At 37.3% G+C, this 72,089-nt stretch overlaps 1 protein-coding gene across 6 annotated transcripts; it reads right to left on the bottom strand.

Annotated features, from left to right (window-relative positions):
• Positions 1-48,271: 48,271 nt before the first annotated feature.
• On the bottom strand, positions 48,272-70,607 carry VMA21 (vacuolar ATPase assembly factor VMA21). 6 transcript variants are annotated; one of them, XR_014019961.1, is made up of 5 exons: positions 70,052-70,446; positions 63,435-63,544; positions 62,532-62,719; positions 49,785-49,992; positions 48,272-49,037 (listed from the first exon to the last, which is right to left on the bottom strand). XR_014019961.1 is itself a non-coding variant. In XM_081276877.1 (5 exons), the coding sequence occupies exons 2-5, from the start codon at positions 70,159-70,161 to the stop codon at positions 62,577-62,579; spliced, it is 459 nt and encodes a 152-aa protein (XP_081133003.1). In that variant the 5' UTR covers positions 70,162-70,314; positions 70,453-70,607; the 3' UTR covers positions 62,459-62,576. The 6 variants fall into 6 exon arrangements, 5 of the variants coding, with proteins under 5 accessions (XP_081133002.1, XP_081133003.1, XP_081133005.1 ...); XM_081276877.1 differs by lacking the exons at positions 48,272-49,037; positions 49,785-49,992 and adding exons at positions 64,358-64,453; positions 70,453-70,607 and having other exon boundaries at positions 62,459-62,719; positions 70,052-70,314; XM_081276876.1 differs by lacking the exons at positions 48,272-49,037; positions 49,785-49,992 and adding an exon at positions 56,426-56,880.
• Between the last annotated feature and the right edge of the window lie 1,482 nt (positions 70,608-72,089).

Below are 72,089 nucleotides of genomic sequence, written 5' to 3'. Positions count from 1 at the left end.
GTAGAGCATATTTAGCATGTGTGAGGCCCTGAGTTCAATCCTTAGTACCACCTTAAGTAAAGGTTCTTTTTTTTTTTCATGTGGATGTCCAATTGATTAAGTGTCATTTGTTGAAAAGGCTGTACTTTTCGCATCAAATTGCCATTGAAATTTCATCAAAAATCAATTGGTCATAGTTGTGTATGTCTAATTGTACTTCTAGGTTCTTTATATCAGTGTCTTTTCCTTTACCAATATTACAGGTTTTTGTTTTTTGTTTTCTTGCTTTTTTCATACTAAATTTTACAAGCAGGAAGTGTCTGTCCTCTAATTTTGTTCTTATTTTCAAAAAAATTACCTACATCATATTTCAGATGCCTCTCCATATAAATTTTATAATCAATTTGTGAATATCTACAAAAAAACCTGCTGTGATTTTGATGGGACTACATCCATAGATCAAATTGTAGAGAATTTTTATCTCAATGATATTGAGGTTTCCAATTCATGGTCATAGTATGTATTTCCATGTATTTAGATCTTTTATTACTTTCACCATCATCACACAGAGCATTTTCATAGTTTGTTAGAGTTATTGCTAAGAACTCCATCTGTGGAAGCTAAGTAATGATACTGCTTTTTACATTTACTTAAGTGGAATTAACTAGTCACTGAATAAATATGTCATAATTTTAGTTACATGAGGTATCAGAAATAGTCAAACTCATAGAGGCAGAGAATAGAATGATGATTGCTAGGGCTGAGAGGAGTATCAAATGGGGCATTTCTGTTCAATGGGTATGAAGTTTCAATTTTGCAAGATGAGTTAGTTCTAGAGATCTAATGCACAACATAATCCCCATAGTTAACAATATGATATTGTGAGCTACAAAATTTTTGAAGACAGTAGATCTCATGTTAAGTGTTTTCACCTCAATAAGAGCAAGGTACTTGAGGAAACTTTTGGAGTTGATAGATGTATTTATTACCTTGACTGTGGTAATAGTTTCATGGGTGTATGCATATATCCAAAAAAAACAAATCATATACATTAAAAATGTGCAGTTTTATACATCAATTAAACCTCAAATAAAGCTGTTAAAATGTAAAATTACAAATATGAATTGATAGTATATAGAAAGATAATTAATTTGTCTGGTGTGGTTACCTATAATCCTAGTTACTTACATTGAGGCAGGAGTATCCCTAGTATGAGGCCAGCCTGAACAGCATAGCAAGACCCTGTCTCAAAAGAAATTAATTTCTAGCCGGGTACAATGGTGCACACCTGTAATCCCAGAAGCTAAGGAGGCTGAAGCAGGAGGAGTGTGAGTTCAAAGCCAACCTCAGCAACTAAATGAGGCCCTAAGGAACTCAGTGAGACCCTGTCTCTAAATAAAAATTATTAAAAAAGGGCTGGGGATGTGGCTCACTGGTTAAGGCCACTGAGTTCAATCCCCAGTGTCTAAAAATAGATTTCTGTATCTATTATTGATCTTTTACACTATGAGCTTGCAATAAGATTATTTTACTGAGTACATTTAAGAACAATTTTAGATTTTATTGGATTTTTTTTACTTAGAGATGCTGTATGCCAATAAAGATGGTTTTATTTCTTCCTTTCAAATGTGTATGCATTTTACTTATTTTCTCTTTCCTTACTGCACTTGCTGGGATTTCAAGTATAATGTTGAATAGGAATAGTGAAGGCAGACATTCTTGCCTTGTGCTCAACATATAAGGAAGGCATTAGTCTTTCACATTGAAGTATAGTGCTAGCTTTAGGGTTTTTATGGATATTCTATGTTAGGTTATGAGAGTTACCTTTTATTCCAGGTTTACAGAGTTTATATTTTTTAAATCACATACGGATATTGGGTTTTATCCACTAATTTTTCTGCATCCATTGATATGATTGCATGGTTTTCTTCTTTACTGTGTTATTTTCAGCAGTTTTTGAATATTGAGCCTACCATGCAGTTCCAGGATAAAGCCCACTTGGTCATGACACATTGTCCTTTTTAAACATTATTGGATTAATTTGCTAATATTTTCGTGAGAACTTTCACACTTATGTTCATAAGTAATACTGGTGTCTATCTTTATTGTCATGTCTCTGTCTAGTTTTGGTAATCAGGGTAATTATAACCTCATAAAATATTTGGAAATATTTCCACTTGTAATTTCTCAAGAGTTTGTAGCATGTAATGAATATATTTTTACCTTAAATGTTTGGGAAACTTCACCAATGAGACCACATGGACTTGAAGTTTCCTTTTATTGGGTATTTTAAGCTATGAATTCAATTTCCTTTGTAAGCTTATATGTTTCTGGGAATTTGTCCATTTTATCCAGGCTGTCATACTTATGACTGTAGAATTTTCCATGGTGTTCCTTAATTGCTCCTTTAGATTCTTTTTTTGAGGGGATGAGGTCTGGCTGAACTTTAACTTGCAATCCTCCTATCCGAGTCATCTAAGTAGCTGGTATATTGTTTCCTTAATGTCTGAAGTACCTATATTGATACCCTCCCTTTCATTCTGGATATTGGTAATCTGACATCTTTCTAATTAGCTTGGTTGATCTGGCTAGAGGTTTATCAATTGTATTGATTTTCATAAACAGCTTTGTGCTTGATTTTCTCTGATAATTTTGTTTTTGATTTCATTGATTTCTGCTATTATCTTTAGTATGTCCTTACTTTGGTATTCTGCTTGCTTTGGATTGACTTTTTTGTTTCTAGTTTCATATGGTATAAGTTTATATTATTGATCTGAGATTTATTTTTTCTAATGTGTTACATATTGAAACAAATCCCCCCAAATACCAGTGGCAAAATATTCTCACTGACCTGTCCCTAGTAGGGCAATTGTTTCATTTCAATTGTTTTTTAAACAAGGAAGTAGCCTAATCAATGTTGCTTTTGCAGCCTCCAAATGCCTTTATTACAGTCCTTGGTGACACTGTCATTGACATTAGGGTAAAATTTTTAGTCCTCTGAAAAGTGTTTACTTTCTTCTAGCATAGGATTGGGTGCAAAAAAAAAAAAAATCTTTAAATTGACCTAGAGGTAATAGACTTGTCTGCATTTCCAGTGGGGGTGGCCCTGTAATCCCACATACCTCACCTCAGCTAGGTCCTAGCAATCTGTACCCTGATGTTGCTAACCTACACCTGCAAAATAGTCCTCCTTCCTGGCAAACCCGTGTGGAGGAAATGAGTCTTCAGTGCTCAGCCAGCGCCCATCTGTCCTCATCCTCCACGTCTGGTTCTGTGGCTCTGTTGGAAGACCCTCAGCCCCAAAGGACCCACCTCCCTCTTCCCACACACCAGCCTCCCCTTGCTCCTCTGTCCCCCACCATCACAGGACACACACACACACACACACACACACACACACACGCCAGAGAGAGGCTGATTTTATTTTCACAATCTCCTTACTCTTGAAGCACACTCTCTTCTGCGCAGGGACCACCCCTCTGTAGCCAGACCTTGGAGCCTTCAGGGAAGGTTCCCAGGTCTCAGGCCTCGCTGGTGTTACAGGCCTCGCTCCTTTCCAGGCTCCGGCCGTCCCCCTCGCCGACGACCGTGCGCTTTCTTCCTCAGCGGCAGGCGGCGGCTGCCTCGGGTGGCTCCTCTCTGATTGCGATCGGCTGAGGTGGTCCAAGCTCTGGCAGCTTCTTTGTTCCTACAACGCCCTCGAAGGGGCTTTCTAGACTTTCTCGCCATCTTTCGGCCCTGGAAGGACAACCAGGAGATCACAGAGGGGCACTGGGTTGGGGCAGACGTGGAGGACGGGTGGCAACGGGAGCTTGTGCAGGGGGAGGCAGGGAGGGCCGTCCAGGGGCAGAAGGGCAGGACTTGGGTGGCTCAGCTCACCTTGCTTTTCTTGTACTTGGTCCGACGATGTTGTATGCGCGTCTTCTTTTGGCCCGCTTTGCTGCCAGAGTTGGAATTTGCACAGTGTGACATGGACGCCATGGGTCTCCTGCCCATGTTTCTGGACCAGCACCTCCAGGTAGTCTGCCCAGGCCACTGACCTCCCTCTATTTATGGTCCCCAGGACAACAGGGGGCCACACCCTTGGGCTTTGTTGGGTCAGCGAGTCACACCCCAGGCCACGCCCCTAAGCCTGCGAGGAGGGGGAAGGGCTGAGGCATCACACAGCATCCCCATCTGTCAGGTCCATAGGGAAGGGGCCTGTGACCTGGAGGCCAGGAGAGTCAGTCTGGTTGGAGAAAGGAAGGATATGCCCAGCCCCCTGGAGAGGTTTCCCAAAGGGATGCAGGATGCCTTCTCATGTCCCCACGCTCCATTGTAGTGCATCACAAGGCCCAGAGAGGGTGTTTCCTTCACACCTCCCCACAGACACCCCCTGCAATGGTCCAATCTCTGTTGTTGGCCACCAGCACCTAGTTCAGATTTATCGCACCTGAAGGCACTCTGTGTTTAAGACACACCTCGAAGTCTGGTTACTTCCCTTGGTTTCAGGATCTCACAGTCGACATTTTGCCCCTGAATGCAAGGGACGGGATGATAGAGTTTGCCACAGGCCACAGTGGCTATATGAGACCAGATAGGTTTCAGAGGAAGGAAAAGGATTAAAGATAAAGAAGTCATTTCATAATAAAACTATCAATTAAAAATAATAAAAATTCTTGATTTAATGTCACTAATCACAAAGCTTCAAAGGACGTGAAACAAAAAATGTTATAAAGACAAGGAGAAATATAACTACGAGTCCACACTCATAGAGATTTCAGTACCCTTCTCTCCATACATGGGAAACCAAGTAGACAGAAAATCAGCAAAGACACACAAAATTTAAACTACACCATCAATTAAATTGACATAATTGACATATGGCATAATCACAATGACATTAGAATTTACACTCCAATCAGATATTGGATATTTATCAAGATAGATAATATTCTGGATCATAAATCAACTTTCAATAATTTAGAAAGGTGTTAGTGATGCAGAGTTTGTTCTCTGATCACAATGGAACTAAATTTGAAGTAAATATGGGAAAGGTGTCTGAGAAATCCCCAAATATTTGAAAACTAAAAAATACACTCTAAGTAACTTATAGAACAAAGACTAAACTAAAAGAAAGCTAGAATATATTTTAAGCAGAATAAAAATAAAAAACAACAGGATTTATGTGAAACCACCAAATCAGTACTTATAGGGAAATTTGCATATGCCTATAATTGAAGAGAAAAACTTTAACAATCTTAACTTCTCCTTTAAGAACCTAGAAAAAGGGCTGGGGCTGTAGCTCAGTGGTAGAGCCCTTGCCTAGCCTATGTGAGGCACTGGGTTCAATTCTCAGCACCACATAAAAATAAGTAAAATAAAGGTCCATCAACAACTACAAAAAATAGTTTTACAAGAACCTAGAAAAATATGTGCTCACTAAATCCTAAGAAAATGGCTGGAGGTGGGGGCACACACTGGGAATGTAGCTCAGTTGGTAGAGTGCTTGCCTTGCATGCACAAGGCTCTGGGTTCAATCCCCAGCACCCGAAAGGAAGGAAGGAAGGAAGGAAATGGGGGGGGGGGTAAGTATTGAAAATACAAAAACAAAAGAGAAAAATACATTTAATCAAAGGGAATTCTATTGAAGTTGGTTCTTAAGCCTCCATGATGGAGAGTTGGACCTACTTTTTCTTCTAGTAGGCACAGGGTCTCTGGCCTAATGCCTAGGTCCTTGATCCACTTTGAGTTGAGTTTTGTGCAGGCTGAGAGAGAGGGATTCAATTTCACTCTGCTATATATGGATTTCCAGTTTTCCCAGAACCATTTGTTGAAGAGGCTATCTTTTCTCCAATGTATGTTTATGGTGCCTTTGACTAGTTGAAAACTATATTTTTGTGGGTTTGTCTCTGTGTCTTCTATTCTGTATCCTTGGTCCTTATGTCTGTTTTGGTGCCAACACCATACTGTTTTTTTGTTACAGTCTTGTAGTATAATTTAAGGTCTGATATTGTGATGCCTCCTGCATTACTTTTCTTGCTAAGGATTTTTTAGCAATTATGGGCCTCTTATTTTTTCAAATGAATTTCATGACTGCTTTTTTTTTATTTCTATGAAGGACATCATTGGAATTTGATAGCAATTGCATTTAATCTGTATAGTGCTTTTGGTGGTATGGCCATTTTGATAATATTAATTCTATTCATTCAAGAACATGGGTAATCTTTCCATCTTCTAAGGTCTTCTTCAATTTCTTTCTTTAGTGTTGTATAGCTCTCATTGTAGAGGCCTTTCACCCCTTTTGTCAGATTTTATTCCCAAGTATTTTATTTTTTATGAAGCTACTGTGAATGGGATAGTTTTCCTAATTTCTCTTTCAATTGTTTCATCATTAGTGTATAGGAACAAAATTGATTTATGGATGTTACTTTTATATCCTGTTACTTTGCTAAAATGTTTTTTAAAGTTTTAGTTGTAGTTGGACACAATACCTTTATTTATTTATTTTTTATGTGGTGCTGAGGATCAATCCCAGGGCCCTGCACGTGCTAGGCAAGTGCTCTACCGCTGAGCCACAACCCCACCCCTACTTTGCTAAATTTGTTTATGAATTCTAGAAGTTTTCTGGTAGAGTTTTTGGAGTGTTATAAATAGAGAATCATCTTGTCAGCAAGTAGGGATAGTTTGAGTTCTTTTCCTATCCATATCCCTTTAATTTCTTTCATGTAAGTGCTCTGACTAGAGTTTCAAGGACTATGTTGAATAGAAGTGGTGAAAGGGGACATCCTTCTCTTGTTCCAGTTTTTAGAGGGAATGCTTTCATTTTTTCTCCATTTAGAATGATGCTAGCCTGAGGTTTAGCATATATAGCTTTTACAGTGTTGAGGTATGTTCCTGATATCCCTAATTTTTCTAGGTTTTGAACATGAATGAATGCTGAATTTTGTCAAATGCTTTTCCTGCATCTATTGAGATGATCATGTGATTCTTGTCTTTAAGTCTATTGATGTGATGAATTATGTTTATTGATTTCCATATATTGAATCAACAATCAAGTGGCTGAACCCCACTTGATTGTGGCATGCAGTCTTTATTTATTTATTTGTGTATGAGTGGTGCTGGGGATTGAACTCAGGGACTTGTGCATGTGAGGCAAGCACTCTACCAACTGAGCTATATCCCAAGCCCTTTAATATGTTTTTGTATGTGATTTCACAGAATTTTATTGAGAATTTTCATATCTATGTTCATCAGGGATATTGGTCTGAAGTTTTCTTTATTTAATGTATCTTTGTCTGATTTTGGCATCATAGTGATACAAACTTCATAGAATGAGTGTGAAAGGCTTCTCTCCTTTTATATTTTATGAAATAATTTGAGGAGGGTTGGTGTTACTTCTTCTTTGAAGGTCTGGTTGAACGTGGGCTTTTGTTTCTTGGTAGGCTTCTGATGATGTCTTCAATTTCATTGCTTGATTTGATTCCTGATTCAATTTGGATAGGTTTTATGCCTCTATAAATTTGTCAATGTTTTCAAGATTTTTATTTAATTGGAGTATAAATTTTCAAAATAGTTTTTGGTTATCATCTGTGCCTTCAACAGATGAATGGATAAAGAAAATGTGGTGTATATTCACATGTAATATTACTCAGCCATAAAGAAGAATGAAATTGTGACATTTGCCTGTAATTAGATGGAACTGGAGACTATCATGCCTTATTTCAATAAGGCAATCCCAAAAAACCAAAGGCTAAATGTTGTCTCTGATATGCATATGCTAACACACAAAAAGAAGCGGGTAAGAATAGAAGTCTATTGGATTAGACAAAGGAGAATGAATGAAGGGAAGGGAGTGGGAGTGGGAGTAGGAAAGACAGTAGAATGCATTGGACATAACTTCCCTATGTTCATATATGAATACATCACAGTGAAACTCCACATCATGTACAACCACAAGAATGGGATCCTAATTAGAATAAGTTATACTCCATGTATGCATGATATGTCAAAATAGACTCTACTCTCATGTATATATAAAAACAATAAAAAATAAATAAAATGTGATGAGAGAAAGAAAGAAATGATTCTGTGGAAAGAATACTTTTAGGGAAACTGATGAGTAAAAAGGGATAAAAGACACAAAGATTCAATATCAGAAATCAGAAAGGTAATATAAAATAAGAAAATATTATGAAAAACATATAACAATTATTTTGACAACTTACATGAAATATACAATTTCATGAAAGATACAAAGTATCAAAGGTCATTCAAGAAGAAATGTAGTATACAAATGGCCCTATAACCATTAATGAACTTGAACTTTCAGTTTAAATTGTTTCCAGAAAGAAAAATTCAAGCCCATATGGTTTCACTGATGGATTTTATCAAATATTTAAGGATACATTGGCATGAGTAATTCACAAAATCTTCTAAAAGACCGAAAAGGAGAGAACATTACTTCCAAACTTATTCTTTTAGGTCAATATTGCCCTGTAACTAAAACCAAAGATATCATAGAAAAAAATTACAAACCAAAATCCCTTATGAACATAGGCACATAAATCATCAAAGAATACTAGAAACTGAATGCATCAACATATAAAGAGGATTATACTTCATGACCAAGGGGATTTATGCCATAAATTTAAGGTTTATTTAATACCTAAAAATCAATGCATCTGATACCCATATGAGTTGATTAAAAGGAAAAAGATATGATCATCTCAATAGACATAGATGACAATATTTTCATGTTACACTCAACAAACTAGGAACAGAAGAGAAGTTCCTTGACTTAATAAAGGCAATATACAAGAGCACTACATCATGCTTAATGCTTAATCAGGCAAGAAAAAGAAATGAAATATTGGAATGTGAGCAAGTCCTTCATAAGTCTCTCTCTCTCACACACACACACACATATATATGTATTATAATATATTCTATTGATTCTTTTCTGTGGAGAACACTGACATATGTATATATACATAAACAGCTGAATTTTGACAAACATGCAGAGGAAATTCTATAGAGCAAATGTAGTCTTTTCCTCAAATAATACTGGAAAAATTGGATATCAGTATGCAAGAAAAAGTCCCTGATCATTACCTCACATTATATACAAATATTAATTTCAAATAGATCATGGCCAAAATGTAAAACCTAAAAATATGAAATTTCTGGAAGAAACTATGGAGAAAACTATTGTGACCTTAATTTAGACAAAAAAAATAAAATAAAATATGACACCAAACTCCAATTCATAAAAGAACAAATTGACAAAACAGACTTCATCTAAATTAAAACGTACTCTAGCTAGGTGAGGTGGTGTAATCCCAGCGGCTCAGGAGGCTGAGGCATGAGGATCGAGTTCAAAGCCAGCCTCCACAAAATTGAGGCGCTCAGCAACTCAGTGAAACCTTGTCTCTAAATAAATATTTGAAAGACTGGGGATGTGGCGCAGTGATTTAAGTGCTCCTAAGTTCAATCCCTGGTACAAAAATGAAAACAAAACAACAACAACAAAAAGAAACTTTTACTCTTTGAAAAACACAGTTGAGAGAATTAAAAGACAAATAGCAGAGGGAAAATATATAAGATAAAGAAGTTGTGTCTGAATTCATGAAGAGAGCCCTCAAAACTTAATAACAAGAAATAAACAGGCCAAATTTTTAAAATTTGAGTGAAAGATTTGAATACACGTCACTGAGAAAGATACATGAGTGGTTAATAAGCACATGAAAAGGATCACTGGAGAAATGCAAATTAAAACTAAAATGGCATAACTCTATGATCATTAGAATAGCTACAATAAAAAAAGACTGAGTATCCCAAATTCACAAAAAGTGGGAGAACTGAGACTCTCTGGCATACATGAGAGGACTGTAAAATGGCACACACACATTGGAAAACAAGTTGGCAGTTTCTTAAATAATTGAAAGTATACATCTACAATATGATTTAGCCATTTCACTCCTAGGTATTTATTCAAGGAAAATGAAAGCACATGTTCACACGAAGTCTTATACACAAATGTTCACAACAGCTTTATTTGTAATAGTCCAAAACTAAAAACTTTACAGATGTTGATTAACAGATGAATGGATAAACAAATTGTGTTACAGTCATACAATAGCACTCAGCAATGAAAAGCAATAAAAAGGAATAAACTATTGATGTGTTCCATATGGATGAATCTCAAAATAATTATGCTGAGTGAAAGAAGCCAGGCCAACAATTATACATGCTGAATGATTCTATTTACATAATGGTCTAGAAAATTCAAACTGATGTATAGTGACAGAAAGCAGGTAGTGGTTACCTGAGAACTGGAAGTGGGGAGAGTAGGAATGAGGGATTACCAAGGAGCACAAGGAAGATTTGGGGTGAAGGATATATTCACTACTTATTACAATGATGGTTTCCTGGATATATACATGTGTCAAAATTTATCAAAATGTACACTTTAAATATGTTCAGTTTCTAGTGTATCAGTTATACCTCAACAAAGGTATTAGAAATAATGATAAAGAATTAGATAATAAATTATAACCTTTCATCAAAATATACATTCCTTCTACATTTAGCCCTAACTTTGGTCCACTGTGGGAATTAATTGGTCTACTGGCCAGGCTGATAATGATAAGAAAAAAACACTTTCCTTTATTGAACATTTAGTTTTTTCTTGGCAAAGTTGTAGCTGTTTTCCCAGGTGTCAATGAAGGGACAGGTTTGGGGCATGATTTTAATAATGTTCACTTTATGCCATCACTGGAAAGACCAAGGTATTTTTCTTTTATTGTGTCATAATTTGGAGAATCTGAGCAATTTCCTTGACACACATAAACATGTAATACAAAGCTATCTGAATACTGAAATTTTTTCACCAGAGTCAGAAGAATATTCCTAGAAACACTTTCTTTATGTAATCCTGACAGACACTGGTCCACATTAATTACAAAAGAAATCCCCAATCTGACATTTGTGATTAAGCCCAAGTTATGAGCTCACTTTTTTTTTTTACAAATACTCTACTTGATGAGCTAATTCCAGTTTTCTGAAATCGTCCTTATTATCAAATTTTTATAATTTTCAGTAAAAAAAGTCAGGATTCCCATTTATTCACTGCATTTCCACAATAATATGATTGATTATGGAGTTGCTATTATTTTAAAAATCTGACAATAAAGTGTTGGGAAAGATGTGAAGATTACAAACTTCATATGTTGGATGTGAACGTAAGACATTTCAATTACTTTGGGAAAAAGTTTAGCAATTCCTTAAAAGGTTAAACACAGAGTTCCCATATTACCCAGCAATTTTAGTCCTAGGTAGGCACCCAAGATGAATGAAAACCTATGACTAACACAGAGACTTGTACAGGGATGTTTATATTGACATTATGTATAACAGCCAAAAAAATGGAAATGACCCAAATGTTCATCATTTAATAAGTGCATAAATAATATGTAATATATTAATAGAATGGATTACTATTTGGCCTTAAAAATAAATGTACAACCTGGGCATGGTGACACATGCCTGTAATCCCAACAGGATTGTGAGTTCAAAGCCAGCCTCAGCAAATGTGAGATGCTAAGCTACTCAGTGAGACCCTGTCTCTAAATAAAGTACAAAATAGGGTTGGGGATGAGGTTCAGTGGTTGTGCCCCTGAGCTCAATCATCAGTAACCTCTCCCCCCAAAAAAATAATGTACATATATATCATTCCTTAAAACATTATGCTAAATGAAAGAAGATAGATACATAGAGCCATATGGTACATGATACCATTTATATGAAAAGCCCCAAACAGAAAAATTCTTGATTGTTTTATTTTTGTAGTTTTGTTTTGTTTTGCAGTGCCAAGGATCAAATCTAATCTTGGAGCATGGTAGGCAAGTAGTCTACAACTACCCACATCCCCAGCCCCAGGATGGTCACATTCTTAGAGGCAGAAAGGTGATTAGTGATTACTAGGGGCTTCCGGGTTGGGTGGGGGAATAAGAAGTGACTGCAAATGGGTATAGGTTTCCTTTGGGGTTGACAAAAATATTCTAAAGTTAATTTGTGACTTTGGTAGCACACTGTGGTGCCAAAAGGGTATATTTTATAGTGTGTGAATTGTATGTCAGCTTTGTAAAAAGAATCTCCATTTAGCAGGCGAGGAAACTGAGGTTAGGAGAGGTTAACTGTCTTGCCCAGATTTCCTGCCTTCAACTTTATGAGCTATTCTGATATTTAGTCAGAACCTTGACTCAATAAATACTGTTTTCTACATGAGCTGTTTCTTGTTAAGTCCTGGAGCCCCAGTTTGCCACTGTGTACCCAAGCACCATATCACACACTTACGTATAGGACCTCCATACCTTTCCCTTGAGATAGAACTATTATTTCCTTCTCCCACTTTAAAGAGAAGAATCTGAGACTCAAGGGACATGAGAGACTTGTGCAAAGTCACGCAATATTTAAAGAGCCTGGATTTAAATCTAGATTATTTTGAGTCTGGGCTCGTGGCTATTATCATTGATCTAATTCATCAGAACATCACTCAGCTACAACCCCAGTTGGGGATGTTTCTTTGAGAGTTGCCATTTACTGAGTTCCACTTTCTAGAACCTTGCACTCTGCTTGGTGTGCCCAAGGTCCTAGAGCCTGCCTTCTTTTTAAGGCTAAAATGGTGCCAGACCCCTGAAAAAACACAAGATGCCTGGTACGTTCTTAATGACACAAGTATCCATTAATCTAATGAGAAAAGTAATAGCAGCAACAGTAATATAATTTTACACCTATAGTTTTCAAAGACAAAAAAAAGTCAAGTTGGGGGTTGGGGTATAGCTCAGTAGTAAAGCCCTTGCCTAGCATGTGCAAAGCCCTGGGGTCCATTCCCAACACTGAGGTGAAGATAGGCCAGATTGACTCGACATTTAACACAGAAAAAGTAATTTAATATTTGAAGTGGTTATAAAGTTCAAAACAGAACAAAGCTCAAAAAAGATTCTGGCATAAAAATAGACAGCATTTTGAGATTTTTCTACAAAAAGAATAATCAGATCAATACTTCACTAAGCAATGTCAGCTATACAACACCATTTTTTCTTTTTTTATTGGTTCTTTTCAGTTATACATGACAGTAGAGTCCATTGTGAAAAAAAAAATTATATATGTATGGAGTATATCTTATTCTAATTAGGGCCCCATTCTTGTGAATATACAAGATGGTGAGATTCACTGTGGAGCATTTATATACCTACATAGGAAAGTTATGTCAGATTCTTTCCACTATCTTTTCTATTCCTATCCCCCATCCCTTCCCTTCATTCCCCTTTGTCTGATACTTTGAAATTTTATTGTCCCCTGCCTTATTGTAGGTTAGCTTCCATATATCAGAGACAACATTCACTCTTCAGTTTGGGGAGATTTGCTTATTTCACTTAGTGTGCTAGCCTCCAGACCATCCATTTATAGGCAAATGTCATAAAGTCATTCTTCTTTATGGCTTAGTAATATTCTATAGTGTATATATACCACAATTCTTTTGTCCATTCACCTGTTGAAGGGCAGCTAGGTTGACTTCATAGCTTAGCTATTTTTCATTGAGCTGATATAAACATTGATGACTAACACCGATTTCTAAAGTAGTGCAAACTTTAGAATATGACTGAGTATGCCTCTAATATACACTAATTATCTTTATCATTAAAATCTTTTCAAGATGGATAAAATGGAAATATTCTCATGATCTTTCAATAATTTTATTAATAGCTTCTTAGAATCTGTAAGATATTTTTTAAGTTTAGAAACTAATAGCTTCAGTAATAGCTGAACCTGCTTTAAATGGTTATAACAGTTTTGATGCATAGTTAATATGTGTGTGTGTGTATAAACATATGTATGTTACATATGTTTGTTTTGGGACTAGGATGAAGCTCAGTGTTAGAATACTTGTCTAGCATGCATGAAGCCCTGGATTCCATCCCCAACACTGCAAAACACACAGAGATATAGATATATAGCTATTTATATAAATATATATGAGATACACATTACAGTTGATACCTATTAGAGAAAAAGCCCAGTTCTAAGCCCAAAGTGTCAAAAAAACTTTAAAGAATATATTTATTATCAACCCCAAAGTCTATACAATTCTAGGAAATAAGAAAATTTCATTTCTTATTTCTGCTGTCAAAATTGCATATTGTCAGTCCAAACTTGACTACTTTGCAGAGCAGTAATCCAGGTTTTTGAAAGAAAATCATTTCACATCCACCTCCCTTTGTAGGAATTTCAAGGAGCTCTCCTGCATGTAATATCCCACTGTTTCCTGGAAGATTGGATATATAGATATTTGGGCAGCAACACCAACTCATCAAAGGGGCTGGGGTATATCTCAGTGGTAGAGCAGTTGCCCAGCACAACAAAAACAACCACCAAGAAAACCACCAACTCATCAAATATGAAATTTCTGTTTCCATGGGTCATGTATAGTGAGATTCTCTCACTGGACCTTGGACATCAGATAGCTCGAAACTCACAAATTCTTAGAAGTAGACTGTCTTTGGATAATCAATCAATGCAAAGGAACAAAAGTGGCCCTTCAAGTTGAATACACCCCACTTCAATAAGGCCCAGATACATGAAGCCAAAATATGGGTTAAAAGGTAGGTAATTTCCTCTGACATACATAACTTATCTATGTGCCCAATTCAGGATGTTATTTCTAGACCTGGTGACCAGGCCACTCTTGGTTAGATCCTAAAACTTTAGAGCACCATATATCATGTTAAGGTCCACAGAGGGATCATCTACTGATGTCAATGGTATATTCACCAGATTCTGAGTGGTAGCAATCCAAGCATGTTTCAATGCCCAAAACTTCTTGGTCCCTCACTGCCACATCATGGCAGAGGCATGTATTAAACTATGGATTCCGAGTACAGATGAAGATTGACGAAGTTGAGGGATATTGCTTTAATTCTTTCAACGGTGTTTCTCCATAGTAACAAATGCAACTGAGGAAATTGAGAGAAGTCTGACATTTTATTTGACTTAATTATCGACTCATTGAAATGATGAGAAGGTTAATGCATTCCAGGACAGAAAATGCCAGAGATATTTTAGAAATATTGACATCATATCAATCTTTGAAGTTGTTAGTATTTTTAAAAATTATTGAGTATGGTTGAGAATAAACTAAATATCAAACAATGGCATAAAACAGTGGGAGAACTGCAATTTAACTATAGTTTGTTGCCCAAGGTTCATCAAAAGAAAATAAACACATAGGCCCATTGTCTCTAGATGTGAAAACTAAGGCCCAAGGAGGAGAAGGCACTTGTCCAAGTCAGCAGGAGAGCTGGACCTGGAACCCACACGTTCCTGGATACTAGCACGGAGCTTTGTAAGCTATGCTATAGCCTTAAGTTAATGCTGATCACTTTCTCTTCCTACAAGGCACATGAATTCTAGTACGTGTCTCATAAAAATTTATAGAGCTATCAATGTCTGCAATAAAAAGCTCAGATAGATTTCCTTTCTAATGAAAAAATTAAAAACATAGTTTGAGAGAACATTGTTTATTTGCAATATCTCTTCCTGTTAAGCTTGATTTAATGTTTAAGCAGAGAGCTCTAATCTCTTACAAATCTCAACAGTAAATAATTCAGGCTTCAAATCAGATAAGGTCTGAATAAAACTTCCAGATTTGTGTTCCCTTGTCTAATTGACGGTGCAGTCTTTTGCTATCATTTGTACAGGGAATTGTGTGTCTCACCTGTAATCAGATGAGCTCTTTGCATTACATACTGATCAATTCCCTTCTGCTTTTGAAATATTCTTTAAACAATTAGAATCCACAAGTTTTTCAAATTCAAGTAGACGTTCATTGGTGTTTGCTGAAAAGTTTTTGTTTCTGCGTGGAAGAAATCTATAGAGTTTAGAAGTCATAATTATAACTGAAATTCATATATTGAAATTCTAAACACTTAAAAAACAATATTAGATATTCGGATGCTACATGGCATACAGCATATATTCAAAACCTGTCTAATTTCCCATGGGCAAATGCAGACAGCAGAATTTCATTTGCTCATCCTGACTTCTGGATTTCTCTGTCGGTGAACATTTTCTGATTGCCCATTCTGAAGAGGTCCCTATGGTAGATCCTGAGTTGGAATGTGGAGTTGGAGATGGAAGATGGGGAGGAGTGGACTAGAACAGGGATGACTTAAACCCTGCCTTTTCCTTATATCATTCATAGTGTAAGACGGGGGCATTTGTATCACTTGAGATAGTAAATACAGCGAGACACTGTTTCAGGGAAAAGTCTCAAGAGGACGTCCTGGAGGATAGTGATGGGAATTTGACTTTATAAGATGGTCTGAAGGTGGAGCTCAGTGGTAGAGCCCCACATGAGCATGCTTAAGCCCCTAGATTTTGTCTTTTTCTTTTTCAAGAAAGAAAGAAAGAAAAACAAGAAAGGAAAAAAGGGAAAGGAAAGTAAAGGAAAGAAAAGACATAAGAAAAACAAACAAAAGAATGGGAAGATTTAAACAGGCATAACTAGGAGGGCTGGAAGGGAGGAAGTATTGGGATTGTATGCTAGAGGTGGGGAAGGGCAGAGGAGGCCTGGGGCTGAATAGAAGCAGGCTCCTAAGGTTTGATGAACTGCATTTGGCAGTTCTCCTGCTGCAGAAAAACCCCATGGCTGGCTAATTAGAGGCACTCATTTCATGGTACATTATTAAGAGAACCTATGAGCAGTTACAAAGTCTGAGTCTGATTTCTATTACTGCAGTCCATGTAAAGGCAATGGCTTATGGACTGTTGTCCAACTTGACCCTACTGGAAAGTTTCTATCAAAGTTAATAATGAGAATTGGAAGCCCCAAGGACCTGGGACAGATGTAGTCTTTCTCTGTGTCTGACAAGTTACCATAATTCTTGAATTTCCTTGGAACTTCACAAAATTGAGACAGAACAAGAGAGCAGAGTCCAGGGTAGGCTGATTCCTTTTGATGGGCCCCATAAGAGTTCTGAGGGAATCCTTAAGCTGCAAGCTTCTAAAATAACAATGACTGATTTCATCTTGTGTAAAGATAGAATCTGGAGGTCTGAGGTTAGAAGCTGTAACTTTCTAAAGCTGCTCTCATAACAAAACCCACAGAGACACCTGGAGCAACCTAGAGAAACCAAGAAAAGTCTATTTGGTTAAATTTGTGCAGTAGGCACATTTGAAAAATATTTTTGCAAAAATTTCCATTTTTCATTTGGTCACAGCTCAAAGCTGTCTTCTGTTACACAGAGAATTCATCCTTCTTCTCCTCCTTCTTCTACCTTTTTCCTTCTTCCGTCTTCTTCCTTCCTTTTTCTTCTCTCCTCCTTTCCCACTTCCTTTTCCTCCCTTCTTTCTTCCTTTTTGGGCAGTGCTGGGACCAAGCCCAGAGTGTCAAGCATGCCAGGCAAGTGCTCTACCACTGAGTTATACCCTTAGCTCTGCGATGAGCCCTTTTTAGTGCATAAGTTTACAAGATTTGATGAACTCATAGGGTTGTGTAATACCACTACAATCAAGACAGAACATTCCCAATAGCCCTAAAATACTGTTATGCTCTGTGTAGTCAAACCCTTTCAATAGCCCCAACTTTTGATAACTGTTCATTCTTTTCTGTCATTTTTGTTTTTCTTCTTGCAGAATGTTATATAAATGGAATTATACAGTATGTAACCATTTGAGGGTGACTTCTATCACTTGGCATGATGTATTTGAGATTCATCAATGTGGATTCTGCGTATTAGTACTTCATTACTTCATATTTGCCTAGCATTCCATTTATGACAGTACCATACTGTGTTTACCCTTTCATCTGTTGAAGGCCATTTGTGTTGTTTCTAGTCTTGAAGCTTACAAGTGAAGCCTTTACAAACATTCACATACAGGGTTTTGTGTGAACATAAGTTTTCACTTCTCTTGAGCAAACACCTAGGAGAGAGAGAACTGGGCTGTAGAAAGGTACTGCAGGTTCAACTTTAGAAGCAGCGGCCAAAATATTTTTCAAAGTGGCTGCACCATTTTGCATTCCCATTGGCAATATATGAGAGTTCCAGTTGTTCTGCCTCTTTTACCACACAGAATTGCAGCCACTCTGATAAGTGCATCTCATGGTGACTTTAATTTACAATTCTCTGATGACTAATGATGTTGAGCACATCTTTTCATAAGCTTGGTTGCCATCCAATATTCTGTTTTCAAATCTTTCTGAAGATTTTATTAGGGTGTTTATTTTCTTATTATTGATTTTTCATAGTTTAAAAAATATACTCTATTTTTAAGTCCCGTATCAGATATGTGTTTTGAAATATTTTCTCCAAATCCACAGCTTGTCTTTTCATTTCATTAGTAGCATTTTTCATAGAGGGGCTTTAAATTTTGATGAGGCCCAATTTATCCTTTTATTTATTCAACTTTTATACTTTTAGAAACATGTCTAAAAATTGTTTGCCTAATCCAATGTCACAAAGATTGTATCTTCTAAAAAGTTTCATTCTTATAGCAGTTATATTTTTACTAAATTTTTTACTGAATTTTTATATGGTATGAGTTGAATTTAATGTTTATGCATATGAACTGAATATCCCATGGTTGTAGCACTAAGGGTTAAATAGGCTATCATTTCTCTATTACATTCGCTTTGCATCGTTTTTGAAAATCAGTTGGCTGTGTGTGTGTGTGTGTGTGTGTGTGTATTTATTGACTATATTTGTTCTATTGACCTATGAACCTATAGTTTGCCAAAACTGTGCTGCCATTTTTTTTTTTCAGTACTTGGGATTGAACCCAGGGATGCTATCCCACTGAGCTTCATCCCCAGCCCTTTTTAGTTTTTATGTAGAGACTGGGACTCAGTAAGTTGCTGAGGCTGGCTTTGAACTTGTGATCCTCTTGCCTTAGGCTCCAGAGTCACTGGGATTACAGGCGCATGCCATTGTGCCTGGCCCTTGTAAGATACTATCATCTCCAAGAATTCTGTATCCAGCAAAATTAAGCTTCAGGTATGACAACGAAATAAAAATCTTTCATGATAAACAAAAGTTAAAAGAATTTGCAGCCAGAAAACCAGCATTGCAAAGCATTTTGAGCAAAACACTACACGAGGAAGAAATGAAAAACAATAACCAAAACCATCAGTGGGAAGTGCCTCAGTAAAGACAGAGGGCAAGGGGAAAGATAATCATGGAGAAACAAACTAAATTATTTTAAAAAAGGATAAATAATCAAACATGGATGGAAGTACAAACCATATATCAATAGTAACTCTGAATGTTAATGGCTTAAACTCTCCAATAAAGCGACATAGGCTGGTAACATGGATTAAAAAAACAAATCCAACAATATGCTGCCTCCAGGAGACACATCTGATTGGAAAAGACATACACAGGCTGAAGGTGAAAGGATGGGAAAAAAATATACCATGCACACGGTCCTCGTAAGCAAGCAGGGGTGGCCATCCTCATATAGAATAAAATCGACTTCAAGACTAAGTTAATCAAAAGGGATAAAGAAGGTCATTATATACTGTTAAAAGGAACCATTCACCAACAAGACATAACAATTATTAATATTTATGCACCAAATAATGGTGCTGCGACATTCATAAAACAAATTCTCCTCAAGTTCAAGAATCAAATAGACCACAACACAATAATTATGGGTGACTTCAACACACCTCTCTCACCATTGGACAGTTCCTCCAAACAAAAGTTGAATAAAGAAACTATAGAACTCAATATCACAATCAATAACCTAGACTTAACTGACATATATAGAATATATCAACCATCATCAAATGGATATACTTTTTTCTCAGCAGCACATGGATCCTTCTCAAAAATAGACCATATATTATGCCATAGGGCAACCCTCAGTAAATATAAAGGGGTGGAGATAATACCATACATTTTATCTGATCATAATGGAATGAAACTGGAAATCAATGATAAAAGAAGGAAGGAAAAATCCTACATCACATGGAAAATGAACAATATGTTACTGAATGATCAATAGGTTACAGAAGACATAAAGGAGGAAATCAAAAAATTCTTAGAGATAAATGAAAATACAGACACAACATATCGGAATCTATGGGACACAATGAAAGCAGTTTTAAGAGGAAAATTCATCGCCTGGAGGTCATTCCTCAAAAAAAGAAAAAAAACAACAAATAAATGAGCTCACACTTCATCTCAAAGCCCTAGAAAAGGAAGAGCAAAACAACAGCAAATGTAGCAGAAGGCAAGAAATAATTAAAATCAGAGCAGAAATCAATGAAATTGAAACAAAAGAAACTATTGAAAAAATTAACAAAACTAAAAGTTGGTTCTTCGAAAAAATAAATAAGATCGACAGACCTTTAGCTATGCTAACGAAGAGAAGAAGAGAGAGAACTCAAATTACTAACATACGGGATGAAAAAGGCAATATCACAACAGATGCTACAGAAATACAGAAGACAATTAGAAATTATTTTGAAAACCTATATTCCAATAAAATAGAAGATAGTGAAGACATCGATAAATTTCTTAAGTCTTATGATTTGCCCAGACTGAGTCAGGAGGATACACACAATTTGAACAGGCCAATATCAATGGATGAAATTGAAGAAGCTATCAAAAGACTACCAACCAAGAAGAGCCCAGGACCGGATGGGTATACAGCGGAGTTTTACAAAACCTTTAAAGAAGAATTAATACCAATACTTTTCAAGTTATTTCAGGAAATAGAAAAAGAGGGAGCTCTTCCAAATTCATTCTATGAGGCCAACATCACCCTGATTCCGAAACCTGACAAAGACACCTCAAAGAAAGAAAACTACAGACCAATATCTCTAATGAACCTAGATGCAAAAATCCTCAATAAAATTCTGGCGAATCGAATACAAAAACACATCAAAAAAATTGTGCACCATGATCAAGTAGGATTCATCCCTGGGATGCAAGGATGGTTCAATATACGGAAATCAATAAATGTTATTCACCACATCAATAGACTTAAAGATAAGAACCAACATTAGAAAAACTAGGGATAACAGGAACTTACCTTGACATTGTAAAAGCTATCTATGCTAAGCCTCAGGCTAGCATCATTCTGAATGGACAAAAGTTAAAGGCATTCCCTCTAAAATCCGTAACAAGACAGGGATGCCCTCTATCACCACTTCTATTCAATATAGTTCTCGAAACACTGGCCAGAGCAATTAGACAGACAAAAGAAATTAAAGGCATAAAAATTGGAAAAGAAGAACTTAAATTATCACTATTTGCAGACGACATGATTCTATACCTAGAAGACCCAAAAGGGTCTACAAAAAAACTACTAGAACTAATAAATGAATTCAGCAAAGTGGCAGGATATAAAATCAACACGCATAAATCAAAGGCATTTCTGTATATCAGCGACAAAACTTCTGAAACGGAAATGAGGAAAAACACTCCATTCACAATATCCTCAAAAAAATAAAATACTTGGGAATCAACCTAACAAAAGAGGTGAAAGATTTATACAATGAAAACTATAGAACCCTAAAGAGAGAAGTAGAAGAAGATCTTAGAAGATGGAAAAATATACCCTGTTCATGGATAGGCAGAACTAACATTATCAAAATGGCGATATTACCAAAAGTTCTCTATAGGTTCAATGCAATGCCAATCAAAATCCCAATGGCATTTCTTGTAGAAATAGATAAAGCAATCATGAAATTCATATAGAAAAATAAAAGACCCAGAATAGCAAAAGCAATTCTAAGCAGGAAGTGTGAATCAGGCGGTATAGCGATACCAGATTTCAAACTATATTACAGAGCAATAGTGACAAAAACAGCATGGTACTGGTACCAAAACAGGCGGGTGGACCAATGGTATAGAATAGAGGACACAGAGACTAATCCACAAAGTTACAACTATCTTATATTTGATAAAGGGGCTAAAAGCATGCAATGGAGGAAGGATAGCATCTTCAACAAATGGTGCTGGGAAAACTGGAAATCCATATGCAACACAATGAAACTGAATCCCCTCCTCTCGCCATGCACAAAAGTTAACTCAAAATGGATCAAGGAGCTTGATATCAAATCAGAGACTCTGCGTCTGATAGAAGATAAAGTTGGCTCCAATCTACATATTGTGGGGTTGGGCTCCAAATTCCTTATAGGACACCCATAGCACAAGAGTTAATAACACGAATCAACAAATGGGACTTACTTAAACTAAAAAGTTTTTTCTCAGCAAGAGAAAAAATAAGAGAGGTAAATAGGGAGCCTACATCCTGGGAACAAATCTTTGCTCCTCACACTTCAGATAGAGCCCTAATATCCAGAGTATACAAAGAACTCAAAAAATTAGACAATAAGATAACAAATAACCCAATCAACAAATGGGCCAAGGACCTGAACAGACACTTCTCAGAGGAGGACATACAATCAATCAACAAGTACATGAAAAAATGCTCACCATCTGTAGCAGTCAGAGAAATGCAAATCAAAACCACCCTAAGATACCATCTCACTCCAGTAAGATTGGCAGCCACTATGAAGTCAAACAACAACAAGTGCTGGCGAGGATGTGGAGAAAAGGGTACACTTGTACATTGCTGGTGGGACTGCAAATTGGTGCGGCCAATTTGGAAAGCAGTTTGGAGATTCCTGGGAAAGATGGGAATGGAACCACCATTTGACCCTGCTATTGCCCTTCTCGGACAATTCCCTGAAGACCTTAAAAGAGCATGCTACAGGGATACTGCCACATCGATGTTCATAGCAGCACAATTCACAATAGCTAGACTGTGGAACCAACCCAGATGCCCTTCAATAGATGAATGGATAAAAAAAATGTGGCATCTCTACACAATGGAGTACTATGCAGCAATAAAAAATGACAAAAATCATAGAATTTGCAGGGAAATGGATGGCACTAGAGCAGATTATGCTTAGTGAAGCTAGCCAATCCCTAAAAAACAAATACCATATGTCTTCTTTGATATAATGAGAGCAACTATGAACAGAGCAGGGAGGAAGAGTAGGAAGAAAAGATTAACATTAAACAGAGACATGAGATGGGAGGGAAAGGGAGAGAAAAGGGAAATTGCATGGAAATGAAGGGAGACCCTCATTGCTATACAAAATTACATATAAGAGGCTGGGTGGGGAATGGGAAAATAAACAAGGAGAGAAATGAATTACAGTAGATGGGGTAGAGAGAGAAGATGGGAGGGGAGGGGAGGGGGGATAGTAGGGGATAGGAAAGGTAGCAGAATACAACAGTTACTAATAGGGCATTATGTAAAAGTGCGGATGTGTAACCGATGTGATTCTGCAATCTGCATTTGGGGTAAAATTGGGAGTTCATAACCCACTTGAATCTAATGTATGAAATATGATATGTCAAGAGCTTTGTAATGTTGTGAACAACCAATTAAAAAAATTTATGTAAAAAAGATACTATCATCTGGCCCCCATGGCTGCTCCTGAGGCCCTGCTTGAGCTTTCTCTCTGGAAGCTTTGCCCTCAGGTCGCTGGTCCTGATGGCATGGGTCCTGGGCTGCATGTTTTGGGTTCCATCTGCTCTGGACTTGGTGTGGAGACTCACCCACTTCAGTTCTGCCCACTCAAGGCTTCCCTTCCTCTCTGGCTCTGGAGACAGTTGGCCACCTCCATCCAGCCTCTACCTCTCTGAGCCTCGTACTCATTTTCTGTCTCTTTTCTGATTGGAAAGGAACTAGAAGATTATTTTTAAGTATGGCACCAAAGCATAAACAACAAAAGAAATATAAACATTAAAAAAGTTTAAAAAATTTAAAAACATTTTATCTTCAAATGACACCATCAAGGAAGTAAAAAGATAGCCCACATGATGGAGAAAACATTTATTTGCAAATCATATCTCTGATAAGGGACTTGTATTTAGAACACATTAATAGCTGTTATAAAAACATATAGCACAATTTACAAGTGGGCAAAGAAACTGAATAGACATTCATCCAATGAAAATATACAAATGGCTAATAATCACTTGAAAGTTGTTCAATATCATTATTCAAGAAAGAAATAATACTTCATAACCACAATGAGATTCCACTTCACATCCACTAGAATGGTTAGAATAAAAAGTCATAATAACAAGAATTCAGAGAAAACAGATCCTTCATATCCTGCTAATATGATCAAAAAATGGTGCAGCCACTTTGAAAAACAGTTTGGCAGTTCCTCAAACAATTAAAGAGTTACCATTTGATCCAGTTATTGTATTACTCAGTATGTACCCAAGAGAAATGAAAACATGCCCACACAAAAACTTGTATATGCTATATGAATATTTATAACAGCATTATTTATAATAGACAAAATGTGAAAACAACTCAGTGGATGAATATATAAACAAAATATGCTATCTCTATACAAGGAAATACTATTTGGGCAATAAAAAAAGAATACTGATACACAATGCAACTTGAATGAACTTCAGAAACATTACACCAAGTAAAAGAAGCCAGTCGCCAAAGCCCACATATTTATTATATGATTCCATTCATTTGAAAATTCAGTATAGGACAATATATAAAGAAAGCAGCGTAGTAGTTGTTCATGGCCTGTGAAGAAAGGGGAGAATCACTAAAGCATAAAGGGTTGTATTTTTCCCAAGTGATGAAAGTATTCTAAAATTGATTGTAGTGATATTACAGATGTCTGTGAATATACTAAAAACCACTGAATTATATTTTAAATGGATGAGTTCCATGGCATGTGCATAACTCAACAAGCTGTTTTTAAAAATATGCAGCACACATCAAGGTAAATTGCACAATAATGGGGCATTTAACCAAACATCACTCTTAAAGAAGCAGGAAAAAATGACTAAATGAGGAGAAAAAGTATCTGATTCAGTCCAATCCATAACTATCACAGCTGTTAAAAGCATTAAAGATATTAAAGCATTTATTGCAACTGTATTCTATATATTCCAAAAGGTACAAACAAGAATTAACATATTATGTAATGACATGGCAGACATAAAAGGAGACCTAAACTGAATTTTTAGAGATGCAGATTATAGTGCCACAAGTGAAAAATACACTGAATGGGATTAATGGTAGAGTTGAAATTTCAGATCGAAATACATAGCAATAGATATTATTGAAAAATGAGACAGAGGGAAAAACACTACAGAAAGAAAGGACAGAGAAAAGACAATTAGTAAGCTGTGGGACAACTTCAAGCAGTTTAATATATGAAATGGGGTCCCCTAAACATGAGAGGAATGGAAAAAAAAAACCTTGAGGGCATAATAATCAAAACTTTTCCAAATTTAATGAAAATATAAACTCATAGACACAAGTTCAATGGAACCAAATTTCAAAAAACATGAAGAAAACTACATCCGGGCACATCAGATCCAAGTTTCTCAAAACAAGTTATTAAAAGAAAAAAATCTTAAAAGCAGCCACAGAAAGAAAAGACCTGTTATATACAGAGGAATAAAATGAAGGTAACAGATTTTTCATTGGAAATAATACAAGAGGACATTGGAGCAATGACCTCAAAGTAGTGAGCAAAACAGTCAACAAACCTATAATTTTGTACCCAGGGAAAATATCTTTCAAAAATAAGGGCAAAATAAAGATCTTTTCAGAGACATCAAAGCTGGAAGAATTAATCACCAACAGAACAACATTATGAGTAATATTAAAGGATAGCCTTCACACTGAAGGAAAATTATACCAGATATAAATATGGATGTACACAGAAGAATGAATAGCACTGGAAATGGTAACTATTTGAGTGAATATGTGTCATTTTCTTATTGTATAAATCCTTTCAAAAGATAATTCGATTTTTAAGTAAAAATAAAGAAGATGAAAATACACCATAGCAAAATTTGTGAGATGCTAATAAATCAGTATTCAGAAGGATATTTATAAAATTAAAGATCTTTATTGAAAAGGAAGTTTCTTAGCTTCTACAGGTAAATAATCAGGGAAAAAACAACAAATGAAACCAAAAGTAAGCTGAAGAAGGAGATAATAAAAAGCAAAGTGGAAATCAATAAAATGAAAAACAAAAGAGCAATAGACAAAATTAATGAATCCAAAAACTAGTCTTTAAGAAGGTTAGTTTTTTTTTGACACTAATGACAAATGCAAAGAGAAGGTGTAAGTCATCAAAATCAGACATGAAAGAAGAAACATCACTCCACATTCTACACATATACAAAAGAAAACCTGAATTTACAAATATATATAATATGTGTATATATATATATATATATATATATATGTAAATCTGACATATAATACCTAATATACAAGAGAGTAATATATGATATATAAGCTAAATCTTATAAATATTAACTTTTTATATATGTGTGTGTTATATATATAGTTGTTATATATTATATATGTTATATATATTATATATTATATATAGTAAATTAATATGTAGTGTGATATACAATAAATTGAATTCATACTTAAAATCCTCCCACAAGAAAAACTTCAGGCCCAATAACCTCCCTGGTGAATTCTACCTAAACATTAAATAAGAGATAATAGCAGAAACAGAAGAGGAGGAAGTGTGCCCCCCAAATATTTATGAGGCTAGCCCTACTCTGCTACCCAAACCAGACAGACATTGTAATTAAAAAATATCTACTGATAAACATCCCTTATGAACATAGATGCAGACATCCTAAACAAATGTTACCCCATAAGGTTTATACTAGTATTCAAGGTTAGAATATCAATTAATGGAATTCATCTCAGTAACACAATGAAGATAATCCAAATAATCACCTAAATAGATGAATAGCATTCAACACAATTTGAAATTAACTCATGATACAAATTCTTGCCAAAGCAGAAATAGAAGAGAATGTCTTTAATCTGATATATGGCTTCTAAGAAAAGGAAAAGAAAACATAACATCATCATTAACCATGACAATTCAAAAGTATTCCCTGTAAGATTAGGAGCCACACAAGGTGACCTGCATTTATTAGTCTAATACTACCAACAGACACTTGGATAATGGGTTCCAGTTTATGCATCCATATATTCCTTAGTTTGGAAAAACTCACTGGAGTGTTCATCTACAAGCATGTACAATAGCCATGGCAGGCTCATTTGCAATGCACATAAACTGGAAACAATGGCCTAAGTGTCTGCTAATAGAGGATTATATCATCATATATTCACACAGCAACACCATGCAGTAGGGAAAATTTTGAGCTCCAACCACAGTCATCACACAAAGCTGAATATTAGGAATGCAATGAACTAAAGAAGCCAATCATTAGAGAAAATGGAAAAAAGAAGAAATGATTCCATTTATATAAGGCTAATGAACAGGCAACAACAAACAATATATTGTGGATCAAACATAAAAAGTTGGTTAAACTGTAAAGAAAAGCAGATTAATGTAACCTGAAGACTAGTATTTGCCTATAGTATTTCATGGATGAAGAGTGATGTGATTGGGTATAGCTTTATGGGGGCCCCAGGAACTAGTTAATTGTTCATGTTATAATTTAAACTGTACATGAACAATGTATAAATTCTTTTGTATGTATTATATACCTCCTGAAAAACTTACCAGTGAAGTGCTAAGAATAAGCAAAATATTTTGAAGAACAGAAATAATGCTGGAAAACTCAGACTAAGGGAACAGAATAGAGATTCTAGAAAAATTTCCCCAGAGATGGAAATGAGGGAGAAGAGATGTTGGAATTTTCAATACATAATCCTACATCATTGGTTATCTTTATGTAAAAGGATAAAAAGTATTGAAGTATATTTTATCTAACATAATGACAAAAATCTTTGCTAATTTTCAGGCTTATTTTTATTGTGAAAATAAAATCTTTAAAATTCTTAGAAAAAAATTAGAAGAATATTTTTATGACTGCAGGGTAATAAAGAAATACTTAAGTAAAACTCAATACCTGTAACCTATAAAACTATGGATGATTTTTATTACATTCAAAATAAAATTTTCTGTGTATCAGAAGATATCTGGAGAAAATACAATATGAAGCAATACTGTGACAAAGGATTAGTATCTGGGATTTATAAACACTTACAAATTGATCCTGAAAAAAATATCTGAGCTAGGGATGTGGCTCAGTGCTAGAGTGCTTGTATGACATATGCAAGGCTCTGGGTTCCATCCCCAGCACTGAAAAAACTATGAAAAGTGTGAAAAATAAAAACATAATTTGTAGAAGAGGAAACCAGAATAAACTTTTGAAAAGACTAGTAATCAGGGAGATGAAAGTTAAAAATAGACTCCTCAGATAGGTAAAATTTAAAGTAATGATAACATCAAATTGATTCAGATGTGAGAAAGTGGAACTGTAAAATACTGCTGCTGCTTATATAAATCAGTATTATCTCTTTGGAGAGCAATTTGGAATATTTAGCAAGGTTTAAAATGTGCATACACTATGGACTCTATAATTACATTCCTAGACCTATGCCCTAGAACAGTGGTTCTGCAGACCTCTGGGGCTGTCTAAGAGATTTTAAGGGCCACCAGATCAAGGTTTTTTCATAACAATGAGACACTATTTGCTTTTTATCCTCTCAAGAGTATGCTACAGAGTTTTCAAAAGGCTACATGACAATTGATATCACAGTCTACTGAAGGGAGAAACAGGAAAGGAAAATTCAGCTGTCTTGATTAAACCAGAAGTTACAGAAATTTGCAAAAATAAAATATTGCCATTCTTCTCACTGTTTTTTTTTTTTTTCACTTGGAAAATATGGTTATTTTCATTAAAATGTTATTTCAAATGTGTAAAAATATATTTAAATGTTCTCAGTTTTAATTTCTATTACATTAAATAATATAACCTATAAAGTTCTTTGTGGTCCTTGTTAATCCATGAATCTCCAATTGAACACATTCTTCAAATATTTGTTAAGCACCTTTTCTTTGTAAGCCCTTGGCTAAAGGCAGGGCACTCATTTCAAAAGTGACACATCTCAAGCCAGTTCTATTAGCCCTGAGAGTCTAGCTTAATCTGATAGAATCATCCCCAAGAAGCCTCAGGGTATTTTGTCTCCAGCCTTGGCTACTTTTCCCTTTCCTATCACTGAATTGTTGAAATTCCCCAGTTGTTTTTTCAGTGCACCATTGTGTAACCATTGTGGTCTTCTAGCAATTCAAGAACAAAGCTCCCAGGAAAATTCCCATTAGTCCCAATGCCTTCTGTTGTTCCTAGCTTCAGCCAAATATGTTGCCAAGTAATAAGAAAAACATAAAAACAGGTTGATCTGTGCCCATATTTAATTGCCATCCAGGTTCAACTAGTTACCACTGCAGAATTTTTGAGTTGAACTCACAGTGGCCAATAATGCACTCAGAGCTTTCTGCAGTTCATTCCATAAAATGTGTTCAGATGGGCATTATTGAATTGAGCTGGGGTATTGTACTGGTATTTGTAAAGCACTCTAGGATCTTCATCTGTACAGCTCTCTGGGCTTACCTATAAGGTCTCACAATGAGTGGAGAGGGTATAGCTAACGTTGGGGGGTGGAGGGAGGTTAGTATTCAACTCAAAAATTCTGCCAGTGCTAATGCTTCCTGGTCTCTTATTTCATTTGCAAAATGAAGGACAGTGGTAACCATAATAAAAGGGATCTGTTCTAATGGACTTTCTCAGTTGCCCATTTCTGGAGAGGAATGTATCTCCTCATGTTCTCTGCATATCTATCTGTACCTATTTTTGATAAGTGTGTATAGTACTCCCAAATTGATATTCTCAAGAGTAGATATTTTAAATAAAGGAGGAATCAGAGCCACAACCTGTTATTAAATCACTTTTCGAAAACCACTTAAGTGGCTTCCTGCCCAGTCTTGTCTGACTTCCACAACTTGATTGGCAGAGTCTTCTTCCCCCACCCTATCTGTCCCTGATTCCTCATTAGCCATCTCACTTGCATGTCTCTGAAGCCAAAGAAGTCTGGAATAAAAAAAGTGTGGGAAGCTTCCTCAGAGCCCACCCAAAGATGCTGTGGGTTCTATTCCCAAGCTTTGAAGATTTATCTTCTTCCTCTGCCCCTTGACAGCTCTTCTGAAATCTGAAGAGTGATCATGGCCTCTGTAGTTATTCCTTTCTGAGCCTCAGTTTCCCAGCCTGTTGACTGAGGGAGCTCAATTAATGATGTTAATTACTTTCCAGCTCAGAGATTCTGTGATTCTAAATGTAAAGTAGTCAGGTCTTCTTAGTGAAAATTCTAAGTACTCCGATTTGAATTCCAAGACTAGAGAGTACATTTATGGATTCATGAACTTGTAAAAGACATGGATATTAGAAAGAAGATTACCCATTGAAGAGAAAAAAAAAAAAAACCTGATAACTGAGGCCACCATTTGATTTAAGAGTAGGATTCAGTTTGGTCTTGATGACAAATGACACAGCTACCTTTATGCCCTCAAAGCTAGCCAAACTTTTTGGCTTCTAGATGGGCCAGGTCTCTTAATTGTTGACAGCTCAATGGCAAACTGTGAAATTTTGATTCATGGATAGAAAACAAAACTCCATGAAGAGGAGGGTGGCATTGTCCACTCAAGTCAAATTCATTCAGAGCCAGGTACCCTCATTTCTTGCTCAGAGTGGCCTTTGAGGAGGCCCCAGGGAAATAGGCTTTCTGTCTTGTCTGACATTCTTAAAATGCCATTCATTCTCATCAACACCTGAGGAACACTGCAGGGCAGAATTGGACAAATTGATAACATTGTCCTAGCTGCACGATTCATTTTTTTCACCAGGAAACTCAAAATTACATTACCAACATCAGTTTCACAGTTCCTCAAAAAATTAAACAGAAATACCATATGACTCAGTAATTCCGCTACTAGCTACTGTAATTGAAATCAGTAATTGAAGAGAATTGAAAACACATATCCACACAAAAACATGTACAAAGATGTCCATAACAGCACTATTCATAATAGCCACAATATGGAAGACATTCAAATGTACATTTGAATAATGATGAATGGGTAAACAAAATATGCTACCTTCATACAGGGGGATATTATTCAGCCATAAAAATGAATGAAATACTAATGCATGCTATAATATGGATTCACCCTGAAAACATTATGCTAAGTGAAAGAAGTCTGACATAAAAAGCCACATATTGTAGGATTACATTTACTGCAGAATAGGCAAATCCATAGGAACAGAAAGTAGTTCAGTAGTTGCCAGTGGCTGGATGAAAGGAAGACTGGGTTTCCTGGATGAAATTATTCTAGAACTAGAGAATGGGGACGATTGCACAACCTTGTGGACACAATGAAAATTACTGAAGTGCTTACATAAAATGGGTAGATTTAATGATATGTGAATTATGGATTGATTTTTAAAGTAGTAGAGAACTGCAACCCAAATTTTTTACAGTGTGCAATGACATGACCTATTCCTATATTTATAAAATAAATATTAAAATTGAATTATGTGGAATGTTTTACATTTAGTAAACTAATTTGCCCAGATCATATTAGACTTCTACATTTCAAATATTTCTCAAAATGACATCTGTTGCTGACTCCATTGCCAAATTACTTTTTATTTGTTCTTTTTAGTTATACATGGCAGTAGAATATATTTTGACATATCATACATACATGGAGCACAACTTCCCATTCTTGTGGTTGTACATGATATGGAATTACACTGGTCTCATATATGAGCATAGGAAAGTTATATCTAATTCATTCTACTGTCTTTCCTATTCCCACCTACCTCCTTTCCCTTCATTCCCCTTTGTAAAATGAATGAATCCCATGAATATCTATTGAATATCTATTCTTAATCCAATGAATATCTATTCTTCCCCTCCCCCTTATTGTGTGTTAGCATCTGCATATCAGAGAGAACATTCAGCCTTTGATTTGTTGGAGTTGGCTTATTTCACTTAGCATGATATTCTTCAACTCCATCCATTTACCTACAAATGCCATAATTTCATTCTTCTTTATGGCTGAGTAATATTCCATTATGTATATACACCACATTTTCTTTATCTGTTCATCTGTTGAAGGGCACCTATGTTGGTTCCATACCTTAGCTATTCTGAATTGAGCTGCCATAAACATTGATGTGGTTACATCACTGTAGTATGCTGATTTGAAGTCCTTTGGTTATAGACCTAGAAGTTGAATAGCTGGGTCAAATGGTGGTTCCATTCCAGATTTTGTAAGGAATCTCCACACTGCATTCCAGAGTGGTTGCACCAATTTTCAGTCCCACTAGCAATGTATGAGTATATACCTTCTTCCCTACATCCTCACCAACATTTATTGTTATTTGTGTTCTTAATAATCTGCAACTAAAATTTTAAGAACTGGCCAAAGATTACCTACCTCTAAAGGTAAACCCAACTCAAATTCTGAGTGTTGGTAAAAGGTATAATCACCTCTACATTGTAAACCATCATTTGAAGCTAATTTCTCAATTATACAAAAAAAACACTTTGGGATAAAAAAGGGTAAGAGTGAAAATAATAACACAAAGTTATCCTGAGTAGCTCTACAAATATCAAAGCCCATATATGAATTTTTTATAGCTATTTTAATAAATCACTACAAATTTGATGAACTAAGACAATATAAACTTATTATCTTACTGGGTCTGTCTGGACTAAAAGAAAGTATCTAGATACTTTTCTTCCTTCCTTCCTTCCTTCCTTCCTTCCTTCCTTCCTTCCTTCCTTCCTTCCTTCCTTTTTCTGTCTCTTGAGAAGACTGTACTGGAAAATTCATTTCTTTATTCTTTCTACTTTTTAAAGGACTCCTGTCATCCTTGTCTTTTGTAACATTACTCCATCATCAAAGTCATAAATGCTGGGCCCAGTTCTTCTCACTCTGCCAATCTATCTGATTCTCTCTGTGGTGCCTCCCATTTTTACTCATAAGGACCTCTCTGATTACATTAGTTTTACCCAGAAAAACTAGAATAATCTCACCCATCTCCAGATTAGTGATCTTATTTTCATCTATAACATTAATTCCCCTTTGTAATATAACTAAAAAGGTTTCCCAATTCATTTAATGAGGTCAAAATTGTCCTTGTACCTAAACTAAGACTTATTGGAAAAGAAAAACACAAACCAATATTCCTTATGAATAAAAATTCAAAAGTTCTTAACAAAATAATGTCAAGTATAATCTAGCAACATATATTAAAGAATAGTACAACACTGCTAAATAGGGTTTATGCCAAGAACATGAGACTGGTTATGCATTAAAAAAATCAATCAGTTCACCATATTAACAGAAGAAAAATAGCATATGATCCACTGCAGTTTCGCAAACAGCTGCGTAAAATTCCACATCTATTCCTTATAACACTGTGCACAATTAGGAATAGCCTGATACAGAGCACGAACAATATGATCTGCAGCCAACATTCTCAATGGTAAAAAACTGAATGCTATCTCCCTAAAATCAGAAAAAGAAAAGGATGTGCATTATCACCATTCTTATTTAACATTGTACTGGTCAATGAAATAAGGCAAATAAAAGACAGAAGCACTTTCAAACAGATAAAAAAGGAAGAAATGAAACACTCTCTGCTTGCAATGACATGTTTACATAGAAAAATCACAGATATCTATCAGAAGTTTCTTAGAATTACTAATTTTTACAATTTGACAATAAAAGACTTACATATAAAAATTAATTTTTCTTTCATGAATTGGTAATGAACAATTGGAATTAAGACTTCTTAAAGTGCTATTTATAAATGTATCAAAATTTAAATAGTTAACTATAAGTTTGAAAAACATCACAGAATTCTGATGAAATTAACAAAAGAAGTTCTAACTAAATGAATTCATATACCAAGTCCATGTTTTGAAATATAATATTATTGAGATATCAAATTTTCCCCAAAGTGATCTGTAGATGCCATGTAATCACAATAAAAATCCCAACAAGGTTTTAGTAGATATCAGATTAAATTGTTAAATAGATAGGCAAAAAAAAACTTCAATAGCCAATTTTTTTAGAAAAAGAGAATAAAGCCAGAGGACTAACCTTATCTGATCTCAAGGACTCATGAAACCTATACCAAGATGGAGTACATTCTGGGCCATAAAACAAACCTCAAAAAATTTAAAATAATTCAGATCATGTAGTGTTTTAACAGACCAAAATGGAGTTAAACTAAATGTCAATAAGAGAAAGCTATAGAGAAATCTATGAATACATGGAAGTTAGACAAAACACTTCTAAATAAAGCACAGGTCAAAAAGGAAGTCTTAGGGAAATAAAAAAATACATCAAATTGAATGAAAAGGAAACCACAACATATGAGAATTTATAACACACAGATAAACAACTGAGAGGGAAATGCATATTTTAGAAAATGTATATGTTAGAATTTAGAGGCATTGGGGGTGTAGCTCAGGAGTAGAGTGCTTGCCTAGCATGTGTGAGGCCCTGAGTTCAATCCTCAGAACTGCAAATGAAAAAAAAAAAAAAAAAAAAAAAAAAAAAAAACCTTTGGAAAACATCAAAATAAACCCCAAGTAAAATGGAAGGAAGGAAACAATAACGATGAGAGCAGAAATTGATGAAACTGAAAAAAGTAGAAACAACAGAAAATTCAATTTTAAAAAAGAATTGGTTCTTTGCAAAGATCGATAAAATTGACAAACCTCTTGAAAAACTGACCAAAAAATTAAAAAGACAGAAAACACAAATGATCAACATTAGAAATGAAACAGCATATCTTGACAGGCCTGCAGACATCAAAATGATAATAAGAGAATACCAAAACTTTAGACATATAAATTTGATTATTTAGACAAATAGATTGGTTTTTTGAAAAACACAAACTACCATGATTCATTCAGTATAAAATAGATAATTTTAATAGTACCTAATACTAGTAAGTCATTAAATTCATAATTTTAAAATTCCCATAAAAGACATCTCCAGGCCTAGGTTGTTTCACTTGAAAATTCTACCATTCAAGAATTAAAACGAACTTAATACAATCTCTTCTAGAAAATAGAAGAGAAAACATATTATGCTTAATTTGATGAAGCTAGTTTATCCAGTAAAACTAAAACCAGGCAAGGACATTATAAGAAAATTATAAACTCATATGCCCCACGAGCAGAAACAGGTTGAATTCAGCACCACATAAAAATAATTCAGCAGGACTAAGAAGGGAGACAGTGGAACTGTAAAGGAGAAAGACAGAATAGGGAAAGGGGATAATAAATATATCCAGCTACTGTTATTTTCTTCTGCTGTGAGAATTCTACCCTTGGTAGAATATCAGATATCAGATCAAGACCCTGCCTTAAATATTAAGTCCAGATCAAATTAAGCTAATCTGACCATCTAAACTTGACATCTTAAAACCTTAATTTCCACATTTGTAAAATGGAAATTATATCACAAGGAAACTGTGAAAATTAAAGTGTCCCATCAATTGTAGTAACTCTTATAACCTAGAAATTAAGTTGAAAGTAAGATTTGTGTATTGTTCCTGTCAGTGGAGCTCACAGGGCCTGTCATGGCATTAGGACTTGAAGATACTTGCTAACCTCAACTCCATTTTATTGAGCTGAAAGAAGTCCAAAGATCATGAGGTTTCACAGAGGGTTGGAGACAGAAGTAGGACTAGATACTAGGTCTGTTATCTCCTAAACTAGAAATGCCTCTTGCTACACATTACATACTAAGGTGGTATGCACACACACTTCCAACAACACATCTTCTGTGCAGGGCAACATAACTATATGTAAGTAAAGGTGTGGTACATAAAATAGGAAGGGACTTTTAGTTTCATTTGCCAGCAGAACCTCACAACCAGGCCACTTCCACCTGCTGTTTTCCCTTCTGACAATTCTATGATCTACTAGTTTTGAAGTTTACTTTTTTAGATTTTGAAAGTAAAATTTCATATTTTTATACATATAATTTCGGATTCATCTCACAATTCTCTAAGGATTCAGGATAATTTAATTGTTAGAATTAGCCCCCTGAGGAGTTGAGAGAAACCAGCAGTGATCAAGTTAAATTCACACTGCATGATCAGTGTTTAATTAGGTATTGTTGTGAAATCCTTGTTAATTACAATGTTGGTATAATTACAAAATGATGATTCACCTTTTATATATCTCTGAGGAAATTAAGGCAATGTATATTGTAGCCTGGAGCAGTAAAATCCTGAAATAGATAGGTTAAAAATCCAAAGAGGCCTACATAAGTATGCCCATTTTTTTTTTTTTTTTGGCAAAGGTGCAAAATTCAACAAATGTTACCAAAGCAATTGGACATCCCTAGGCAAAAAAAAAAAAAAAAAATGACCATAGACCCAAACCTCACACTTTATATAAAAATCAACTGAAAATAGATCATGTACATCAATCAGGCTTGCTCTTTGGGAATTGCTTTTCATATCTTTTGCCCATTTAAGAAAAAATGAGTTGTTGTTTAGTGTAGTGATATCTATTTTAGACAAAAATGCTCTGTCAGAAACTTGGGCAGTAGTGTGTGTGTGTGTGTGTGTGTGTGTGTGTGTGTGCACATGCATAGATATTAAACTCTATAAAATTTTATCCCCTAGATGACTACCCACAACCACCATCCAGACAATTAGTAGTCCTTCCCTCACCACAATGCTTCCTCATGTTGCCCTTATAATCACACCCACCTTCCTCCAGTGTTGATGCTCTGGTCCCTGCCTGAATCCCTGGCAAACACCTTCCTACTTGTTATCCTGTCATGTTGTTACTCCAAGAATATCATATACATAGAATCGTACAGCATGTAACTTTTCAGAATTGGCTCTCCTACTCTGAACAATTCTCTGCAGAGTTTTCTGGTCTAGTTTATGTATTGTAAGTTTATTCCTTGTGATTGGTGAGTAGAATTCCATAGTATGGCCGTACCTCAGTCACCTGAGAAATGCCCACTGAACATAAGAAATAATTTCACATGCACCAAATAGGCAAAAATATTTTTAAAAATGACAATACAAGGTATTCATAGTGTAAAATTGAGTGCAAATATTTTATCAAACAATTTTGTGACATCCAGTAAAATGAAAGATTCATGTATTTTGTAACCCAAAAATTTCATTCCCTAATCTATAACCTGGATAGAGACTTAACGTTTTTTGTTCACGAGTCATTATGTGAAATTGATTTTACACTGTAACTCAATATATGTTTATAATTAAAGCAAAAGTTCTCCAAGAACTCAAATCCTGCATGAAAAGCCTTGTGATATTTTCTATTCCATTTCATTTTTAATACTTAAACATGACCAATTAAACTAATTTCATGATTTATTAATAAAGAGTTTCTCAACTTTGGCTGCATATCACAATGATCTGGGGTGATTTTGAGTTCCATTACTGAAGCCATGACCCAAACAAATTAAATTAGAATATCTGATGATTCCCCATGTGATTCAGTATGTAGCCTAAGTTGATAATTGTTGCATTAATGGGTCACAACATAAAGTCTGAAAAACACTGTTCATACTGCTTAAATTCTAATAGACTCTGTAGGTTAGTAAGAGTATTGTGCCTATATTAGTTGAGGTTTTAAATGTTGTACAATGGTTATATGATATTAATATTATAGAATGCTGAGTGAACATTTCTGCAAATCCAAAATCACTTCAAAATAAAAACATTTTAAGTAGAGAAAAAAAATGTTTAGAGAAATTCCTGCATTGAGAGATCTACAAGAATGTTCACACCAATACCTGTTTGTGAAGACAGAAAATGAGAAACATCAAATCAAAATACACCATCAAGAGATTAATGGATACCTGAGCATGGTGGTACATGCCTTTAATCCCAGTGACTTGGGAAGCCAAGATAGGAGAATCAAAAGTTCAAGACCAGTCTCAACAACTTAGCAAGACCCTGTCTCAAAATAAAAAATAAAAATAAAAAAGGGGTGAGGGATGTGGCTCAGTGGTTAAGTGTCCTGGGTTAAATTCCTAGTACCCAAAAAAGAGGTGAATGGATAAACACATTATTGTAAACCCCTACAATGGAATACTATAGAGCAGTTAAAATACATGAGCCAAAAGCACATGCATCAACATGGATATATCTCAAGAGCAAATGAGTAAGTAAAGCATATTGCATAAGGATAAAAAAGCATAATTCTGTTTTCTTAGGATTAAATATGTAAATAAGAGGACATATTTTAGTGATACATAAATATTGAACAAAAAATAGAGAAAGAGATGCAAAAGAAAATCGCTAATTTCAGAATACTGACTATCTTGGGGCACAGGCAGGAGAATGTAATTGAGGAAGGGCAGACAAGGGACCTCATTGTATTTGTACAATTTAATTACTTAAGCTGGTTAGTGGGTATGTAAACACTTATTGCATTGTTATGTTTTTAGACATATATGTCAGACATATATCATAATTAAAAGCTTAGGGAATGTCTCTGTACTTTCCTGTCAATTTTGCTGTGAAACTAAAACTGTTTTTTTTTAAGTTTAAGTAAGCAGCTAAATTCAAGTAAGTGGGTGCAGCATGCCATTCTTGTTCTCCTACTAGCTGGGACATATACCAATGTACTTCACTGCCAATAGGCATGGAAGAGGACTGTGCCAAGTGAATGACATGCCCTTGGGGCTAGTGTTTCATTAGTGACTGGAACAGGTGTAAGCTCAAACGACAGTCCAGCTCTTCTCATCTCACTTTAAAGACAACCTCATCCAAGTTGGTATTCTCTTAGCACAGGACTGAAAATAATTAAAACAAAACACAGGAAAAAAATATCCATCTATGCCATCACCACCATTAATTAGCCACAGACTTTCTGTAGTATAACCGAACTCTAGAGACTAAGACTGGACAGGAGTAGTGGGGGTGGGGCTGGGTAGCATAAGCATACTACTGACCTCTATTGGCTACCTGAAACCACTCACCATCCCACTGAGGAAATGCATGATGGAGAATGGGAAGGAATTAATTTAGGATCCAGGACTGGAAGGGTACAGTGAACCATTTCAAGGAGATGAATTAGGAAGCAATCAAGGGTTGTGCACACCTACAACCAGCATAAGGACATAAGCCTAGGGTGCTTCAGAAAAAAATAAAGAAACGAAGAGGAGGCACCAAAGAAATTCCATCTACTATCTACTTCCTAACTGAGGCTCGGGACCTGTGTTGTTTTCCACTTCCTCCCAGATAGCACATGGGAGATGCCTTTCAAGGAGAAAGAAGTATTTTGGCTCCAACTCCATCTTCCCTTGGTAGAGTTTCAGGGTCTGAGAGTGGAAGGGTACAGTGCACCAGTACCATTTGTCCTGCTGTCCTGCCACATGGCAGAGCTTCCCCCTTTCCCCTTGCCCTAGACATACCCTTGTGAAGGAAAACATCATTGTACCTACAGAAACCTGGGGAGACCCACACATGAATGAGTCCACTGTGTGAATCATGCAAAGCAAATATGAGTCCCTGATGGATATCTCTTTGTTCAGGGCACCATACTAAATAACTGCAAGCATGAGGATCAATGGGTGTGGAAGAATTTGCAAGGGATTTAGAGAATTGAGTTTACAAGCTTTGGTTACTGATATGGGAAAGGAGTGAGGAAAAGTGTGGAAGATTTTTCAAGAGGAAGGGAAGCAGGTTGTGGGGGATAGGACGAGGGTGTAAGGAGTTTCAGGGACAACTGAGGAGAAGTAAGCAGGAGGCAGGTGGCTCTCAGCTCTGGTATTCAGAGGAGAGGTCTGGGCCGAAGACGTGTATTTTGGCATTATTACCATAACAAGCATAGTTGCCAGTGAGTAGACACGAGTGCCTAGGATAGAGAACAGAAAATAATTTAGTAAACACAGAATTAAGGAACTTCTTGTTTAGTATTCACCTTGTTCTTCTGTGTAACACTCCATTCCTTTTAAAAATTTAGATCTGCTTTTTAACTAACTGATATATATATATATATATATATATATATATATATATATATATAATGCATATATACATATATATGTATTATAAATATACATAAACTTTACAGATAGTTTGGGCTATCATCTGATGTTTGTATAATTGTATATGTTGTATAATGTCTAAGTCAGGGTAATCATATCTATACCCTCAAACATTTATCATTTATTCATGGTGAAAACATTTAAAATCATTTCTTCTGGCTTTTTGAAAAATTTGATATATTATTATCATCTATAACCATCCTACTATGTAATGTAACTGTTCTTTAAACAAAAATAGCAACAAAAACAACCTTTGAAAAGAGTCAGTATTCCAATAGATAATCAACACATTTGATTTAATTTCCAGCATGATATCATTGCCACCACAACTGCTATATATTTTGTACAAATTCAGGCAGTGAAACTTACTAAAGAGAAATTAAACTAAAGGAATTCATGAGGAAGATACTGTACTTTGATGAGATGAAATGATGTTCATTCCCCAAAACACTTTAAACTGCTCTTCATCTCATTTATCAGGATCAATCTTTTTAGACAAGACCTATTTTTGTCAAGTCTTTGAAAGACACTGGACTGGGAAAGGCTCCCTAACTGATAGGTTTGAAGAGAATAATCAGATGGCAATTTTCTTGGTCCTAGTTGAAAATTGTGATGAGCTGAGTAGAGGTGCTTTGACCAACTATGTACGGAGCATAATTTTATGTCCAAGCCACTAATGGCAGTACATATTTCCCATAATAGGCACTCTAGCTGCATGCAGTAATGAACTGAGAGGAGGTAAGAGGCTGTTCATGGACTAAAACCTTAGCAATAGCTAAGTGCTGCTGATTAGGCAGCACGAAGGCTGCATGAGAGTTTTGAGCATTCTGTTCCTTAGCTCAGTGCCTCTCTCACTCAGTACTGAATATTCCTCCCCTTTGTGATGAGAATATGTTAAGAAGCTTGTGCCAGGGAAGCACTGGTGATGTCGTGGTGAATCATTAAGGTAAGGGCACTTGATGACATCCCTATGCCAAGAAAGTACTTATAGTACTTTGATAAAGAAGCCCTTTGTCACCAGCCTTCTCTCCCTCCTTCCATTTCTAGAACTTATCAGAGAATAAGAGAAAGAGTGACCACTGAGACGGACGCTGCTTTCCTGCTGTATAAGTTTTCTAAGGCTATTATAACAAAGTACCACAAACTCGTATGTGTGTGTGTGTGTGTGTGTGTGTGTGTGTGTGTGTGTGTATACCCAGAGCCTTGTGCATGCTAGGGTGGACCCTAACTTAATTTAACTGGTGTCCTTACAAAAGAGGAAATTCATGCACAGACAAACACACACACACACACACACACACACACACACACACACACAGATCCTAGAAACCTGATTTTAATTTGACTATTATAGACATTAACTCCAAATAAGGTCACATTCTGAGGTAGTACATGTTTGAACTTCAGCATATCTTGGAGGGGGTGGGGGTCCTAGTTCAACCCATACACTCACCAAGCATGTGATTTGGTCCCTGGGCAAAGCACCATTCCCATATTGTAGGGACTACTCTGGTAAGAATTTTTGAGGCTTAGGGCCATGGACTTTCAAAGGTGCAAGTCCAGATTCACAAAGCAGTGAGTGGCTCATTTGAGTCTACCTCCCAGATTGTCAGAAGTCCCAGAAACCATAGGTAGAGGCCATGAGGAAGACAAGGTAAGTGTCCCTTCCTAACAACTAAGCCACCTGGCAGGAGCCTTCTCATGGTCTTGCTCTGATGCTGTTGTGGGTGGCACCCCTAGCTGTATTTCTCAACAGCTGTCCTCTGTCCCCCTGTGTACTCCTCCCTACCTTCAGCCTATTACTAGGTGTCTGTAACACCTGACACAATATGACTAAAGTGGGAATTTTTACCCATTTGAGCACATTTCAAATCCATTTCAAAACTGAAGAAAAGAAGACAGAAGGAGCAAATAAAGAGAGGTGACATTGCATTACAAAATGTGATTGGAAAGTGCATTCTCTTGGACCCATGCTGATATTTCTCTTTTAACAATAAAATTAATGATCAAGTTTATTGCTCAACCTTCATGAAGTTTTTCTCTAAGGTTTGTAGACAGTCTGATATCTCTCTTTTTTCCTTTTTAAAAAGTTGTGGTAAATTATATATAACATAAAATTTGCCATCTTAATTATTTGATTCTCTGTGTTGTTAGGAGTTCAGCCCAGGCCATCACTAATGCTAGACAAGTACTCTGCCACTGAGCCACACCCCAGCCCCTCAGCCATTTTTAAGTACACAGTCCAGTGGCATTGAGCACATTCACAGTATTGTACAACCATGACCACCATGCACCTCCAGAAATTGTTCATCTTGCAAAACTGAAACTCTGTACCTATTAAACATAACTACTCCCAGCCCCCTGGCAACCACAAGAACTCCTGTTAGTTGCTTCCACCAGTCCCTGGTCATTTCTTTTTTCCTCATAGAAATAGATTCATACAGTATGTGCCCTTTTGTGACTGGCTTATTTCACTGAGCATAATGTTTTCAAGGTTCATCCCTGTTATGGAATATGTCAGAATATCCTTCCTATTACCCTTTATGAAAGGTCTTGCTTTTATACTTAGCTGTAGGGTTGTTTTTAGTTGGACAAGGCCACTAAGGCCAAAAGTAACACTAAATGGGAAGTGATTAAAAGTGAATTTTGGGCCCAGTGACTAATGCTTGGAGAAAAGAACCAAAGTGACAAGTTAAGTGATGATCTCAGCGTGCCACTCTTCCCTGCACACTTGCATCTATTCAGGACACAGGCCAAACATGCAGGGCAGAGCCTTTTGCCACTATTTAATTCAACTCAACACATATTTATGAGCACTGATATATAAAGCTTTATTGGCCATGTAGAGAACTTCAATACCTTAGGGCAAACTAGTGCAATGAGCTCACCTAGAGAAGGCAGGAACAGAAAGGTGGGTGCTGCAGTTTGAATGTTTGCCCCAAAATTCATGTTGACATTTAATTATTACTTGAAACAGCATTAAGAAGTAGCCTTTAAGAAACTGTTAAATCATTAGGTCTCTGCCTTCAAAAATGGATCAATACTGTTACTAGAGCATCAATAAAAAGCATGCGCTCAGCCCAATTTCTTTTCTGTCTCACACATGCTCATTGGCCCTTCCACCATGCTGTGATACAGTGAAAAGGCCCTCCTCAGATGCAAGTGCCAGGATGTTGGACTCCCCAGCCAACAGAAACATGAATCAAACTACTGTTTAAATTTTTCAGTCCATAGTATTGTTATAGCACCACAAAACAGATTAAGACAGAAGAGCACCAAAGACAATTATCCATTTAGTTTTACCTATTTGCAAGATCATTACATATATGATGCCCCCTCTCCCCAGTGTCTGGCACCATATCTTAAGAAACAGAGCCTCAAATAATCTTTGGACACTGCAAAGCTAGATGTAGGGAACTGACTGGTGGAGGTCTTATTTGTTGACCCCCTGCCTCATTCTAAAAGGATTGAAGGGAACTATTGTGAGACATTGAATCTTTTCTATACCAGACTTTCCCAGCCAGTGGATTACAAATTAGTCACAAGCTTGTTGTAGATATTGATCTCCCCCAGCCTTTCTATTGACTGAGCAGTGTCTTGGGCAGGGGCTCAGTCTGTATGAGGAACACTTTCAGCTGCAAACAGCCTCATTTATTTAACCCCAATGTGTGGTACAATATTATCATTTTCTGAGTAGATCTTTATGTGAAAAATAATTGGTAAGCCCTGAACTACATCTCATCTTTGCTTCTTCTGACTGTCACAAATTTATTAGTTCCTATCTCCTTGATGAAGTCTCACTTGTCAAATCCAACCCAGTGCTCAGTACACATTGATTTCTCTTTTTCTTAAGGGCTCACATGAAAAGAAACTCATTAATTGCCTCTTTCTGAATAGTCAGTTAGTATCCCATATAATGAAGCTGCACAGGATAAAAAATAGCCAACACTTATTTTGTACATACCAAATGTTATATACAGTGTGTGTGTATATAACACACACACAAAAAAATCTCATGTCATGGTGGCCACCATTATTAACCCAATAGCAAATACAAAAACTAAGTCTCAGACAAATTAAATGACCTTATCTGGGCTTAGGACTATAACACCATTAGGCTCCAAAATTGCTACTAGTTTTCTGTTGTTGTTGGTTTGAGAATATTGCAGTCAAGACAAGTAGTCCTCAAAGTTTTATGTTCATAGACTATTTTTCTTGTTGCAGCATTTGTGACATAGCTTAGAGGACTAAAATACTAAAAATAATAGCAAAGGCAAGTGTAAAAAGGCAGTTATATAAAGGCAGGTTTTGAACCCAGGGCTGTCTCGCTCCATCTCATACTTGACTACATACCTGGCCATATCTTCTAATTTCACCTCTTCTAGTCAGAGGATAATTCCTACCATTGCACCCCTCAGATTGTCTAACATAATGTTATGGCATTTAGTAAGGCACTTCTTGGATGCTTCTTGAATGAACTTGTTTCTAGTTTATCATGTCTGTCTCCTTCCTCCTACTGTCTGATGTGGCAGTATTGTTTTGTGGCATGACACTGTTCCAATTCAATAGCAGGCCAGGCTTCTCCTAAAATCCAGTGATTGATGTGACCTCATTCTATCAAGTCAATAAATTTCTTCGTGGTTTTAATGTCTCCCAAAATGTGAGCAAAGAGTTTCAAAACTTATCAACTGAAAGTTCTATTGGAAAGTTTGAAAGTTTAGTAAGTACACCATAATTAGATTTGTACACCAATTTTAGCCCACTTAGTCTCATGGGTCTACAATCTCTTTAAGTTACTATCATAGTTTTTTGATCCACTTTTTGCATAAAGTTTTAAATGATTGATGTTTCACACAAAATCTGTTCATTCATTAAGAGCTCTTAAACTTTTCATGACAGTAGATCATACAGGTACAGCCCTATAATTCTATGACACTGGAAATGTAGTGATTTCAAAATACCATGTTGGTGGAAATTGAATAACAAGACTTAAATCATAACCTCTCATGAATAGTGATGTCAATGACTAGAACACTTACCCTCAAGATAAATACTTAAGCTCCATGTGAAATTAGAAAAAGCATTGAACCTATTTTCTTTTCTTTTTTTTATTGGTTGTTCACAACATTACATAGCTCTTGACATATCATATTTCATACATTAGATTGAAGTGCGTTATGAACCCCCAATTTTACCCCAAATGCAGATTGCAGAATCACGTCGGTTGAACCTATTTTCAAGATCATTGATATTCAGAAAATCTTTAAGTATTCCAGTGTACTTCACTAATTCCCAAACAAATTGGTGCTAAGAGCCTTTATCACAACAGCTTCAGTAATGCTGCTCAAGAGGAGGAAAGATGAGGCCATGCTGGGTGACACTGCATGAGGTCACTTCGCAGCCCACTTGTCAATCTTCAAAGTGAGGGGGCAGTGCACTAGTCAATCTCAGATGCCATCAGGCTCCAAAATTGCTACTAGTTATCTGTTTTGTTGGTTTAAGAATATTGTAATCAAAACAAGTAGTCCTCAAAGTTTTGTGTTCATAGCCTATTTTTCTTGTTGCAGCATTTGTTACATAGCTTATGGAATTAAAGTACTAAAAACAATACTAAGCAAGCAAGCAAAAATTACAGCATACCAACTTCGGTATCATAATCTTTATGTGCCTAGAAAAGAATTCCTAGTCATCACTCCAGTCATCTGATAGTCTTTCATCCCTGAGTCACTGTGAGGAGAGCCTCTTGCTTCCCTGACTGGAGTCCATATACCTTGGAAGGAAAGTCCAAAAACCACTGTCTTACTTTGGTTCATGTCTGATGTTAACACTCCATGTGTGTTATCTGTTCTTCAAAACAAATTGTTTTCTCTCTTCCAAACTTTTTCATTCAAGTTCTATATAATATATAGAACCTTTGATTTTATTCTAAGTGAACATTTTGAAAAGAAAAATAACATGATCTAAATTTTACTCCAAAAACATCTCTTTGGCAAGTGTGAAGATGATTGAGTGGGGCAAAAAGAGCACCCAGGATGCTACTGCAGGGATTTAGGTGAGAATATGGTGATGACTAGAATGACTAGAATGGGGCTGGAGTAGTGATGGTAGTGAGAAGATTTATTTAGGAGGAAATATGGACAGAATTTGTTGATGAACATGTTCTGGGGTATGAGAAAGAGATGTCCAGTTAAACTCCATGGTTTTTACCTGAATTTTTGGTATTTGCTAAGATGTGGAAGTCTTCAGATGGATAAGGTTCCGGAGAGAAGATCGGGGATTTGATTTGAGGAATCCATTGCACACCCCAGTGACTATGCGAAGTTCACTGTTAAATATACAAGTACGAGGTCCAGGGGAGATGCTTAGACTGGAAATGTAGATTTTGGAGTAGCACATAGATGTTTTTTAAAGTCCTGAGTTTCACTAAGATCAAAAAGACAGTGATGGGGCTGGGGTTGTGGCTCAGCAAAAAGGCAGTGAGTGTAGACAGAGAAATGGGAATGACTGAAGAATGAGCTTTACAGCTTAAGATTACATGTGGATGGGTTGGGGCTATAGCTCAGTGGTAGAATGCTCACCTCGCACGTGAAAGGCACTGGGTTCAATCCTCATCATCACATAAAAATAAAATAAAGGCATTGTGTCCACCTACAACTATAAAAATATTACATGTGGATAGTTTGCATTCCATTGCAAGACTGTGAAACTGTCCTAATAAGAGCCCAACATTGTTGGATGACATGGTGTGAGTCAGCTGTGCTCCTGGCCCAGAACTTGGCACCTTCATTTAAAATGGTTCCGGAATCGTTGCACAATACTTATTTAGTGGTTCATTTAATGAGAGAACTGAATTGGTGATGTTAAATATAAAATAAAGATATTGTGTCCAACTATTATCATTTTTAATTATTAATACTGTAGTTTAGTTTCAACCCAGTAGACTGACCCACAAGTTTAACCCAAATTATATTTTGATAGTCTTTAGTTATGTCCCAGGTTTCATCAATTGAATAATGCAGGCCAAACACTTGAATTGAAGCAGAGATCAACTGAAATCAACTATTAATGTCTCAGAAATGCACTAAAAATAGCACATGTCTAGTATCCAAGTTGGCTCTTTTACCAACCAAACAGACCAAATAATATATATCTCTGAAATATGGCCACCCAACCCTGCCAAAGCTTCTAAATTCCAAACAGTTGTGAGCAATTTAATTGAGATGACAAAAGTGTTTGGGACAAAAACATATGGCAGAGTTGAGTTATAAATGCTTTTTCCTTACTGAAAAATTTGGGACATTTTAACCAGGTCTTGAATTATATTTATATCACAAAAATTGGAGAAGTTATTATTAATAAGGAAGAAGTTATATGCTACTAAGCTTCCTTTCTGGAATAAATATTACTAAATTAATCAAGGACAAAAGGATTACAGATCATTCATTACCCAAGATTCAATTCTGACTAGGTCCATGTGCGTGTCAGAAAAAGGAAACTTGTACCATCTGAAATGTGAAGCTGACTAATGATAGCAATACTCTTCCATGGCCAGGCAAATTTTCCTCAAACAAAGGGGCCAAGAAAAAGGTATTAGGAGATATCTACAGTTCAGCTCCAGAGCCCTGTTTGGGCCTGACCTGGGCAGCTTAACTCTACTGTGGCTCTGATTTGGCTGGGCATCTTGAAGCCAACACATTCCCATAGAAACCATGCACTTTTAAGTTTTGCTAGAAAAAAGAGATTCTATTTTTAAAAATTTAAGAAACTTCTAGGCTCATCAAGCTCTAAGCTTGTATCTCTTCTGTAGTGTTGTTGGTTTCATATTCAGATTAAAAGTCAGTGAAAATGCAGCCATCTAATAAGAATTTTGGAGACAATTGCTTTTGTTTGGTTTTGATTTTGATTTTTTGGTCTAATTTGTTTTCACAGTTGCCAATTGCCTCTAAAGCTCCCTGGAATAGAACCAAAACAAATTTCTCAGATAACTGACAGTCTGACACTTTCATATTTCTGATTCACTTGATATTAGTCATATATTCCCCAATGGAAAGATTCATGTTTTTGTGACAAGTACTTCATATTAATTTAATGAGTGGATTCAGTGATGTCATAATTTTTCATTTTGTTCAGACCTGAAGCAAATAGTCATTCCCTGTAGAGAAAGGAGATGCATCCTCTGGATAATTATGGTTGTTTATTACAGAGGTAAAGAGAACAATAATATCTTCTTTTTAGCATATGCCCTTAGTTCATAAAAGAAATGAATAAAAGATTAAGGAAAATGAAGAAGTAGTTCTTATACTGTGAATCATTCTTTTATTTACTGTTTGTTGGTATGTGATAAGAAAGAATGTTGAACATGGAAAGATAAAGTCTTCTTGGGTCATTTGTAGCTATTCTTTAATATTCAGTGACAGTTATGGACCCTAACTTAGCCTGAGGTGGAAGTGAGGTTCACTAATGAAAACGAATGTCAGGGCCACTGGAACTCTGTAGCCATGAAGGGAATACATGGAAAGATAGCACAAGCACTGAGGGCCTCAGATATAGATGAGGAAAGTTCTGGGGAGAAATGTCTGAGCATGGAAAATGTTGGATTTCTTTTCAAGCTTGCTTAAGGAGTGACCAATGGAAATGATGAGAGAGGATTCTGCTCTAACATCATATGTTGGACTTGGTGCAGTGTTCTGACGTGTGTGTGTGTGTGTGTGTGTGTGTGTGTGTTTGTGTTCCCATGTCTATGGTTAATAAATGTTATTAGTAAAGAGCTCAGAAGGTAATTCAGCCAGAAGGGTAATGAAATAGGTGCACACTCAAAAGTGTTATTATAGTTATTTTTCCATGGGATGTAGCCTGGGAATGAAATGCATGATTTCTCAAAATAGATCAGTGGATTTTCATTGGGGGGGGGTACTTTTCCAGGATCAATTTTTTAAAAGCACACTAATCAGCAAATAGGAGTGATAATCTCAACAAGGACATCTTGAATTCACCCCTGCAGAGTGCAAAGCAATTTCACAGATGTCATCTGAAAATTGAGAAAGAGAAACATGTCTAAGTAGGAGTTTGCTGATACCTACTGGGTGTTATAAAGATAAAGATCAAACTAGTGCTGTCTTATAAAACAAATTGAGGAGTGTGTGGTCACTCCTATCACCCATCTATCCACCATCTCTTTGGGGCCTCTTTCTCTTTTTCTCAGTGAAATTGCTAGGCTCTTTTCATAGTCAAAGGAGCAAATATGACACTACTAAAAGCAACACTATAAACTGGCTGCCCTTCAGTTGTTCACATCAAAACCTGATGTGTTGATAGAGGTTGGGGGTCCTTGGGGATGGTGGGGAAATGAAGGGAGGGGCAGCAACATATTTCAGTAGATATGCTTTGATGGCTTTCTAGAAAAACAAGACAGGCTACTTGAACATTTTCCTGACACCCACTGAAAGCAGAAGCTCTCACCTGGCCCATACTTAGCTCAAAGAACAGGTTTACAGCAAAGCCACAATGTCACATTGATGTGAACACAGGTGTGAAGGATGCATGTTATTCAGCCACATCCTGTGACACAATTTTAGTATCCCACTGTTTGGGCTGGATGGGCTCTATCCTATTCTTTCAACATTCCTTCAGGACCCATGCATCCTTCTCTATAAGATGATCACACCCATGCATCCTGGAACTCAAAGCAACCCATGCTGCCACCACCACCACCACGCATCTCAATAGATCAGAAACTGTTTCTTTGAGTTGGCCCCAAATAGTAATTTCCCCATACCATTTACACAAGTTGGGACATGGAGATGCCAGTTTTTAACAATGTTGTCGAGAACATCTGGTACAGAAAGAAACGAGGCAACTTTCTCCATCTACTCCACATCCAGAAGAACTTGTCAAAGAAGTAAGCAAAGGGCTGTTTTCTTCATTTGTTTTCTTTCTTCTTTTCTTTCTTTTCCTTTCTGTATAAATCACATTTAAATCACCTGCTGAGGAGGAATATAAATGAGACTCTGTCGAACCTCATGAGTCATCGCTGCAGTGGGAAACAAAGCAGACTTGTTTCAAAAAGCAATTTAATTAATTTTGTTATGTGCTGTGGAAATAAGCTTTTAAAGATGAATCAAAACAGTTGCATATGATTGTCTAAAAATAAGTGAACAGTGCAAATTACTGTCTGGTTTAGGGGTATGGAAATAGTTGAAAAATAGATATTTTTAAAGGTAAAATAACATAAAATTTACATACAATATTAAAAAGGAACAAAGCAAAGTGGGATCTTAGCTAGGAATGAATCAAGGATAAACAAAAGCAAACTTGTCACTCTTTAAAACAGTGCTTTTGAATAGGACAGTCCTGTTTTTGACCTAGAAGGAGAAGACATATATTTTAGGCTGACCTTTGAACTTTCCTTCTCTGTGTGTCAGTTTTCTCATCTATAAAATGCAGATGACTTCTGTTGTAGCTCTTCACTAGAGTTGAGGATCAAATAGAATGATGGCTATGAAAACAATTTCCAAACTGCAAAAAATTCTGGGGCCATATATGACATTGTTTCATTTAGTCATGAATAACTCTACTTTCCCAGAGTATAAAAATAACACTCTTGAGCTATAGCTCTTTTATACAAAAACACTCTCTGCTTTATTTTATCACCTCTATATTACTTGAAAATATAGCAGAACAGTGAGGACACTGAAACTGACTTCTCACCTTTAGACCAAAACTATAGAAGCTCCATCTTGTTGGGATCTAAAAATGTCATTGAATGACACCAGTTGTCTATTACCAAACCTTGAATTCCTACTTTGTTCAGTTCTTTCCTCCAGCATACATTCGATTGGCCAACCCTTCAAGACACAAAATTCAACAACCTCTTCTCTATACAACACCCTTGGGCCATGCCACATCAATTTATCACTTCTCTTCCAGATGATGGCAGTAGCTAATGGCCTCCTAAATGCTCTTCCACATCCCCCTCCTCTTCTTACAATCTAGCCTTTTAGATGTTGAGTTTTGTGTGTATGTATGTGGTTGTGTGGTACTGGGGACTGAGCCCCAGCCTCAGGCATGCTAGGCTAGTGCTCTAACTCCAAACTACATCACCAGCCCCAATCTTTTAGTTTGTAAGTTTATATGCAGAGCATGTACATTTATTTATCTATTTGCTCCTCTGTCCCTCCTTCCCCCCTAATTGGGGTCTTCTCTGGACTCAGAAAATCAGACAATTCCTTCCCCCAGCTCCAGGATGGCCATGTGACCATTTTCAGCCAATAAAATTTAAGGAAGAAAGACACATTTGAGGTAATCTCTGCCATCTACCTTTGGACTGTCATGTGGCACATGTTGCTTAGAGCTATGGCAGCCAGAGACATGGCATAGATAAGGCAGTTATGCATTTTAAAGAATCAACCTAGAGGGAATGGGAAAATAAACAAGGAGAGAAATGAATTACAGTAGATGGGGTAGAGAGAGAAGATGGGAGGGGAGGGGAGGGGGGATAGTAGGGGATAGGAAAGGTAGCAGAATACAACAATTACTAATAGGGCATTATGTAAAATTGTGGATGTGTAACCGACGTGATTCTGCAATCTGCATTTGGGGTAAAATTGGGGGTTCATACCCCACTTCAATCTAATGTATGAAGTATGGTATGTCAAGAGCTTTGCAATGTTGTGAACAACCAATAAAAAAAAAGAAAAAGAAAAAAGAATCAACCTAGAGGGCTGGGGTTATGGCTCAGTGGCAGAGCACTTGTCTAGCATGTGTGAGGCACTGGGTTTGATCCTCAGCACCACATAAAAATAAACAAATAAAAATAAAGGCATTGTGTCCATCTACAACTACAAAAAAAAAACAATTAAGAAACAACTTAGAACCAACATTATTACACCACTAAATTAACCAACTCTGGAACCACTTACCTCTGGACTTTTTTGTCAATGGCAGGGCCAGCTAGTAGACAGTATAATCTTTACTGTTCATCCTGTTTCAACTTGATTCTACCTTTGCAGTGCAAAAGCAGCCATAAACAATACTTAAATGAATATGTATGGCTATGTGCCAATGAAACTTAATTTATGGACAATAAAGTTGGAATGCCATAGCATTTTCACATATCCCAGAATATTATTTTATTTTCTTGACCATCCAAAATATTTTTAAAAATCATTTTCAACTTACAAACCATACAAAAAGGTAGCAGGCCAAATTTGACCCACCACAGAGCACAACTCATCAATCCCTGAAGGGATAAGTTTAAAACCTTTTATTAGGCCTCTTTATATTTATTTATTCTGGTGTTTGAGGTGGAACCCAGGACCTTGCACATGCTCAGCAGGTATTGTACAACTGAGCTACTCCTTAGCCCCACAGCCTCTTTTTGTACTTAAAAAATTGTCTGGAAATTCCTCAGACACAACAAAAATTTTTTAAAAAGAAATTTAATAGGCACTTATGGCTCAATATTGAGATATATGAAATATTTTACCATACACGCTTCAGGATCTCTTCTGTCTTGAGGAATTAAAGCCTCACCAAACACCTGAGGGCCACAGTCTACACCCATTGCCTCCCCTGAAAGAGGTGGCCATTACTCTGAGGTAGGTGTGTATACTTCTGTGCAGTCTGAGTTCTTGCATGTATTCATATATCCATAAAGAATATATTGTCCTATTGTTTATGTATTTTAAAGTTACATAGTAGTTTGCACTATCTATAGTCTTTTCACACCTGGGCTCAGGGAGACTGTTTGCTGCAACATAATTCATATTGGCAAAACAGTGGAAACCCCAAAATACCTTGACACTTCTTCCCAAGTTTGGTGAGGGAGCTTTCTAATAGTATAGGTGTAAGCACGTCCATCTCTGGCTCCTTCCTGTTCCCTCATCTCCTTCCCTCAGCCCTGTGTTGTTGCCTTGTGCTTCTTTGCCCTTGAAGCCTTGAAGTTCTGCTCCAGATATTATGGAATTTCTTTCCCTTTTAGCCAAGAACAGCAGTCACAGGGAACTTTGTGTCCTGGCTCTGCCACCTCCCCCACCCCAGTCCTTCTCACCCTTTCCTGTCTCAATATCATACCTCCTGGTCTGTTCTGTGCTGAAATACTCTTCTCCCAGCTCCATCCCCATGCCTACTGTCCACTGCCAACACCTTTGCTTTCTCCACACAGCCAGGTGTCACATAACTTATGAAGCTTTTAGTGAATTTCCCTGGCCTTAAACCAATTCACTCCATGTGCCCCTGCACACAGAATTGACTCTTGTCCACGTGACATTTGTAGGCATCTATTGGAACACTTCTAGAAAGAGAATGTCCTTACTTTCTTGTCATCTGTTCTCTTCAGTCTGAGAGCTATTTGTGTTCCAGCCTCTCTGTCCCCTCAGCATTTGGTGCATGGCTGTACTCACTAAATATTTGATAAATATTTGGATGAATGAATAAAAAGTCTGATCTCTACAGCATTGGCCCCCAGAAAAATGAGCTTAAGAATTATGTAGATGGAGATGAGACCTACAGAATCCATTAGAATATCCTCCCCTGGATATTTGAAACCAGTAAGTACTGCTATTTTATAGGTGCCCAAACTTCACTTTCATATGATGATTCAACTAATTATTATATTCCCCAAGTTTTCATTTTAAACTATTCTAAAACACAATACTCAAAGCTTATTGTGAAAGTGTATAAAGTTTTAGAGAGAAGAATATGCTGGGAAACCAATGTATTAAAAGGTTAACCAGGCAGTACCTGGCAGCCTCCCCCAGAATCTGAGAATTAAAGTTACCTATTCACCAGACCTATCTGTTCCAATATTACACATTAGTGATTTGACTGTGAGGAAAAGACTTCCTTATTACAGTGTTCATACCACAGCAGAGGCCCATGCACAGTGTTCCATGAAGTTATGACATTAAATTTCTCATGTCTCTTTAGAAATCAGTCTTGCTAACTTACAAACTTAATGTGAATCTAAAAGAAACTTGTTTATTGTGGACCAAGAGGAACTGTGGAAGGGAGCTTTTAAAATATGTATATTTAAGGGCTCAAGGGTTCATACACTGGGACCATTTGTGATCGAGATATTTCTAAATATTCTGTATACTTTTTATGTAGATAACACAAAATTAGATTTAACATTCTCTTGAACACACAATGTTATCCACAGTGTAACACTGATGCCAAGAGGCTACTGAAATACCAAGAAGGCCAATTTGGGAGTTAGAGAACTGAGTTATTCATCCTGGCTTTTCCATTATTTCTCTCCTCTGGACCTCATTTGTAGAATGAAGGTTGAGACTAAGTGATTTTAAGATAGTTGCTTCTAACTATGTAAAGTATTTATCAAATTTTCAAATACATATAATGTTATGCTGTAAAATTATTGGACATAAAATTGTAAGCTCATTTAGTGTATGACACCAAACCATATTGATATTATTTATTTTGCAAAAGTAATATAAGCATTTATATCCAGCATAAACTATATATAAACCATGAACTATGTATAAAAACTTCCAGAATCCAAAACAAGCCCCACTAAGCCCCTTTGAATTATGGAGGCAAGGACAATTAGCAACTGATTCAGTGGAAAATTAATTCATGCATTCAAAGCCTGAAGTACTGCAAAATGAGAATCAACAAAATAACATAGGCTACGTTGAATCCACAGGACACATTAGAGAAGAGGCACTTAATGACTTGGGCAAAGGATGCTGCTTGATCACCAGGTGCAGCTAATAAAAGACCCTTTGCCCAAACTTTCCATGACAATGCTCTGCTAATTTTCTCAAAAAGAATCTGCTCATGTGGTGAGTCACTGCCCTTTTACTGGCATTATTTTAATGATATGAGATAGAAGAAAAGGTCACAATTTAGATCAATGCCATCTTTGGATGACAGAGTGGGTGAGTCACTAAATGAAATTAACACTGAAGCGTGGTTACCATTTTTGCCGTCTATACTTTCCCCTGATACTCTACAAATGCATTCAATGAGGTATTTCAAGAGAGCTGGTTGCTAGGTTTCAGCCTCATTCAAAGCTCCTCATTTCAGCCTGGGCAAGAAATGTGGAAAAGTTTCAAGATATATTAAATTTACCATGAGACATCAAAGGGCTTACAGGTCTGTATGTTGACGATGGCAATCCTAGTGATTGACATAAAATGCAAAACCAAAAGAAATCCAACTCTGCAAGAAGTTTAGAAATCATCTTAGCTACCCCTCTTTAACTTTTTAGAAGACACTAAAATTCAGAAAGGAAAGTGAATCCCTTAGAAGATCAGACATTTACAGGGAAGAAGAGAAAAGAACTCAGGCCCCTCTGTCTTCTTGAAACATATATGCAGTTTTAGATTTTAGAATTTACAAAATGTGTCTTATTACCGTCTAAAGTCAGCTACAAAAGCTCACTCTAACTGCAACCTCAATCCCCCTCAGCCAAGTCAGGTAACATATTTCCAGGTCCTGGGGATTAAGATGTAAACAATTTTGAAGGGCCATTATTCTATTTAACATGCCATATAACATAATTGTTAGGGGTCAAATTGTGTCCCCCCTCCAAATTCACATGTTGAAATCATAACCCCCAGTACCAGAGAATATGGTTGTTTGGAGATAGGGCTTTTAAAGAGATAATTAAGGTAAGATACGGTCATCGGCATGAGCCCTAATTCAGTGTGACTGGTATCGTCTTAAAAAGTGTTTAGGACACAGACACACAGGGACCACTATGAGAGGACACAGGGAAAAGGCAGCCATTTACAAGCCGAGAGGCCTCAGAAGAAACAATTCTGCTGACACACTGGTCCCAGAGTTCTGGACTCCAGAACTGTGAGAAAATACATTTCTCCAGTTTCAATGCTTTATTACAGCAGCCCCAGGAAACTCGTAGAGTCATGTAATCAAGGGAACTACTGTCCCATGCTGTTCACAGGTTATTCCAAATTCAAGGGGAGCAGACAGGGAGAATCTTAGGGACACCTTAGAATTATGCCCAATATAGGTGGCATCCCATCAACTCTTCTGCCAAATCATTTGGGAAAAGTGGTTTCACTTTTCTTGCTTGTTCCATTTTTCTGTTTTCTGTTCATTTCCCACTCACCTTTTAATCTTTATTGGTTGAAGGTAGGCTGAGAGGGAATAGTGGGCAAAGAGTGGAGAATAAGGACTATGTCTCTAGCTAGAAGCAGCATAAATTCCACCAGCCCTCCATAATTGTGGGTTCTGCATCTATGGATTCAACAGGTCATGTTTAGAATATTTGAAAAAAAATGTGTCCGTGCTGAACACATATAGATTATTTTCTTGTCATTTCCCCCTAAACAACATGGTATAACAACCATTTACATAGCAATCACATTGTATTGAGTACTATAAGCAATCTAGAGATGATTTAAAGTTATGGGAGATTATGCCCAGGTTCTATGTAAATACTGTGCCATTTTACGTAAGGGACTTTAGCATCTTCAAATTTTGGAATCTGCAGTGGGTCCTGGACCTAAGTCCCCTGGATACTAAGGGGCATCTATGCATGAGGTTTTTGACCTTACATCCATTTTCTAGGGAACAAATGGAATATAAACTTGTACACAGATTTCACTTTTCATAGACCCTAAACATTTTCATTTTCTATTGTGAATGTGTTTAAAGCTACAAAATCTGGCTATGCAACATACTTTTTTTCTTTAAAATATATACTGCCATAGTTTACACATAACAGAGAGATTCTGATTCTGCTTATATTTTCATTCTTTCTGCTTACATGCATGTTAAAGGGCCAGAGCTGAACTTGAAAACATTGTTGATATTTGCAGAATTGCAGCAGCAGAGTGTGAGGAGGAGAACTGGCAGGTCTTTCCAATCTATTCCATGGGACACATCTGGAGCAGAACGAACACAATTGCTGTTTATGATGAAACCCTGCTAAATGGCAAAGCCTGGACACTATACCCACAAAGAGCACATCCAGTTACTCTGCTGCTCTGCTTGTGTGCAAAGAACTACAGATACTGTAGGAGAAAGGTGTGGTGTTCCTGGTATTCATTCTTCAACTCCACGGAACATGAACCCAATCCTAACTCCTTCTGTTAATACCTTCAATATGTCATAATGCAGGATTTATCTTAAGGTAATGTTATTGTTTAGATGAGGTAATTGCCACCACAAAAGCTGATATTTGAAGCAATGCAAGAAGTTCAAAGGTTAAATGATTGGGTTATGAGAGCCTTAACGTAATCAGTACATTAATCCCCTGAAATGGATTAACTGGGCAGTAACCATAGGCAGGCAGGTTGTCATTAGAGGAAGTAGGTCACTGGGGTTAGGCATTAGGGTTTTATATTTTGTCCAAGGTACAAGCAGCTCTCTCTGCTTTCCTCTGCCATGCCATTCCAACATGATGTTCTGCCTTATTTTGGGCCCAGTCTAGAGAGTTGGTCAACCATGGACTGAACCTTAAACGAGGAGCCAATATAAATCTTTCCTCCTATAAGTGTTCTCTTCAAATCTTATACTCAGTGACACAAAGCTGCCTAAAACACCTTTATAAAAATATCAAGTCCAGCATTAATAACATGTATTTAGAGACATAAATCTGTCAATGGTTCTCCATCTGGCTGCATGCAGGATAAATGCCCCTTTCAAAGACATTTATAGGCTCTGCACCCAGAGATTCTGAGCCAGGTCTGGGTTAGGTTTGAGCAATCTAGAATTTTTACTAAGTCCTACAACGTGATTCTAGTCAACTTAGCACTGCTTTTCTGTGATTTCTGCAATGCCATTCATTACCTGTTCCCTGAGTTCCTGGATCATCTCATCATCTGTATCTTTGGAACTAAGATATCTCACAAATGTTATCTGGAAGGGGACGTTAGTGATTAGTAAGAATTGACTGTAGTTCTCAGAAACACAGAAAGGAACTAGAGTGTGTATGATCAACAGATGATTAGAGGAAGCAGGACACAGAGCATTGGTCATGGGAGGGGTGCCATGTTGAACATGTCCAGAAATTCTCTCTCCTAGTCTTTAATTAACCACAAGTATTTCTCAGCCTTACTCCTTTAGTGATACTGAAGCCTGTTTGCCCCCAAATGAATTTTTTTTTTTTTAAAAAAAGCTATAGGGCAAGCTTTTTCCCCACACCGCCAGGCCAATTCTGATAGGCCAACCCTAGATGGATATAACCAACCCTTCCCATTTTGGCACCCCATGCACACCTCAACCAGTCTGAGAGCCTTTGGTATATGCGTACTGCATTAAAGCTCATCTTTGACAGCTCTGTGCATATTCTACATGGCACAAACACAAGACAAACAAATACATCTTAAAAACAATACCTGCATATATTGTAACTTTTATAGAGAATAAGAAAAAAAAACACAAACATTTAAAAAGCAGAGGTTAAAACCTTACTGTTAATTGAATCAGGACACAGGCATTATAGACACTTTTTTAATGACAACAGATAGTAAATTTATACAAATGACGGGCTAGAATACAATGAATATAAAACCCATCTAGATAAGGGTAGGAAAAGCATCACTTACAAAAATCAATCTGATTCAAATGGCTAAAGAACTCACACCCCCTACTGCATTAATGACACATGGCTTGAAACCAGGCACACTGGCATCCTCTCCCTAGCCAGAGCAGTAGTCAACACTATGGCATAGCCAATGACAATAGAGACTTAAATATTCTCACACTGTCCGAATTGACATCGAGACATCTTGTAACAGATTCACTATGCAAAACTGAAGAGAATGTGTGAGTGCTCTTTGCAAACTGTATGTGCTATGCAGCTGTTGTTAGCTACTGCTATTATTCCTGTTCAGTGAAGTCTCACCAAACACGGGATAAAGGAAGACTAGTGTGTATAACTGAGAAATATGACTCATAGAATATGTGAAAAGGAATATTTCCTTCAAGTACACAGCAACAAGGAAAGAAGGAAACAAGGAAAGTGGCCAGGAGTGATGTTGAGGAATTTTGTTCTATTTTAAGGAATACATAAAGGACCAAACTATTTACAGATTACTTGTAACGATTATGGTTATGTTGCTCAAGTCCCTGAAAATAATTTTAAGATTACTCTTTACACCTGAAAAGGGACCAAAAAAATAAGTCCTGTCAAATTTTTAATGTATACTTCAGCACAACATTTGTAAAAACTATCGTAACACAGGAGCAGAATCTGCATGAACAGTTGTACAGCACTGGTGGAGGACATGCAATGCTTAACAGCAGAGAAACCTGCCACTGAAGAGACAAATTGTGTGCCATAGTTGAAGCATTTATCAAACGGGTTTGACTACAGTCCACAACTTCACATGGGCACAAATGAACAATAAACATCAACTTGTCTGGGTTTAAAACAAACTTTAAATGTTTTATGTACCTTCAGGTTTAGTCTGTTTGGGGTATATGTAACTTGTTTAACTGTTTTTACTTGTTTCCTTGGGTACTGTAGCTGTGTATGTAAAATTTATATGAAGATGGAAAATAAACATGAAACAAAGTTAATCAGTTTTTTTTCTTGGTAAAGCTGATGTGATTTTTTATAATGAAAACATTCTAATTATCACAATTTATTTCTGTAAAGATGCCCATGAAGCACAGGGCTTTTGTTTGTTTCAGGTCCTGGGGAATGAAACTAGGAGGACTTTACCACTGAGCTATATCTCTAGCCCCTTTTTAATTTTTATTTTGAGATAGGGTCTGCCTAAATTGTCCAAGTTGGCCTTGAACCAATGATCCTCCTGCCTCCGCCTCCAAACAGCTGGAGTTACCACTGTGTGCCACTTTGCCTGGCTGAAACATAAGGTTTGGTTTTGTTTTTAATAGTAGGTTTATAATTCTTCATTAATAACTCAAAACCAATTTCTACTATTGTACACAAAATGGTATTCATTTGAAAAGCTAATGACATTTTATGGCAGAATTTTCATTTTTCAGCAAAAAAGGAAATACATCCTGGAGAGTAAATCGGGAGTTTAGGAAGTATCATTACAGTAAATGGGATTATATCAGTAGCTTGGACTGATGCTTCAAGTTATACTTCCTAATTGAGGTTCTTGTTACAAGCAGTTTTCAAACAACAGTGAAAATATTCCTAATTTAAAACATGTATAAGGGCTCAAGTGTAGCTTTACTTCATATACATCTTGAAGTATATACATTATACAAGCAAAAACTGGCAAAATATCTTGAAAAATAAACGTATTTCTCAAATACCCATGTTAACTAACACAGTTATCAGCAGAAAACTGGTGGGTTAACAGTTAAAATCCTAGGAAAAGTAACTGCTTTGAAAAGTCTATTTGGTAATAATCCTAAATATCAATAATCCTAACACGTGATTGTAACTTTTTAACACTTGGCATTTTTCCAAGAGAAAATGGTGTGTTTGCACATATCCCTGGTTTTAATGCTTACAGAAAAATATCCATATCATTAGCTACTCAGTAAATGTCTAAAATTAAAAAAAAAATCCAACATTGGACATTATATTTTACAAAAAGTCTAAGATCCCAAAAGTACAAGAAAAACCTTGGCATTATAAAAAATTCAGGTGATTAATTCTAAATATAGCAGGTCATCTAATGAGTAAACCATTTAGAACTCTACCACACAACACCCTAGATTCAAATGCCATTATATACAATTGTAATCTTTACCAAAAACTTTACCTTTAGAATACCTGCTTAAAGATATTTAAACTGTAGACAGCATTTAACTTTAAGCAAGAATTAAGAATAATCCTATAACCACACTAATCTTTTATTTTTCTTTATAAGCATAAGTGCATACTTGACTTTTATGCCTAATCATCTATTTTTTCCTTTTGTCCAGTTCCACAACATAAAAAAAAAAAACCTAATAACAATGAACAAATTGATAATGGCAAACACTTAAGCAAGGGGCCTCATATTAGTATCATCAGTAATAAGAAATTTATATTTCCTTTTACTTTCTTAACTAATACATAAAAACATAAATATAGTACATATTTTGAGGGGCATGTGATATTTTGATACATATATACACTGTGTAATGTTTAAATTAGGTTACATGTATCTATCCCTTCATACATTTATCATTTCTTTACATGGTAAAAACACTGAAATTTTGAATTTTAAAAGTAAAATATGCTTTATACGAAAATGGCCAATTATCTGAAAAAATGCAAATAGCTGTCTGGTACAAATGGCAGGATTTGAACTTAAACCCAACTTGTGATGTTGTATGGAATTAGCATCAAGAAATAGCTTTCAAGGACTGGGTATATAGCTCAGTTGGTAAACTTATTGCCTTGCATGCATAAGGCCCCAAGTTCAATCCCCAGCACCACAAAAAAAAAAAAAAAGACAGAAGAAACAGCTGTCAAAACTGCACAGAGGATATAAACCAAAGCAGTGATTATCTCCATGTGACAAGATTAAGGGGGAAATTTTTGTTGTTTTCCTGTTTGAATATGTATTTTCCATATAATCATATGGTTCTATAGAAAAAAAAAAATTTAAGGGATCAGTGTTTTTAGATTGCACACAAATAGTACCAAATGGCTGGAAAGAATACAGACTGAAACTACAAAAGTAAAGTAAAATCACAGGTATTTTTTCCCATTAAAAAGGAACTTGTGGATTAACTATGTGTCTATATATTGCATGAACTAAGGTCTGATTAAAAAGACCATTAGATCAAGATATGCCTAGAATGCTTCAAAGTGATAAAAATGTTTTCAGAATTGTTTATACTGTCAATGTATGGAAATATGAATAGTTTATGAAATGTAAATTCATATACACTATAATTTAAGAAAAAGTAAGAATTACAATTTTAAATAAAATGTCCACAAACTTTGTAATGAAGCCTAACTTCGATGTTGAACCAGGGCGTAAAGTAGAACATAAATAGTTGGTCTGAAAAAGCATACAACTGGCAGGCAGCTCTTGTCTTTGTTCTGTAGATCCCACAATAAACCAAAGTCCTTTTGTATGAATGGGTGTGGCTTATCCTAGTTTTCCGGAGAGATTTGTTCTGACTAGGAATTACACTTTTTGTGAAACTTCTCAGTGACATTCAGATTAATTGTAGTGTCCAAAATTTAAGCACTTTTCCACAGGAAATTAAAATCCCAAATCCAAGGACCTGGTATTTTCATGATAAGTTAGGAAAATGCTCCAGTGTCAAAGTTTAGGCTTGCTTCATTATATACATCTTAATATATGTACAGTATAACTGAAAAGCAACTTTTAAGATTGAAAGCTATAAAACTTTTTTGGTTGTCAGATAATCAAACTCTTCCCAGGATAATGTGAAACTCACATTAATTTGTAACAATTTAACTTTTCCAATTTCTCCTTTGCAAATGGGAAATTCATGAAGTTAAATCCACTTATACAAAACATTATATTAGATGAGTCAAAATTTACACGTGGTCAAATGTGACTCATTAAGTTTGATTTTAACATGTTCTTTCAACTTTATTCAAATAAAATTTACTCATCACCAATGTCCCAAAAACATTTACCATATTAAAAAATCAATTCAATTCCATCAAAAGGTGATGTTCACTTTAATCTTGCTTTCCTTCACGCCACTGCCGTGAGCCTTCATTCCAGGCTACATACACAAAGAGAGCCAGTACCACATGAACCGCAACCACAGCAACAATCGCAGCATAAAAGTAACTATCCCTATTCGACATTCCGAGGATACCTATCAAAGAAAGAAAAAGCTTACATTTTATTTCAAAATTTACCAAGGTACAAAAAAAGAAAGTACACTAATTATTATTAGTTGCATATTTAAGTAGTCAAGCTATTAAAAGGTACTATTTTGGATGGTAGTAAATTGAATATTCACTAAGATTTGACAATCTATGTACTGAGAACATTAATTGAAAGGAAACTATCATTATAATTTCGTTTAAGGATTTTTTTTATACTGGATCCTGAACTTGGAGGCATATCCAGTTCTTTTTTTGGAGGGGGGGGGGGCGGATAGGGTTTTAGTAACATGCACAGGCTGGCCTCCAACTTGCAATCGTCCTGGCTAAACCTTGCAAGTGAGTAGAATTAAAGATGTGCACTACCATGGCTAGCTTTTTAAGCACTTTGACATTAAAAAGGAGATTTAATTTTCCCTTTCTTTGAATAGTTGACACAAAAATTCCATCTGATGAAATTCTTTTTTCAAACTCTTCTCAAAAGGATAGTAAAGAAATGCAAGGTGATACACATAAAAGTATGTTAGAATGAAATAATTACATATGATGAAAGAGTGCATTTCATGAAGATTTATGATTAACATTTTTTGTAAAGCAAAACCAGAGAAAAAAACAGCAATACTCACTTTAGTGATAAAAAGAGTTCAAAGTACAGAACTTAAATATGTAAAGGGTAAAATTCCTTTTTTATGAGTTGAGGATTACCTTCAAATATATAAGATTTAGTTGTGAAATATAATCCAATAGGAACTGTGATCATTAAAGCTGTGAAGAACAAAAGAGTCTTCAGAGTAGATGCTAAAGAACTTTCGCTTCTGGAATGAAGTAAAGAAAGGAAAATTGAGAATCTTCACAGCTATATCCAAATAGTCTGTAACACTATAAATTCCCGCAGACCAGATGCTAGAAAATCTGTCCCTGCCTTGGAATTAGTGCCCAGTGGACAGTGAGACAAAGCTTCAAAAACATAAGATCCAAAAGACAAATGTGGGAAGTGGTACTCTCTTCTGCTGGAGCACGGGAATTTACATCCCTACCTTGAAGACACTCTCATTCACTTCGAAACTGATATTAATATACAGGGAGACAGTGATGACAAACCTGTTCTGTCTTGTCAGCTTCTCCCTCCGAAAGCCCTTCCAACACCATCAAACCCCGGTCCAAGCAGTGAAACCCATTAATCTGGTCGTAGTAATCCACCCTGAAAAAATGCAGCCATCTCTTCTGCGGAAAAAAAGGCCTGTCTTCACCCTGTTCGTTACCATTATGCTCCAATTATCAGTTTTAGGCAATGGGAGAGATGCAAGGTTAAACCTTGAGAACTTCACGGTAAGATCATAGTGCAGTTTGTTATGCTGGAAAATGGCGCAGATCCTTTTACCAGACTCAAGTCCAGCATTTTAAACCCATAGTGCCTTCTCCGTAGTAAATAGCTCCACCTCCAACAGGAACAATGTGCCCTCTCAGTACCAAAGAGCCAGAGTCTAGACTATCAACCGAAAGACACCACATTACCGTGAAATTCAAGATTGGTGATTGTGACTCCATGTAGACCTCGGCTAACGTGCATATATGTCTCTAGCTGTTTTTGTTTTTTTATAAGGTAAAAATAAATTTTAAAAACTTACAGAAAAATATATAAACAAAATATTTCTCGCCAGTGCAGAGCCGCACTACCACTGATCAATGTCCTAATCCCAGTTCTCCCGAGAAGACAGGAAGTTCTAGGTTCAAAAAAAAAGCCAGCCTCAGTAACAGTGAGGCACTAAGCATCTCAGTGAGACACTAAGCATCTCAGTGAGACTCTGTCTCTAAATAAAATACAAAATAGGGCTGAGATGTGGCTTAGTGGTCGAGTGGCCCTGAGTTCAATCCCCAGTACCCCCCCATCCCAGAAAAAAATAGTGCCAGGCACCAGGCACGGAAGCACACGTCTATAATCCCAGTGGCGCTAAGCAACTTAAACCCTGCTCAAAATAAAACAAGAAGGGGTGGACAACTGAGATTGTGGCTCAGTGGTAGAGCACTTGCCTAGCATATCTGAAGCACTAACTCATGTATCACTTAACAACATAGATACAAAAAAGAAATGTGTTTTCATATTATTTTTTATGGCTATACTCTAACTAGCCATTAAGCAATCATCAAAATCCTTAAAACAGGCATGACTGTACAAGATCAAAGTGTATGAAATTTGGGAAAATAATTGATATCCCCCTGGTATTTATAGCACATTTTTTCCTTGGCTTCCAGCCCCACCCAGGCCTCTGCAGTTGTCCATTTTGGTTAATTATAAAACAAAGGAAATGATATCATTCAATTGTTTTCCTTTGTACCTCTGATTGAGGCTTGCTGAGACTTGTTAGAAATGGAGTAGAGAAGGCCAGAATTAAAATTGTCCACCACTCACTAATATGGCTGTATGTATAAATGTGGCTGCAAAACCAATGTGATACTGCAATCTGTGCATGTGGAAAAGAAAGAATTCATACCCCACATGAATCAAATGTATGATATGTCAAGATCATTGTAATGTTTTGAGCAACTAATAAAAAAAATTTTTTAAAAATTGTCCATCACTTAGTTTTCCAACTACATAAAGGTTTACACAGTGAACACTGAGAACAAAAAGCTTACCACATTACTTTTCGTGGCAAGCAAAATTAAAAGTGTAATTCTTTTTCTCCCCTTCAACATGTCACTGCAAATTCCATTAAGAAATGGAATGGTGTCCCCTTCTCTACCAAAAAAATCTCAATTAATTTTCTCCAGATAACTCAGCATACTTGTTCTTATTAGCATAAAATCAGCAAAAATTTCTGCAAAAAAAATTAATGTGGGATAAGACTTCCTATTTTCTGTGAGAACTAACTTGCTCTTTCTTACAAAAGCTAAGTTTACCTAGATGTGATAATGTTACTTCTGCTTTTGACTAATGTAACAAAAGGGGGGGGGACAAAAAGCACCTCCTTTGGACTAAAAAAAAAAAAAAACAATGATACTGTTAAGTACACTCCTACAAAAATGTAAACCTCCAAGCTCTACCTCCAATGAGTATAAAGTTTGAAGAATTTCAAGATTCATGGTACAAAGAAACTTTAGACACCAGCCTGTCTAGACCCTGCACCCAATAAATCTGCTTCCTGAAAATTCCTCAGGTGTCCATCCTCTTCTGTCCTACATGATTTGGCAACCTGTGTGGGACAGTGGAGGTCAAAACAGCTTTTCTGCCTCACTTGTCTCTGCGTCTGCCTTCCTAGGCACGTGGGAAGACAACATGTCTCCTTGGTCCACCACAGGCAACTCTTTGCCTGTAAGTGAGGTGACTCATCCGGCATCCTGAGCTGCCACCCTGAGCACAACGGAACTCAACAGGAGCAGGAACCAGAACTAGGGAACTTGAGCACCCCAACGGAACAGGTAGGATCCAGATCCATTACTGGTCACCCACCTGGCCTCCCCATAGAGGCCTCATCAGGTGGAAGAGACACTTGATCAACCTCTAAGGGTCCACAGTAACCTCCAAAGAACACAGGGAGTTCTCCAAGTAGTCACTGTTTGGGGTGAGAGAGCAGAAAGGAAACCAGGACTCCTTCTTTGGCTTTGGACTTTTTGGAATTTGGGTGATAGAAAAATTTTGTTCTGATCATATCTGTGTGAAGGTGTGTGAAAGTGTATGAATGAGACCCCAATAAAGAGAAAGGCCTCCTATCAAGATGGCCTCACAGCCAGCCTAAAAGAAGGGAGAAAAAAAGCCCTAAAAAACATATCAAAAGTACTCCAAAAACCTGACAAAGGCCCCCGCCTCTTCGATGAACTGAGGCCTTCCAACTTTTCATTTGATTTGATCCTGAGGCACCAGACAACTAGAAGATAATCAAATACAGACTTTGTGAGACAAGCCCAGAGATACATTCACCAAAAATTGCAAACTTTGCTGGACTTTGGTGAAAACAATGCCAGTTAACTAATTAAAGTAGCCACCACAATTTTTATAAAACAAGAAATCAGAAGCTAGCACCATCCAGCAGATGGTTGGTGAGTTTTTGAAGCCCTGTGGCAGCCTGGTTCAGGTCAATTGGCCTTTAGTTAGGGTCATTCTTTCTTCCAGTGGCCCTCTAGATGGCAGTAGGCACATCAGCTTAGTCTCAGTCTTGTCCCTGGATAAGGTGGTCCTTCCATTCAGACCTTCCTTTGGCCCTGCATCTGGCCCAATTTTGATACTTGTTTTGGCTTTGTTCTGGTGGGACCACCCTTTGAGTGACCTTTGGGTTTGCGGTGAGGGCAGCTGCAAGGAGTCCCATCTCCTTCTTCATCTTTTGGTGTGCCTCTCCTTGAGCCTCTTGGTCTCAGTCGATGGAAACTGTGGTGGCCACTTTAATCAGCTCACTGGCATTGTTTTCAGCAAAGTCCTCTGGTTTTTGGAGCTCTTGCAAATATGTCTCTGGGCTTGTTTACCTGCGGGTTATTTGGTGCCTCAGCATCAAAGGGAGGGAAGGGTTGGGACGCCTCGCCTAGTCATTCACAGAACTGGCTGGGGCTTTCCTCAGGCTCTTGGAGTACTTCTGATACCTTGCTCACGTTTAGGGCTCTCCTTCCCCCTTCTCTTAGGCTGCCTAGGGGGGGCCTCTTGATACCTCTTTAACTTTAGGAGGTCTCCCTCTTTGTGGGGGTCCCCCACGGGTCTGTGTTGGGGAACTGGGCCTGCACACAGGCTTGGATGCTGCCTTGTGCATCCACAGCATGTTCTTCCAGCCACTTTAAAGCTGCTTGGGTCACTCGCCCATCAACCCAGGTGGGCTGGTCTGTCTGCATAATGGACTGCATCACATCAATCGTGGCCCTCCATGTAGCTTCTCCATGGAGGAGGGAGTATGATTTTTTTTCTAGTTTAAGAGATTAATGGTGGTGAAAGGCTACCACACAAATTGCGCTGTTCCCCTCAGACATTTCCCTCCTGGTCGACAGAGGCAGGTCTTTAGTTTCTTGTAAGGGCATCTGCAGAGCTCTCATCTCGGTTCTGCCTCTGTTCTTGGAACAATTTTCCCACCTTGGTCTCAGGGGATTAAGGAGTCATTGGCTCTGGGGAAGCCTTGGGCACTGAGGACAATAAGGAGAAAGGAGTAGCCAGTGTCAGGGGGTCACAGTCTGCTGCCTCTGGGGAGAGGAGGCTGAGAGGACAGCTGGTGGCCTCGATGGTCTTGGCAACGTCAGGTACAGTGGCATGTAAGGTGATGGGTTCTCTTCTGGCTCAGGGGGAAAAGCTGGTTTCCTCTCTGTCTTTTCTTTGTCAGGTTTTTCTGTTCAGTTCCCTTTTGTTGGGTCTTAGAGGCCACTATAGTTTGAGATAACATCAGCTTGGACAGGCTCTCACTCAAGGGGGCTGTTTCTGTGCTATCTCTTGCCAGCAGTCAATATAAGGGAATTGGACTGGGTGTCCAGAGGTTTTGACAAGTATTAAAAGGACCTCACCAATGACACTTTTGTCTAAAGATCTTTCTGGTGGCCATTCCACATCAAAGGTTGGCCATTCTAATTTGCAGGACGTCCATAACTTTTGTGGATTGAGTTTCACCCCATAGTTGCCTTTAAAACCTTTCTTAAAGTTTTCTAACATACATTTCAAAGGACTCAGTTTACTTTGTGTGCCTCCCATTGTGCACTGTGCATTGGTGTCACACAATTAGGACAAGACTCGCTTCATCCATCTGTGGCCATCCCCTCCTCGAGGATTTAGGGTCCTCTCAGCCATGCAGGTGTGCACAAACCCCGACCTGGAGCTTTCACCTAGATGTTGATTGGTGGAAACCCGCCTCCTCCAACTATATGAGGAACCACAGAAGCACAGATCGGGACTTCAAACTCGATTCGGCCCTTGTCCATCTCATTCACACACCCAATTCCCAAAACTCCAAAGCCGAAGAACGAGTCCTGGTTTCCCTTCTTCTCTCTGACCCCAAACACTGACTACCCAGACAACTCCTCGGGTCCTTTTTGGCTCTACTTCCTTTGGAAGTTACTCAGGACCCTCAGGGTTGATCAAGCGTCTCTTCCACCTGATGAGGCCTCTATGGGGAGGCCAGGTGGGTGACCAGTAATGGATCTGGATCCTACCTGTTCCGTTGGGGTGCTCAAGTTCCCTAGTTCTGGTTCCTGCTCCTGTTGGGTTCCGTTGTGCTCAGGATGCCGGATGAGTCACCTCACTTACAGGCAAAGAGTTGCCTGTGGTGGACCAAGGAGACTGTTGTCTTCCCACATGCCTAGGAAGGCAGACGCAGAGACAAGCGAGGCAGAAAAGCTGTCTTGACCTCCACTGTCCCACACGGGTTGCCAAATCATGTAGGACAGAAGAGGATGGACACCTGAGGAATTTTCAGGAAGCGGGTTTATTGGGTACAGGGTTCAGAGGGGTTATCACCTAAAAAATTCTCTGGACCTTGAGTATAGATATTCTTGGACTTTATACCCAGTGGGAGGAGGGGCTTGAAGATTTACAGGACAAGTGCTTTTTGTCCCATTTTTTTTATATTAGTCAGTTTGACCACAAAAGCAGAAGTAACATCATCAAGTCTGGGGCCAAACTTAGCTTTGGCAAGGCAGAGCAACTCAGTCCTCACCAAAAATAGGAAGTCCTATCCCTCATTGAGGATTCTGGAGAAATTTTTGCTGATAAGAACAATTATGGTGAGGGTCTCTGTAGAAGTTTAATTAAGAGTGTTTGGTGGAGGAGGGGGAGCCAGTACAACATAAGTCACCCTGCAGTGTGGAGAGAGACAGCAAACAGCAAGAATGCAACTCAAATATCAGGAGAAAGTACTAGGACAGAAGCAAGAGCTAAAGGGCCGCTCACCTACCTCCCGCACCCTGGATCCCTCCTTCCCAAGTGAAAGGTTGAGGCTGGGCATGCAGACCCTGCGGGCTCCAACCTGCCTCTCGGCTCCCCCGCCCCAAGGTCTGGCCCTAGGAATCCAGATCTCTGCCCAGCCAGTCCTGCGGGGCCCTTCCCTCATCCCCAGTGCAAGCCCCAGCCCGCCCACTTCACAGACCGGGACCGCTCCGGGCTACCTGAACTCAGGTGGCTGCAGCGCGTTCAGCGCGGCTTTATCAAGGCGCTCCATTGTGTCGCCCCGCCAGCCGCAAGCACTCGGCAGCGGGTTGGGCTCAGCGGCCCCTAAGTGATCAACACAGTTCCAGGCCTGCCGCGCCGGAAGTGTCTCCGTGAACTCGGTGCAGGGTGAAGTACGCAGGCGCGGCGCAGGGTGGTGATGCAAGACTTCGGCGGGCACTGGCCGGGGTTTGGTATTAGAGCTCACGTGACTTACCCACGAAGGTTTTGCTGCGTGCGCCCTGCCAGGAGCGGCTTATTCTGGAGGAGCAGGCCGGGCGAGTAGCCCAGCCACACCACGTTGAGCCGGGACTTGCCTCGCAGCATACTCCTCCCGGCGGGCGTCGTCGTCGCTGCCCCCTGAACTCGAGTGAAATCCTCACCAGTCTCAGTCCCGATCGCCCACCGGCCTGAGCGAGGCGACCGGAGCACCGGAGCCGCGGGAAAGACAAGGAAGCAGACGACTGTGGTGCTAGGCAACTAAGCAGTTTCCGACAACAACACAAAAAACCAGTGCACATTATTCCACCTGTCCTTGAGCAAATGGGTCATTAATTACTGCCCGCACTGGAAGGGCAGCCATGGGAAGCGGGGAGGAACACCTGCTTTACCACTCACCAGAGGCCGTGAAACTACAGAACCGTCCTGATAAAGCCCTTGCTGAGAGAGACTGTTCCAGTCCGGTAGTGGTGACCCCAACTTCCACTCAAAGTTAAAAACATTTTGCAGCTGCTCAGAAAGCCGCCAATGAGACAACAGGGACTCAAATAGTAAGGACAGATGGCAACCCGAGAGAGTTATAAACGAAAAGGGTGTGTAAGCCCAGGGTCAGGCTTGTCAAAATTAGGTTGCCATTGGCTGCTAATGAGAGGACAGCCCTTACATGGGCGACGTCTGGAAACAGTCGCTGACCACACATCTATTTTCTGCACCACAGAAACATAAAGACCACATCTGAAATTATGAGTAAACCTTAGAGCCGTAGACTGTGCAGCAGAAGCCTGGACTTCAAACTTCAGTTCGAATTTAATAATCCTGCTATTGGCCTCATCTCCATCCTTAGGTGGATAATAACCACTTAATATAAGAACTTAGGAAGAGCTCGAAAAATCTACCCGTAGGGTTAACAAATTGTAGCCAGCCAAGTACATATAGCCTGCTGCCTGGTTTTCTACAGCCCAAGACCAAACGATTTCCCCCCTGCATTGGTAAGTGGTTGAAAAAAGTCAAAAGAATAACACCTCACGACACATGAGAATTATGAAATTCAAATATCATTGTTTATAAATACAATTTATTGGAATTGAGTCACAGTCATTCATTTGTATGATCCACAACTACAGTGTTCAGTTGTGCCAGGTGGTATGGTAAACAAAACCTAAAATATTTACTATCTGTTCTTTTACAGGGAAAATTGGTAGACTTCTGCTGTACACAATCATCCAAGAGAGGCCATTACCCCTATAATGTAGTAATGGGTGAATACAGAGAACAATTTTCTATGTATATTTCATATACACATGTACACAGACACACACACACGCGCATGGTAATGAACCCAGGGATACTTTACCAGCAAGCAACGTTCCTAGTCCTTCTTATTTTGAGATGAGGTCTTACTGCATTTCTGAGCCTGGCATCAAGCTTGCAATTCTCCTACCTCAGACTGCCCAGTCATTGGGACTACAGTCATGTGCCACCATGCCCGGCCAATTTTACATATTTTTTAAAGACCTAATAATTGAAATGTTTACTTAGTATAAGGCATCAAAAGAAACTTAAAACATCACCTTCCTTTGATATAGCACAATAATTATATCAGATTGATGAGATAATCCTGGTTATCTCATGAGAAAAATACATGAAGTATTGCTAAACTAAAATAAACCATTCAAAATCTGTTAAAACATGGAAGGAACCTGGGAGAAGGAACATGTGCTCCCAATTCCTACAATAGGGCCTCACTTACATTTGGCACTCAAATAGGGACACCATTTGTAGTTTTGTTTTGCAATTCCATGATTACTAGAGATGTTAAACTTTTTTCTGATATTTGTTGGCCATTTGCTTCTTTTGAGAAATGTCTGTTTAGTTATTTTGCTCATTTATTGATTGGGGGTTTGGTGCTCAGTTTTTGAGTTCTTTATATATCTGGGTATCAAACCCCTACAGAGGAGTAGCTGGCAAAGATTTTCTCCCATTATGTAAGCTCTCTCTTCATGCTGTTAATCATTTCTTTTGCTGTGCAGAAGCTT

The sequence above is a fragment of the Spermophilus citellus genome, assembly GCF_964194105.1.
Source record: "Spermophilus citellus genome assembly, chromosome: X".
Taxonomy (NCBI): Eukaryota; Metazoa; Chordata; class Mammalia; order Rodentia; family Sciuridae; genus Spermophilus; species Spermophilus citellus.
Note: the sequence above shows the minus strand (reverse complement) of the source record. Positions and strands in the feature narration are given on the sequence as shown.

Coding starts and splice junctions, on each gene's coding strand:
- VMA21 (XM_081276877.1), bottom strand. CDS start 70,161: ATGCTGCGAGGCAAGTCCCGGCTCAACGTGGTGTGGCTGGGCTACTCG. Junction 64,454..70,051: donor ACGCAGCAAAACCTTCGTGG/GTAAGTCACGTG, acceptor TTTTGAACCTAG/AACTTCCTGTCTTCTCGGGA. Junction 62,720..63,434: donor TAAATCTTATATATTTGAAG/GTAATCCTCAAC, acceptor TTTCTTTGATAG/GTATCCTCGGAATGTCGAAT.